Genomic DNA, 72,089 nt, shown 5'->3' with positions numbered 1-72,089 from the left:
AAGTTGACTGACTCTGAGTTAAGCGCGTGCACCACAACTATAAAAAGCCATTATCAATAGAGCCCAGATATTATGAGTCACCATGGCAACAGCGCCAGACACAAAGAGGAATTACTGTTATACAGTGTTGGATGTAATTAATTACCAAGTAATCTAAATATTGTAATTTAATTAAAGAGATTACTCTTAATTCTTCTGTAATTTAAAATAAAATATGATGTAATTACATTAAATAGGCTACTGCATAGACTATAGAACAATTATGTATAAAACAATAGTGGATTTAACATAAAAGGTATATTTTGAATGTAACCTTCTCCCTCTACACACTTTGGTCAATTCAAGAATAATTCATGCAATTGTATATTGTTCATTTTGAAAGCATTAAAAGTGCAGTTTCTTGTCTCTCCTCATTGTATTGTTCAAGTGGTTGAGGTTGATATGGGACTTAGTAATTAATAATAAGTAGACCAATACTTTCTAAAGATAGTAATTATTACATTAATCTAATTACACTGTTGAAGATGTCATTTGTAGGTAGTAATTAATAACTATTTTAGAGTAGGCTTACTGATATAATATCAGGTGAAACTGGAAAAACAGTTATTCAACCTAATTTTAATTTTCATGAAGGCTAGGTGCAATCCTGCAGGCATTAAAAGAATGTGGCAGCAGCTGAAAATAAAAAAAATATAAAACCATAATTCAATCAGGTAAGGCTTCAGCATATCATGGGTGTAGGCTATCTGACTTTACAAACATTTGACATATTACATAACTAAACAGAACCCCAGACAGTTGTAAGTTGCCTACTCAATACACTAGAAATGATGACAAATAGTGTTATAAAGTGTACAAATGCTCATCTTCACAGGATGATGGGTATGAAGAAACAGTTTCTGCGCCACAGAGAGGCTTACAGGGTAATGTTAATATTATGTGTCTACACATCAGACAATCTACACATTCACATTTGTATGTGGCGTAGCCTATAGAATCGAAGTTTATATATAAAAGGACATTCTTATCCCCCAAGTGATTTTCAGTAAATGCCTCAGTTTAATTCTGTAGAATTTGTTTAGAACTACATGATGTAACTCTAATGTACTGTATTTTCAGTTGCCAGTTAAGGAGTTATATATACTTCATCTTATTAATTTCTTTTTTAGAACAGCGGAAAAAACAGCAATAAATAAATGTACAGAAAGAATGAATGAAGTGTTTAAACACCGCTTCCTCTTTAAAAAAGGGGGAGGAGACCGCAAGAAACTCTGGGTTTACCGAAGAAAACCTGCTCCCGACCAGGTTAGGTTCACAGAGTAAGTTGCCATGGTAACTGACTCTGAGTATAAGTTACCTCTCTTTCAGAAACGGGCTTGACTTACTCTGCTTTCTCGGGTTTGATATACCTCCCATTCTGAAACGGAAAACCCAGAGTTTCCCTCATTTCAGGGTTAACAACATACTCAGAGTTTTTCACTTAACCTCCTTTCTGAAACAGGCCCCAGGTGAGTAAGAGTCAGTCAACAAACACGGTGAGTAATGTCTTGCCCTGTTATTGTCACCTGCACTTCATGTCACATGTTTACCAAAGCCTTCTCTGTCGGCAATATAGGATTTATATGTGATAAATGCAAGGAGACAGTCAGGTTGACGGAGAAGATTTCAGAACTAGAGACACGCATTCAAACTTTAATCGAGAATAGTAAGAAGAGTGCTAGAGCTTTAGATACTATTTTGGATGCGCCTAGCCTAGTGAACTCTTTACATGAGTCGGTTCCGGCTGAAGTAGAGCCCGTGCAGCAGGGCAGATGGGTGACAGTGAGAGATCGCTCTAGTCGCGGATCAAAAAACCACTTTTCCGTTCCGATAACAAATCGATTTGCCCCGCTCAGTGAAACACCCACTGAGAATTATGCTGATTGTGCCCTGGTAATTGGTGATTCGATCACACGAAAAGTGAAAAATAGAGACACCAGCCACCATAGTCACATGTTTGCCGGGAGCCAGAGCGCCTGACAGCAAAGCAAATTTAAAAGTGCTGGCTAATTTTTTTTTATTTTTTTTTAAGTGCTAAATGTAAATTCTCTAAGATTATTATTCACGTCGGCACTAATGATGTTTGATTCCGCCAGTCGGAGATCACCAAAATTAATATTAAAGAGGTGTGTGAACTCGCAAGTACGATGTCAAGCACTGTAATTTGCTCTGGCCCCCTTCCTGTTCAGATGGTTAGTAGATTGTGTTCACTCAATGGCTGGCTGTCTGGGTGGTGTCCGCTAAATAATATAGAATTCATAGACAATTGGAAAAGTTTTTGGGGCAAACCTGACCTGTTGAAAAGAGATGGTATTCATCCCTCCTGGGATGGTGCTGCTCTTCTCTCTAGTAATTTGGCTCATAGTCTTAGAGATAAAACATGACAATCTGGGCCTCAGGTCAGGAAGCAGACAGACTGGCTTAACCGACCGTCTGCTAGCGGCCTCACATCACCAAGGTCAGATAAATCCCATCACATAGAGCCTCTTTCACCTAGATATCATCATATAGAGACTCTGTCTGTTCCCCGAACTTGGAAATCCACAAAACGTTCAAACCCATCTAAGGTTAAAAATTTTATTGATGTTCAACAAATAAAAAACAGATATAATACAAATGAGCTAATGATAAAGCTTGGGTTGCTGAATATTCGATCTCTTACTTCAAAAACGCTAATAGTTAATGATATGATTTCAGATTATAACCTAGATGTGCTGTGTTTAACAGAAACCTGGCTAAAACCAAACGATTACATTGCTTTAAATGAGTCAACCCCACAAGATTACGGTTATAAACATGAACCTCGTCTGAAACGCAAAGGAGGAGGTGTTGCTGTAATTTATAGTAATATTTTCAAAACCACTAAAAAATCTAGTTTTAAATATTATTCTTTTGAAGTGTTGGTTCTTAATGTAAAAATATATAGTGTAAACGATAAATCACGTTTAAAAATTCTGCTGCCTACTGTATACAGGCCACCAGGGCACCATACAGACTTTATCAAAGAATTTGCGGACTTTCTATCAGAATTAGTATTGGCTGCAGATAAAGTACTAATTGTTGGTGATTTTAATATACACATAGATAATGAAAAAGATGCATTGGGATTGGCATTTAAAGACATTGTAAACTCAATTGGAGTTAGACAACACGTGTCAGGACCGACTCATTGCCATAATCATACTCTAGATCTAATACTATCACATGGAATAGATGTTGATGCCGTTGAAATACTGCAGCAGAGCGATGACATCTCAGATCATTATCTAGTCTGGTGTAAATTACACTTAGCCAAGGCTGCAAAGCCGACTCCGTGTTATAAATGTTAGACTGATCACTTTTGCCACTAAAGATTGCGCTTTATCAATAATCTTCCTAATCAGTTTCATCATCTCAGCATCCCGGATAGCTTAGAAGAACTAAAGGTATTTCGGATTTCATGGAAGGAGAGCTCGATTGCTTACAGAGAGGCTTTAAAAGCTGCTAGATCTGCTTATTTTTCAACCCTATTAGAAGAAAATAAACATAATCCTAGGTATTTATTTGAAACAGTGGCTAAACTAACGAAAAAGAAAGCTTCAGACCCAGAAGTTTCCAAGCAACACAGCAGTAATGACTTTATGAACTTCACTTATAAGATCGATAATATCAGGGACAAAATTATAACTATGCAACCGTCTAATACAGTATCGCATCAGGAAGTGCGTTGTAGTCTCCCTGAGGGAAATTTTGATTAATTCATTGCTATAGGAGAGGAAGAATTTTCTAAACTCGTTAAATCATCTAAATCGACATTGTGTATGTTAGATCCTATACCGACTAAGCTGCCGAAAGAGATGCTTCCAGATTTCATAGATCCTCTTCTTAATATCATTAAATCATCTTTGTCTCTGGATACGTACCAAAAACCTTTAAGCTAGCTATGATTTAACCGCTTGTTAAAAAAACGCAACTTGATCCTACAAAATTAGTCAATTATCTCTAATCTGCCTTTTCTGTCAAAGATATTAGAAAAAGCAGTATCCTCACAACTGTGTTCCTTTCTTTAAAGCAGCTTTGAATCTACATTGTTAAAAGCGCTATATAAATGAAGATGACTTGACTTGACTGCAAAGTTTTGTTTGTGTCACACTGCATCTCTGAGCATTTTCCCTGGTTTGTCTCTTGGTTTTTGGATTTCTTTCCTGTTTCGTGGATTACTCTCTTGCTTCTGACCCCTGTCTGTTTTTGTTTTTGTTTGTTTGGACTGCCTACCTGTGTTTTGACCCATTGCCTGTACTTTGCATTACGCCTTTGAATTGCCCATAATAAAAGCTGGATCTCACCTTCGAGTCTCGGAGCAGTTCGTGACAATTTGATGGATTTATGTAGGCCTATCCATCATTTATTTAATGATTTGACAGAATAAAGCCTATGCCCTTTACTTGGCCACATCATGAAACTATTATCTAACTGCTTGATTCACTAACCCAGTAACTTACGTTATGAATTCAAACAGTTATTCTTACTCATCAGGATTGACTTAATATATGGATGAGTTGAACAATGGTTTTTTTTTTTGTGAACATGATGTCTTGAGTTTGCAAAACCTAGTTCAGCCCTGATCAAATATATTTTTATGATAGTTCAATTACCACACCTTTATTTCTATTCAGCACCAATAATTATAGGCTATTGTTTGTTTAGTCACTATGAGGGTATTCGTTGGTGCAAATCAACTGAACGCCTGTGACAGTGCAATTAGTTGTAGACAAAAGCCACACATCTGTATCAGTAAATTTGAAGTCACAGAGAGAACTATTGCTAGAGTTGCAAACTTGTATACTTTTTTCTCTCCCACAACACAACACAACACAACAGTTACACCTTCTCAAATTCTTCATTGCACAAATCTACAACTGCTTGAATCTGCTGCGACGAATCTCAAACACTGTTTTTCGCTTTCAAGTGACAAGCTCATAATATTTTTATTAGTTTGCACGTTTTGTGCATTCTTCAATGACTGAAAGATTGCAGGCATAAAAAAACCCCATTATTTTATCGCTCATCTTGATTATTGTAATGCTGAGTTCAATTGTGAAGTTACAATTGATAGAAAAAGCAGCAGCCAGAGTACTAATGAAATTAAAAAGGAAAGAGCACATTACACCAGTTTTAATGGAATTGAATTGGTTACCAGTTCATCAAAGCATTTATTTTACTGGTTTATAAAACGCATAATCTGGCACCTCTATACATTTCAGACTGTCTGTCGAGATACGTCCCAAATCAAGATCCTTTAATGCTGGTCTTTTGTTTTGACACATTATTACAGTAAATCATAAATGATTTAGTACTTCTTTTAGCCTGATTATTTTTAAAAGGCCGGTTACTTAAGACATATCTTTTTAAAGTTGCTTATTAGTATGACAATATGGTGTGGAGTTGTGTGTAAGTCTGTTTTATGTTTTATTTTACCTTCTGATTCTCATAAAGTTGTTTTTATAAAGAAATGTAAAATATGTTTTATTTATATTTTATATTGATATTGAGGTCAAACTGCCGATTCCTTTATTTTACATTGTGAACCTTTTATAGTTGTTTTCAAATATTGTGTCAAATTGTATTATTAGTTTTTTATGCTTGTGAAGCACTTTAAATTGCTTTCCATGTGTGAAAAGGGCTGTACAAATAAACGTTTTTTATTATTATTATTATTATTATAGGCAGGAAGTTTTATAAACTTCATCAATGGTTACTGTTTTTTTAAACCTGTCAAAACCATTGTCTATTTCTAGAAAGAGCTATTCAAATCACAGTGCCTTGAGCAAAACCACTACTGCACTGTTTTAATCACAGCTTGACATGAACTTGTCAGATCCACCCTGATGACATATCCACCCAAAGAAGAAAACAGTAAAGATTTTAAAGCTAAACAAATTTGATCTTCTCCTCTTGATTATTCTTGTGCTCTATTATATTCGATTTAATTCACATTTATTCATATATAGCTTTCCACAGAACATATGAGCAGTGCAGTTTGGATATCCAGCTGTAAAAGATCAATTACCTGCTTCCCTTACTAAAAAGAAGTATACTTCAAGTTCATTTTATGAAGTATACTTAAGTAATGTTCAAGTATATTTTTAAGTATACATTATGTATTAAGTATACTAATGTCAATAATGTACTAGTAGTAAACTTGTAAGTGTATTATTTTAATACCGCTTGGGACTAAATTGGTATGTTTAAGTGTACTATAAGTGTAACAGTAGTAATAAACTTTAAGTGCACAACTAGATCATAATTACGTTTCTCATTTGTACTGCAAGTGAACTTATGGGTATACTAGTAGTTTACTATTGTAATACTTGTAGCACATTTTTAGTTTATGAAAGTACACTTTGAAGTATACTCTCAGTAAACTAGTTTTATACAAGTTTTCTTTAAGTGAACTTAACATTATAGCCTACTTATAGTTTACTATTTATATATAATTTTTGCACTTGCAGTAGGCCTATACTATGTTCAAATGTAATTTATATACTTGAAAAAATACCTTTAACTGTACTTTAATTTTTTAATTATTTTATTAGCTTCATGCATTCTTTTTTTTATCAACACTTGAATGTTGGTAAGATTCATAAAGAAAGGCAACATTTTAAACAAAAAAAGTTGATCAGGTTCAGAACGATGATCAAAACACAGATTGAGTAGATCGAGTCCAACAACCCCAAAGTCTCACAGTCATTTCATTTCATTTGGAAACAATAAGCAGTTACATGCTGTTTGATGATCACGTTATTTTACATTTGAGTGAGCAATCTTGTTTCAGCTGGGGCCAGCCGTGGATGCCCAGATGGGTTTTAAGTGGGACCTGTAAGGGTCTTATGTGGGTCTTATCTGGGTAATTCATGTCAGACCCATTTGGGCCCCACCTGCCTACAGGGGTTTAAAGTGGGCTTGCACCAGGATTCAACCGTGAATGCCCCTATATGGGCTTAAAGTGGGCTCTGTAAGGATCTTATGTGGGTCCTATGGGCAATTCATGCAAGGCATATCTAAGCCCAACCATGCCAAATGGTTTAAGGAAACAATCTAAGAAAAACTAAAAACGAAGAATGAATATAAGTCCAAGATAAATACAAGACACTTGACGCTTTGAACTGCAAGAAATGTATTGTTAAATTGAACAACAAAAATTATCTTTAAAAAACTAAAAACTCTACATGTATGCAATGTTTGTTCTTTGGTGACTAGCGTGACTTGAAATGTATTTGTCACGACACACACACAGGAAGGGTAAGATCCAATCGCAATTGAATGGGTAATCCGTAATCGTTATCCAGTCCAGGCAAAGGGTCAAAACACAAAGGCAATCCAGAAACCAAGACGCAATCACAGGTATGGAACATGGAAGTGCGAGACATTAAACAAGGACTCCATGACAAACACTGAAACAGACAGGGTATGAATAGACAGATACAAACAAGGTAATAGGGAACAGCTGAGTGCAATGAAACAATGAGTGACAGAACAGGATGATGGGAAATGTAGTAAACACATGTAGGACACTGTGAGGGAAGAGGACCCCTAGTGGTTACCCAGGGACACACAACCAGACACTGTGACAGTATTGAGTTACAATTACTCAATCTCAACATGCTTGATTAGCCATACATGTAGAGTTACTACAAGTTACAAAAATTTGTACAGTAATTACATAACTCAATAGGCCTAGTTACTTTGCGCCTCTGCCATGCAGGACCCATGTGTTCCCAGTTCAAACCCATGCCCACTTGGCCCATAAATAAACCATGTACCCATATATGTGTTCCCAGATCAAACCCATGCCCACTCGGCCCATAAATATGTCATGCAGGACCCATGTATGTGTTCTCAGTTCAAAGCCATGCTGGAACTGTTGTGAGATGCACACAGAGTGTCTTTCTATTGCATGTGAAAAGATGGATGCTAAAGTTTGAGCTGACTCACAAATGTACTCGACTACTTCCTCTTCTCATGGACTGCGTGTTCCCGGGGGCGGGGCTTATGTACATTTTAGGGTTGCTGATGTCACTAACCCGGGAGGAATGTCGTGTAACGTTAGTCCCTACCAGCCGTTTGTTGTAGTCCTTTTCTTTAAAAGCAAATATCTTCCTTTGCTTTGAACTTTGAGTGTTGTAACTTTGCAGATGTTGTTTATGCTCAAACAGCAACAGTACACACTAACTAAAGTTAGAAAAGTGAAAGCATACTTTACCACCCCTTTATAAAATGCATCTTGCTTTAGTAAAGTTTTTTAGGAATTTCCTGAATGAAGTTCTAACATCATTTAACAGATTTCTTGAAGTGCAGGAGACATGAACATAAGAATGTTACACTGTAAACGTCTGTCATCATGTACTTACCCTTCAGTTGTTCCAAACCTGTATGAATTTATTTCTTCTGTTGAACACAAAAGAAGATAGCGTGAAGAATGTTGGTAACCAGAGCATGGTATTCATGGTAATTATTTCCTGGAAATCTATGGTCGCCGTAAACTTTCTGGTTACCAACATTCTTTAAAATATCTTATTTTGTGTTCAACAGAAGAAAGAAACTCATACAGGTTTGGAACAACTTGAGTGTGAGTAAATGACAGAGTTTTCATTTCGGGCTGAACTATCCCTTTGAAGAAATTTTAATTAAAAAAAAAAAACAGCTCTTTTATTCTACAAGATGAATTTGTTACTTGAATGCTATGATGTTTCACAGAAAATGAACTGAGATATAGTTCAGAGGTGTTTGTTCCTCTTCATGAAGAGTTCCTCCAATTGAAAGTGTTCATTGACCCTGATGACCTTGATTAGCTCTGTTTAGGGCTGGAGATAAAATCGGACACCCCTGCCATAGTGCTTTCTTTTGATATTGAAGCATTAATAGATTTTAGAAGAATCAATTAAATTAACAGAATTTAACGATATTAATAATAGTTATAATATTTTGTATTCATCTTTTTTAAAAAGGGAATCATATTGTGTTAGTATAGCCTATATTAGCATTCTTGAATGTGACTGTATGTATGACAACTGAATTGAATTGTTCTTGAGTAACATCATGTTTTCTTTTTCAGATTTCAACCCAAAGGAAAAGAGGCAGTAGTCACTCTGATGTAAGACAGATTTTTAAAAACTGAACCGGTTGGACCATCAGACCACATCGGACTTCTGAAGCCAATTTAATTTTTTAAAGGTTATGCTTTTGTCCTATTTCTCCCCCTTTCTTTAAAAAAAAAAAAAGATCTTTTAATATATTTTTGTCATTGATTGATTGAATAAAATAAATTGACTCAACTGCTGGAAAGGTGTCGTTTTTATATTTTAAAAGGTTTTCGGCAAATTTTGAAATGGTCAGGAATTTGTTGACGCACCATTGAAGTGTAGTTGAAATATTAATGTTGTTTCAACATTAACTTGGTACATCAGATGGCAACACTGTTTGTCATTCCTTTTCAGTTGTATTTTCAGTGTTTCAACAAAATGTATTTAGAACCAACATCACATTGTAACATTGATCAAACCATATTACCAAAGATGATTTTTGATAATTTCAGCGTTAATTCAACAGCAGTGATGTAGATTCAACATTGATTCAACAATATACCATTGATGATTTTTGTTAATTTCAATATTGATTCAGCATCGGTGATGTAGAATCAATCAAGTGCAATGTTGATTCAATAGCATTACCAGTGATTTTTTTGTTCAACATAGTTTCAACATTAACTGAGGGTGCAAAAGTGATGTTGATAAAATATCACTTTGTAATGCTTAATCAATACTATTACCCTTGATATTTGGTTGAAATCTCAACATTACTTCACCATTAACTGAGTGTGCAAGAGTGATACTAATGCAACATCACTTTGTAACGGCAATTCAATGCAATTAACGGTGACGCATTAATTGTTTCATCTGGGACAACTTGCCTGGGCTGTTTTCTTTGTTTCAAAACGGTTCCACTGAATATAGTGCCTTAAAACACCTGAACGGTTGGTTTGGGTGGATGAAGAAGAAACCTTGGGAGGAGCCGCCCATCCTTCTCTGGAACATGTTGAAATAGATTTGTAAAAGAGTAAATAATGATGGGATGAACCAAAAGCACAGGTGCAGCTGCAGGTGGAGGCGACTCTAACATATATAAGTCTGATGGGTCACAGACAGTGAAGACTGAGGAACATTTAAAGACTCTCATTCATCTGTCATTCATCTGTATCTCCAACAACAAACGTCTGGTAAGACTCATTTAAATATGTTTCTTGGCCTTGTATGATTGCAGGTTCTTTGCTCAAATTGTTTACAGATTTACTTTGTCTAATAACAAACAATATTTCTTGTTGAAAAATGTATACTTTTTAATGTATTTGACCATATATATGTTTATAGAGGTAAAATATCCTATTTTTCATTTCATTTACAAGAAAAAGCATCCAAAGAAGCTTGATAATTATTACATTAAAGGTTGTGTAGGTAAGAATTGTCTAAAGAACTTTTTTTCAAATTGGCTTAAACTGTCTTTATATACCAATACATAATTAAAATGTAAGTACTTTGAAAAAGAGAGTATAAAAATTGAGTGACTACAGTGTATTTAATCTTCAAAAAACACAGCTCATTAATTCCTACCGGGACGAAACAAGTGATTGGTCACTTTGACTGTCACTCTCCGTCGCCATGACTACCGCCGCTATTACTGGCTCTACCCACGTGCGCGCAGTCGCGCACCCATTTTTAGGTGGGAGTGAATGGAATTAATAAACTGAGTTTATTGAAGATTAAATACACTAGAGTCACTCAGTTTTTTATACTCTCGATTTCAGAGTACTTGCATTTTAGTTATGTATTGGTATATAAAGACAGTTTAAACAAATTTGAATAAAAGTTTTTTTAGACAATTCTGACCTACCCTAGCTTTAAAGGAACACTCCGACTTTTTGGGACTTTAGCCTATTCACCTTATCCCCCAGAGTTAGATAAGTCCATACATACCTTTTTCATCTCCGTGCGTGCTATAAGTCTGTTTGACGCACCCACCGCTAGCCTAGCTTAGCACAAAGACTGGATGTAAATGGTTGCAGCTAGCATACTAATCCAAATAAGTGACAAAATAACGCAAACATTTTCATATTTTACATGTTGTGATTTGTATAGTCACAGAGTGTACAAAAAACAAAGTCAGATGAGACACAGACATATTTTAACCGTATAAATACTGGGAACTATATTCTCTGAAGGCGAAGCACTGCTACTTGGGCGGAGTGATAACCGCAGCACCTGAGACGCGCTCTGAACGAACTCTCTGCTCCTCACCACGGCGCGTCTCAGGTGCTGCGGTTATCACTCCGCCCAAGTAGCAGTGCTTCGCCTTCAGAGAATATAGTTCCCAGTATTTATACGTTTAAAATATGTCTGTGTCTCATATCTGACTTTGTTTTTTGTACACTCTGTGACTATACAAATCACATTCACAACATGTAAATAGGAAAATGTTTGCGTTATTTTGTCACTTATTTGGATTAGTATGCTAGCTGCAACCATTCACATCCAGTCTTTGTGCTAAGCTAGGCTAGCGGTGGGTGCGTCAAACAGACTTATAGCACGCACGGAGATGAAAAAGGTATGTATGGACTTATCTAACTCTGGGGGATAAGGTGAATAGGCTAAAGTCCCAAAAAGTCGGAGTGTTCCTTTAAGGTGAATTCTCAGTAACTATAAGTGAATATTGCAAAAATAAAAATCGACTTATAGATGTACTTCAGCGAAAAGGTATGAGAGGCCTAACAAAATGTTTAAATTTATCTCTGCTTTTACTTTCCTTGTTTAATCTCCAGATATCAGAGAGGAGAGAGATGAAGAGCATAAACCCAGTGAAGATGTTGGCCGTGTTGGCGCTGGTTCTGCTGGTTCTGTTGGTGCCCAGTGTGATTGAGGGACGGATTTTCAGGAAATGTGAGCTGAAGGCCAAGCTGGAGGCAGCTCGGCTTCAGGAGATTAAGGTCATGGGAAAATATATTAACACGAAAGATCTTGTAGCTAGACGTGAGTAATAGAGTTACTTTTCTTTCAAATTCCCTTTTTTTCTTGCTTAGTCTTCAGATGCCATATTGCAATGTCACATGATGACTCCTAAAAGCTTCATTACCTTCTTCCATGTGTTTTTATTTATCTGAGGCAGTTGTCTGCAAGGCCAAAGACTCAGCCTTCAACACCAACTTTATTAAAACCATCAATGAGGACAAGCCTGATGATGACACCCCACTTCAGCCATCTACCTCCACCTTAAAGCCTACATTACGTCCCACCACAAGTCCCACCACAAGACCCACCACAGGATCAACTACAAGACCTACCACAAGCCCCACCACAAGCCCCACCACAAGACCTACCACAAGACCTACCACAAGACCTACCACAAGCCCCACCACAAGCCCCACCACAAGACCTACCACAAGCCCCACCACAAGCCCCACCACAAGCCCCACCACAAGCCCCACCACAAGCCCCACCACAAGACCTACCACAAGCCCCACCACAAGACCTACCACAAGCCCCACCACAAGACCTACCACAAGCCCCACCACAAGCCCCACCACAAGACCTACCACAAGCCCCACCACAAGACCGACCACAAGCCCCACCACAAGACCTACCACAAGCCCCACCACAAGCCCCACCACAAGACCTACCACAAGCCCCACCACAAGACCGACCACAAGCCCCACCACAAGACCTACCACAAGCCCCACCACAAGCCCCACCACAAGACCTACCACAAGCCCCACCACAAGACCTACCACAAGCCCCACCACAAGCCCCACCACAAGCCCCACCACAAGCCCCACCACAAGCCCCACCACAAGTCCCACCACAAGCCCCACCACAAAACCTACCACAAGCCCCACCACAAGTCCCACCACAAGACCCACCACAAGTCCCACCACAAGCCCCACCACAAGTCCCACCACAAGCCCCACCACAAGTCCCACCACAAGACCCACCACAGGATCAACTACAAGACCTACCAATAACCCCACCACAAGTCCCACCACAAGCCCCACCACAAGTCCCACCACAAGCCCCACCACAAGTCCCACCACAAGTCCCACCACAAGTCCCACCACAAGCCCCACCACAGGATCAACTACAAGACCTACCACAAGCCCCACCACAAGACCCACCACAAGCCCCACCACAAGTCCCACCACAAGACCCACCACAAGACCCACCACAGGATCAATCACAAGCCCCACCACAGGCTCCACCTCAAGCCCCACCATAGGCTCCACCACAAGTCCCACCACAGGATCAATCACAAGCCCCACCACAGGCTCCACCTCAACCCCCACCACAGGCTCCACCACAAGTCCCACCACAGGATCAATCACAAGCCCCACCACAGGCTCCAACTCAAACCCCACCACAGGCTCCACCACAAGACCCACCACAGGATCCACCGCAAGACCCACCAGAGGATCAACTTCAAGACCCACCAGAGGCTCCACCTCAAGCCCCACCACAGGATCAATCACAAGCCCCACCACAGGCTCCACCTCAAGCCCCACCACAGGCTCCACCACAAGTCCCACCACAGGATCAATCACAAGCCCCACCACAGGCTCCACCTCAAGCCCCACCACAAGCCCCACCACAAGCCCCACCACAGACTCCACCACTGGCTCCACCACAAGCCCCACCACAAGCCCCACCACAAGCCCCACCACAAGCCCCACCACAGACTCCACCACTGGCTCCACCACAAGCCCCACCACAAGGCCCACCACAGACTCCACCACAGGCTCCACCTCAAGCCCCACCATAGGCTCCACCACAAGTCCCACCACAGGATCAATCACAAGCCCCACCACAGGCTCCACCTCAACCCCCACCACAGGCTCCACCACAAGTCCCACCACAGGATCAATCACAAGCCCCACCACAGGCTCCAACTCAAACCCCACCACAGGCTCCACCACAAGACCCACCACAGGATCCACCGCAAGACCCACCAGAGGATCAACTTCAAGACCCACCAGAGGCTCCACCTCAAGCCCCACCACAGGATCAATCACAAGCCCCACCACAGGCTCCACCTCAAGCCCCACCACAGGCTCCACCACAAGTCCCACCACAGGATCAATCACAAGCCCCACCACAGGCTCCACCTCAAGCCCCACCACAAGCCCCACCACAAGCCCCACCACAAGCCCCACCACAGACTCCACCACTGGCTCCACCACAAGCCCCACCACAAGCCCCACCACAAGCCCCACCACAAGCCCCACCACAGACTCCACCACTGGCTCCACCACAAGCCCCACCACAAGGCCCACCACAGACTCCACCACAGGCTCCACCACAAGCCCCACCACAAGCCCCACCACAAGCCCCACCACAAGCCCCACCACAGACTCCACCACTGGCTCCACCACAAGCCCCACCACAGGATCAATCACAAGCCCCACCACAGGCTCAAACTCAAACCCCACCACAGGCTCCACCACAAGACCCACCACAGGATCCACCGCAAGACCCACCAGAGGATCAACTTCAAGACCCACCAGAGGCTCCACCTCAAGCCCCACCACAGGATCAATCACAAGCCCCACCACAGGCTCCACCTCAAGCCCCACCACAAGCCCCACCACAGACTCCACCACTGGCTCCACCACAAGCCCCACCACAAGCCCCACCACAAGCCCCACCACAAGCCCCACCACAGACTCCACCACTGGCTCCACCACAAGCCCCACCACAAGGCCCACCACAGACTCCACCACAGAATCCACCACAAGCCCCACCACAAGCCCCACCACAGACTCCACCACTGGCTCCACCACAAGCCCCACCACAAGCCCCACCACAGGCTCCACCACAAGCCCCACCACAAGCCCCACCACAAGCCCCACCACAGACTCCACTACAGGCTCAACAACAAGCCCCACCACAGACTCCACCACTGGCTCCACCACAAGCCCCACCACAAGCCCCACCACAGACTCCACTACAGGCCCCACCACAGGCACCTCAAGCACAAGATCAAGGCCCGCCACAGGCTCATCAAGAAGCCCCACCACAGGCACCTCAAGCACAAGATCAAGGCCCGCCACAGGCTCATCAACAAGCCCCACCACAGACTCAACAACAAGCCCCACCACAAGCCCCACCACAGACTCCACCACTGGCTCCACCACAAGCCCCACCACAAGCCCCACCACAGGCTCCACCACAAGCCCCACCACAAGCCCCACCACAGACTCCACCACAAGCCCCACCACAAGCCCCACCACAGGCTCCACCGCAAGCCCCACCACAAGCCCCACCACAGACTCCACCACTGGCTCCACCACAAGCCCCACCACAAGCCCCACCACAGACTCCACTACAGGCTTAACAACAAGCCCCACCACAGACTCCACTACAGGCCCCACCACAGGCACCTCAAGCACAAGATCAAGGCCCGCCACAGGCTCATCAAGAAGCCCCACCACAGGCACCTCAAGCACAAGATCAAGGCCCGCCACAGGCTCATCAACAAGCCCCACCACAGGCACCTCAAGCACAAGATCAAGGCCCGCCACAGGCTCATCAAGGCCCAACACAAACAACTCTGCAAGAAATTCCTCAAGATCCCAGAGACGCCGCCGTCACATTCCCCTTTTACCAAAACATTATGATGACCACGTTTTTGAGAAGGAGTCAAAGAGGCCTGTCTGGCGAATGTATGGAGTGTTTCAGCTCAGTGATCAGTGGGCCTGTGATTCTGGCCTGAAGCAATCCCTCAATATTTGCAACATGAAATGCACTGGTAAGTTAGAGGGAAAAATGGCATATCAAAGGTTTTAAGAAATGCGAATAAGATAAGTATAAATACGATAAGAGATACGATTAAATATAAACTTTTAACTTTTTTTTTTTTTTTTTTTTTTTTTTTTTTTTTTTTTTTTTTTTTTTACTTTTAACTTTTTTTATACCAAAGATTTTTTGGATGATGACATCACAGATGACATCGCCTGCCTGAAAACCCTGATGAACACAAATACTTACTTGTAAGTACACACAAGCTCAAACAAAACACACAAACATGCGTACATTCTTATTTTAGCTACAAAGTGTGTTTTTAAATTTGAATTCAAAACAGGATAATAATAATTCTATGTATGATAGTTCTGTATATTAACAGATAAAACTGTGTTTACATGATAATAAATGGTTAGAAAATTAAAGAAACTGAAACTGTAAAAAGTATATTTTCACTAAATATAATATTCATGTCTCGTCTTTTGTAACAGCCTACCTAAAAACAAAGTCAACCCCTCTGATTTGAAGAAGATGTAAGTATTTTTGTAAGACTATATGATTGTAGTAGTCATACTGTTTCCCAAAAGCATCGTAAGCCTTAGTAGATCGAACCATTGCCACTAATGGTCTCTCCGATCAACTTAGCTCACAATGCTTTTGAGAAATACATGCTAATTATAATAAAACACAATATATATGAAAAATAAGTATATAGTAATATATTTTTGTCATATTCAAATCATATTTAGTTTTGCTTATTGAGTAGCTTTATGTATATTTTAATATATTAAAATTTGTGTTGTGACATGTCGAAATAATACATTTTTTGAACTAACAGAAGTTCAACTAGTATACTGTTATTACTAGTGTTTTTGTTTCATGCCAAATGCAGAGTAATTAATTATTATATGATATACATAATAGGCTTAAGAAATCAAATCATGCCTGAATGTGACTGTATTCTATGTATTACAGCTTGGACATGTTGTTGGTGAATGGGTGCCGCTTTGTTGTTCCCTCATTGTATTTTTCTGATTGTTTTTAGAGGAATATCTGCTACTTTTGATTGAATGGTAATCGGGTCAAATTTAAGGATTGACAATAGTGCTGTGTCCTGTGTGAGTTTAAATATCTAAAGACTCTAAAATAATGTCTTAAAATAATGTTTGTGTATTAAAGCACTTTATTTTATTGCTGTAATATTATTTACATATGTTAATCAATGACTAGAAGATAACTACACATAAGCTACAGAAATTCATCACCTAAACATTCAGAAATGTCCTGTTGTTTCTACATGTTGTCACTTCTTCTTGAGTCTCTCCATTTTTGTCTGACTCCGGTTTGAACATAAAAGGCTAAAAGTTGTTGAAATTTTCAGTGCATGTGTTTGTGTGTGAGGTAAAAGGACACGAGTTCTTGAAGCTCCGCCCCCTGTGCCCGGGAGCAGCAGCTCATTTGCATTTAAAGGGACAGACACAAAAACGGTGCATTTTTGCACACCTTCAAAAAGTGACATTCTTAACATGCTTTATAAAAATATCTGTGGGGTATTTTGAGCTAACACTTTACATACACACTCTGGGGACATCAAAGACTTATTTTACATCTTGTGAAAAGGGCCCTATACCTTCCTTGCATTTTATGTACTGTCGCTTTATCATAAAAAATAAAAAAATAAAAAAATAAAAATTTTAATACTCAAAATGACCTTTCCTTCTGCACTTGTGCTGTTGATTCAGATTCACTATCCATACTGATGACAGTTTTATTGTATGCTCCTCTTATCGGCTTTTGAAAGTTCTGAACAGACACACACACATTCACAGTAACATTTCCATTTTAAATAGAAAAAGGCTGCAGTAGGGCCATTACATCTTTATAACTCTCAGTTCCACCCTTCCAAAAGATCGATCTAAGGAGAATACTAGAAAACGATTTTTTACTATAATCTTTAAAGGGACAATAAGTAGGAATTACTCCCATCTAGTGGTGAATTTGTATTTTGCATTCAAACTAATTTTGCTCTCCAGCGCCTCGCTTTTTCAAATGCGCATTGCATCTACGGTAGGCGATATGTACCAAAAAGCTTTGACAGGATGCCTTCTAATAGCACTTCGTCGAGTTTTCCTTCAGGTGAACAGGTGTGTTATTTCAAACAAACTGCAACATGACAACAAACAAACGAATGTTACAGTATGAATTAGCCTACTGACTGTGAAAAACATGAAATATTGTAGTTATGCCCAGGGTGCGATTTGTGAAAAAAACAGAGGGGGGGATGTTTTGAAACATTGTTATTCATAAAAATAAATCATGAGAACATGAACATCACTGCATTTGCAGGAATTGTAAAATCTTTTTTCTTAAACTGAAGTAGCTTAATGCAATATTTTTACTCTAATAGCTTATTTGGGAAATTATCAGGTAATGACATGTGTGCGCACGAAGGCACCTCACGGAACTGATTTCAGACAGGCAGCGTAACGTTTTAATTATCCACTACAGCAAATTAGAAAGAGCTTTTGAAGTGAATATTTAATGACTACAATAGTAATTTCTCGCTAGAAATGACATCAAACGTGGAAAACATTCGCCAAAAACGTACATGTACACACAAACTGACCATCAAACGCACCTTTCAAACACCATCTTTATTTGTTTTAGCTCAACTGTCACAAAATGGATCACACAGGATTGTGGGATATCAAAGGCAGCGAAGCATGCATCAATCATTACATTGTTTAGTGCATAAGAAACAAATGTAGAAGAAAAAAAAACATTTTTGAACAAAAATATATTTTATTCATGTTATGCCATGTCCTCTGTAGAGGACACCATAAAATGACATGCAATGGCATGTAGCCTATTATAGGCAAAAATATAATAGGCTTTTTTTTTCATTCACCAATCAATTTTCAGGTTTCAGTAAAAAAAAAAAAAAAAACTTTGTATAAAGATGATTCTCAACAAGGTTATGAAAGATAAAATGGAATGAATTGACATTTCCCTTTATCCAACATGTATGTGAAAGCTGTAACTAATTTGCATATTTAAGTGTTCTTGGGCCAGCGTGTTATGAAAAAAATAAGTGTAGTAATGGGAGTAATAATTGGAAACATTTTCATAATAATATCTAATATTTAATATATTGATCTATTTCTTTCCCTATTCACTTGTTTTGTCTCCCAAACTGCATGATAAACATGATTTAAGTCCTGTGGCCAGTTGCATAAACTTAGCCATTATGTTAAGGCTGTGTCTAATATGATATGACCCATTAGTTTAGTCAAGGTAAGTCTTACTTTTCGGTATCAAATTAGGCCAGTGTGGCCTACGTTTTTATGTAGCCTAACTGACTTAAAAAAAGTTATGAACGGTCTTAGAGAAAACAATTAAATGACTAACTTGTAAGACTAGTCTAAGCGGTTTATGTAACAGGCCCTAGGGGTCTCTGCACTGACATGTATGAAATCAATGCCTTGTTTCGTAACAGGAAGTCATATTTTAATAAGAAACCCCATAACATTTTCTTGAGATGTTGATTTATGACAAACAATAATGAAAAAGTCATATTTAAATGATAATTACGAAATATGATCATATTTCCATGAGTGCTACATTTGATCACTAAATTAATGTCAGTCTTAAAGACCAAGGAGAAGTTGTTGTTGTTGTTGTCATGGTGAAACTCTTTACAGCAGATCCAGACAAAAACTGTGAAGTGTATGGTATGGTGTCAGAGAGAAATTTACTAAAACATAATGTCCACTAGAATAGACAAAAAGTCTATTCCTGGGTCCCATGAGGATTGTGTTTATGTTTATATTAAATTATTAAACAGAAAAATACCGGAAGTGAACGCGCGGTGCGCCGCGTGACGCGGATCACATGACCCCCTGTCAACATCCAACATGGCTGACGCGGACAGCCAGAGATGTGTGAGCGCTTTATTGAACGGAATCACACAGAGACTTTATTACGGCAATACAGAAATCACAGAGGAGTTTCTGAAGAATGAGCTCTACGCCGAGACGACGCAGGACGAGTTCCGCGCGCTGCATGACAAGATGAGGTCGCTTCTCAAGGTAACGTTACTTTCTCCTCCTCCGACACACACTCTCTATACGAGTTTTACTCGTTTAAGCGGGGGCGTTTATTAATATTTCTGCAGCAAAATACGAACGGATATCTTACATTGTTTAAAACGAAATGCAGGTTTGGACTGCACTGTCTGTCCACCGCTGGAGGGCAGCACATTTCTTGCAGCACCAATGCTAGTTTGTCAGTTACTAGTATGGTCGTTAGATGTCACTTGCTGAACGTGTAACGTTATCATTTCATAATGCATTCTGTTTAACTTGTTTCTAATAGTAAATAGTATTCAGTGTACACTACGTTACGATGATATGGATTTTTTGATGGCCAATATCTTAGAGAGCAGGTGGTTGATGGTCGATAAAGCCCATATAATGTGATATCACATTATTAATTTAAAGATAGGCCTAGTAAATAACTCACGCATAACAATTGCTGGCTGGGATAAGATTTACATTTATTTTACATTTTATAAATTAAAAATAATTGGAAAATATATAAATATGCAAACATACTGATAAGAAATAAATATGTAAAATAAACATTTTTTACTTTAGACACTTTTTGATTCTGAAAGCCTATTATAATGTTTTTTTCAAATAAAAAATGGTAAAAAAAAATAGTCATACTTTTCATATAGGCCTACTGTTTACTTTCTTAAACAGTTCTGTCGAATATTCGGTCTAATCATCCATCCATCCATCCATCCATCCATCCATCCATCCAAGAAAACCCTCATTGAGATAAAAAAAAAAAAAAAAACTTTTAAAACAGTGACCTGTCAAAGAAGGCAGCAACAAATAGCGTAAGAACCATTTTACAATATCAACCAGACAACCACAATATAATACAATCAGGAATAACAGCAACAATTTATAAGGGGATAAAACTTTTTTTTTTTAAAGAAGTAAAATTGAGATATGGGACCATTAACAACTGGAAAATATTTTGCAGATTATTCCAAGTAACAGAAGCATTTTACTTAAAATCTTTCTTTCCCAAGCTCTGTTCGGACCCGAGAAACATTGAGAAATGACAGGTAATTTAAGAGAAGATTATAGTGTACATTAGTGTTAAACAAATGAAGACCGAGAATGAGAGCTCCAAAATCTGCGTTCTCAGCGCTGTTAAAAAAATAAAAGTCTGCTTCTGACTCTTATCAGCCAAACAGTAAAACTTGTCCGCCAATACTGATAATTAAAAATGGCAAATATCATCATTTATCCCATACTGCACCCATAACCTGATCTGCCTGTCCCTCCTTCAGTCCATGGCATCAGCGGACATGGATCAGACGCAGCTGGAGGCGTTCCTCACGGCGCAGACGCGTAGGCAGGGTGGAGGCGGCGTGACTCCGGAGCAGGCGGTCGCTCTGGGACGCTTCTGGAAGACCCACCGGACGCGGGTGCGAGACAGTCTGTTGGCTCAGAGCCGCTGGGAGCCGGGCCTCAGGGGCCTGAAGTGGAGGGTGGACCTGCACACGTCCGCCAGCAGGGGGACGGTGTCCAACAGCCCCGTGGCACTGGTGGAGTTAGAGCTCGGCCGCACCGGAGAGGTGAGAAATGAGAAATGCAAGTTTAAAGGTGCAGTGTGTAAGTTTTAGTGGTGAGGTTGCGAATTGCAACCAACAGAAGTTACGGTGGCCGACAGGAAGTGATGTCGTCGTCTGAGACAGCAGAGAGTAGCCAGTTAAGCAATGAGGTTTCTTTACTATTATCCATTTAGGGCCACCGTAGAAACATGGAGGCACAAAATGGTAATTTCAATGTAAGGGGACATTGAAAACAACCATCTTTATAGGTCTTTATACACCACTGAAAACCTAGTTATGTATATGATATTGCATTTCTGTCAACAGATCCTCCTAAATATTACACAATGCACCTTTAAGGGTTGATCTCCGTACAGCAGTGTTTTAAAAGAGTTTTTTTTCTTCACCGCCCTGCTCTGGTGCTTGATTTTAGCATATTTTTGCACGCTAAAATCAGGGAAGTGTGTTTGGCCGAGGCTACGTCTACATAGGGGTGTGCGATATATATCGTCTATGATAATATCGTGATGGTTGTTTGTTTTAACAATGTGCGATCTGACAATATCGAGTATGTCCCTCACTTTACAAAAACACACCAAGTGAGCACACACACACACACACACACACACACACACACACACACACACACACACACACACACACACACACACACACACACACACACACACACACACACACACACACACACACACATAAATCACACACTGTGTGATGTAGTCTAGTAGGTTAGAGTACTGTGTGTGAGAGTCTACGCTTTCACTGCGTGATTTAGTTTATTAAAATACATTTAAAATGCCCTCAATATTCAAGATAAAGGGCAAAAATACCTCTGTTTTTCTTTTATATTTATATAATTTAATATAGTTATTCAATATCACACGAAGAGTGCCGTTTTTTCTTCAAATATCAGCATAATTCACAAATGTTATTTTCAGTTTAATAAACAAGAAGTTAATATACTTACATTTTAGACACTATTTGCCTGTTTTTGTTATATTTTATTTAATATAATATTTTTAAGACTAGAAATGTGCGCTAACAAAGTAAACCGGGTCAGTTTTGATCTCATGATAACTTTAAATCACCTTACATCACATGCGTAAAACGTAATACAATCTTACGAGATGATACCGAGAGAGTGTATTGCATTTCTCGCGCTATTTTTCTGGCACAATAATTTTCTTAGCCAAATATCACTTTCATAAATATCCCACCACACACCTTTGTGTGCAGGTTGCACTCGCAATCGCAAGGTCTAAAACTCAATTGTCATCGTGTTTTGCATCAGGACAGCAATTGACCATTCGCAAAGACCCGCCCCCCCCCTAGTTACTGTCGCTATGTCCGACAAGCTACGCCGCTCTAACACTCACACACACACCATGTTCTCACGCAGTGATAAATACATTGTGGAGCAGAGAGGAGACTGAAAACACACTGACAGACAGGACAGACCAGGTTACTTTTCGGTTACTTTTGATATTAAACGTATTAAACAAAGTCTCACCTTTCAAATTTGGTCATTTTTAAAAAGAAATTTAAACAATAAATACCGTTTTGTGGCTCTTTAATGTCTCGTGACAGATCGCTGTAGAGCCTCAGTTAAAGCTGCTCGTGAACCGATCATCTCTTCCTTCTAGTTAATTTATAGCATCAAATAAACATAAGTAATGTTGTTTTAACCGCGGAAAGGCGTCAGTACACTCCGCTTCTCAAGTTCAAATCCTCCCATGTTAATCTACTAACTCTCATGACTGCTTTGTCGGAGAAAATGGCGGATGGTGAAGTATGATTGGTCAGATCACCTGTCAATCAAGCTCCCTGCGAAGGGTCAATTGCAAGGAATTTAATATGAAGAGTCTACAAAGGAACATTTCTCTTTAGCAACACTTTGAAAGTAAACGGCAGGCACAACAATGCCGATGTAACTAACTAACTATAGATATATATGAGTACAATATGTGTTTTGAATACCTCAGGGTGAACGAAAGGCTAAAACAGAGAGAAAAATCGTGTTTTCAAATGAAAATGTATTAGTGTGTGGACAAGGCCTGAGAGTATTGATGATGATCATTTTTGTCATCACTCAGTCTAGTGTAGCCCAGAGATGCTCACAAGTCTCTGAGCTCGAGTCCAAGTCAAGTCTCAAGTCTCTGAGCTCGAGTCCAAGTCAAGTCTCAAGTCTCTGAGCTCGAGTCCAAGTCAAGTCTCAAGTCTCTGAGCTCGAGTCCAAGTCAAGTCTCAAGTCTCTGAGCTTGAGTCCAAGTCAAGTCTCAAGTCTCTGAGCTCGAGTCCAAGTCAAGTCTCAAGTCTCTTGTGGTTAAATAAGTGTTGCATCACGTACAGCGACCCATTCAGGCTGCTTAGAACACTGTATAGCTATATATAAGGATCAAAGTAATATGCAGTGTTGGGAGTAAGCCGTTACAAAAGTAATGCATAACAGTAACATATTACTTTTTGCTGTAACGCAGTAGTCTAAGCCGGCATTACTAATACATTTTCAGTAATATTTTACTCGTTAAATATTCAGTAACGCTTGCGTTACAACACACTTTTAGTTTTACTTGTTCAAAAAAAAAAAAAAAAAAAAAAGACCGCGAGACAAATGAAGAATGCAAGTAGGCTAAGTTACCTGTTTGTGGTTTTTAAATAAAGACTAAATGGCAGCGTCTGATATATTTGTATAGCGATTTATTTTTGACAGGAGTTTCGGCCTCTGTGCTCGCGGTGGCCAGTGGAAAAGCGGCTATATGGGTGATGATGGCATGAAGAAGACTGTACATTCGCGAGATGGACGTATGCGCATTAGGCTACTCTATTTGTTCTGTGTTTTCCTTCTAAGCAGTTAGGCTATATTTAGGTGGTGTTTTTCATCATGTTTTCATCACGCAATCATGTTTTTAATGCGGTGGCGCTACCGATAAAGCACCAGAGCTCAAAGAACCAGCAAAAGCAATGATTATGAATATGTCAAATATAGCAAGGATACATTTTAATTGTTTATTAATAAACATTAAGTTGACGATGCTGACTCGCGATCTTCGCAGTAGTGAATGCGCCAGAGAGAAATAGGCTACGGATTACATAAGCAGAGAGCAGTCTGTTTTCTTTCGTTTTGAATTGTTCTGTATAAAAGTATAGGCTACATTTCAATATAGATATATTTTTCAGGTCTGTGAAGTAGACTAGCCTACCTTATACGCTGAGTTTCGGTTAATTTATGAGACGCGCTCCAGTTCACACGCAGGCGCCTCCGTGTCGTGATTATATTGTCTGCTATATTTACTTCTTATTTATTAAATCCAGGCAATTGGTTGATGAAACATTGATTAAAATTAAGATACAATTAATACAAAACGAAATTCACTTTAAAGAAAGGATTTGTGCCTTCTGTTTGAAGTGAAAATTCTGTTTGAGGTGAAAGTTTTTAAACCCAAGCTTACGATGAATGGCACAGCAGCGGCCGGTGCAATCGATGTTTGATGTCCTCTCATGTGTGGCCGCGCGCAGCAGATATAGTGTTATGTAGGCAGGTTATAGATAACGGAAGGAGGGGAATAACAGCGAGCTCATCAGACGTTTCCTAAAAATAAACATTGTTCACGAGTCCCGCAGCTCGAGTCCGAGTCGAGTCTGAAGTCTTTCGAGGACGAGTCTCAAGTCGAGTCTGAAGTCACTGTGTGTGCGACTTAAGTCGCACTCGAGTCCGAGTCTCAAACTCGAGTCCCCATCTCTGGTGTAGCCACACACCTATAAATATATGTGTAGACATGTCCCGGAAAAAAATTAAGTCACACCCGTCGGTGTTTTATTTCACATTGGTCGGTAGTTGTGACATGTTGGGTGGGCGTTCAGAGATGTGTGTGGAGAAAAGTATGTGAAAAACCTCTGTAAGCCTCAAAGTTGAAATCTGAGAGTATTTTAAGAGTTCACATTGATATTAACACACAGGTTAAACTAAAAAATTTTGAATATCGTGCAAAAGTTAATTTATTCCTGTAATTCAACTTAAAATGTTAAACTAATATATTATATAGACTCATTACATGCAAAGTGAGATATTTCAAGCCTTTATTTGTTATAATTTTGATGATTATGGCTTACAGCTTATGAAAACCTTTTCACAATATTTTAATTTTGAATTTGGGGTTTTCATAAGCTGTAAGCCATAATCATCAAAATGATAACAAATAAAGGCTTGAAATATCTCACTTTGCATGTAATGAGTCTATATAATATATTAGTTTCACATTTTAAGTTGAATTACTGAAATAAATGAACTTTTGCACGATATTCAAATTTTTTGAGTTTCCCCTGTATAAGAGATATTAACAAATAGCATTATACTGTAGTGAAATTATTTTGCATTAGTGAATGAATGAGCAAGATTTATTGCACAGGTAGAAGCTAATATAGAAGATATTAAGTATCATGTTTATCTTAAGCCCACAAAAAAAGATTTCTTACCAGTTGTGACATTTTTTTTTAAACATTATTTTTCATTTTTTCATTCTTGATTGACCGATGTCCCGAGGTTTTGAATCATCTTCTGGGAACGGCACAGCTTACATAGTTTTTATGTTTTTTGTTACCACTAATTAGTATAATCGACTGCACGGCATGTTGTTGCATGTCCATTAACTACCTGGCAGACAAGTGTTGTATAAGCACTATTTATCCAGTCAGTGTAATGCAAACTGGCCTATTATATTTATGTATACTAGTCCAAATTGCAGGTGAAATGAGAAGTTATTTTTATTCAAACTATACCATGGTTAAAAACTCTTATTGACCGACAGATGTTCAGAGGTTTTGAATTATCTTCTGTAACTGCACATCTGTAAAGTAGTTCTGCTTTCCATGATGACGGTTTTCCTGAAACTGCTACATTGAATATCTATGGAAAGCATAAATTAATAATTATGAAAATATACTACTGCGGTGTAAGTGGAAAAACACTCTAAAAGTAAATTTTTCTTTACCACCTTGGGGTTTGATTATTAATTATGTATTATTCATAATATAAATACATCTTGTTACATTTATATATATATATACACACACACACATTTAAATTGAAAATATGTTTGTTTATTATATTAATACATTTTTGTAATTTATGAATTTTCATTCATTTAGCCTTCATTTATTTGTCACTATTACAGTAAAACTATAGTTTTCTCCATGCACAATGTGTAATATACCTCTAAATTGATATATCACACTGGATATCATATCATAAACTGTTTGTCATTTACAGAAACACCCTCATAAGGAAAGTGTGTTGCCCTTTTTTAATGTTCAAAGTCCTCAATATGTTCCTGAACTGCTTGAGGTTTTGATGGAGCTCTAATCCATGTGTTTATTTCCCTGATATCAAGAGGTCTGGGATACAGGAAACGGAAAGCCATTAGTGACATTAGCCGTCATTACTCGGCCGTTTAATCTTTCCGCTCGTCATCCGCTCTTTTTGTGAGATTTTTTTTTTTTTTTTTGTGTTTGCAAATTTTAGATGCTTATCCGAAATATCTGCTGTATGCTATCATTTAACTTTAGCGGGGCAAGACGAAAATGACAGCCTTCTTTTTGATTGTCTTATTCTTTTTATTTTTTTATTTTAGGGGTGGGTGGGCGTTTTGTATGGAAGCTTGTTTCCGCCACAGAATAAAACATTTTAAAAAATAAGAGTTTACATCTCGCAATTCTGACTTTATTTCTCAGAATTGCGAGATATAAAGTCAGAATTGCGTGAAATAAAGTCAGAATTGCGAGATATAAAGTCAGAATTGCGTGAAATAAAGTCGCAATTGCGTGTTATAAAGTCAGAATTCTGACTTTTTTTCTCGCAATTGCGACTTTATATCACGCAATTCTGACTTTATAACACATAATTTGCGAGTTTATATATTTTGCAATTCTGACTTCTTTTCTCAGATTTGTGAGATATAAACTCGCAATTGCGAGTTATAAAGTCATTCTAAGGAAAAAAGACTGATTTTTTTTAACCTCAGAATAGTTTCTATCACAATTCTGATGACCTTATATCACGAAATTCTGAGATAAAAAGTCATAATTGCGAGGTGTAAACTCGCAATTGTGAGAAAAAAAGTCAGAATTGCTTGATATAAATTCGCAATTGCGAGAAAGACTTTATATCTCGCCATTCTGACTTTATATGACTTTATTACACGCAATTGAGACTTTATTTCACGCAATTCTGACTTTATATCTCGCAATTCTGACTTTATATCTCGCAATTCTGACTTTATATCTCGCAATTCTGACTTTATATGACTTCATAACACGCAATTGAGACTATTTCACGCAATTCTGACTATATCTTGCAATTCTTACTTCATATGACTTTTTAACACGCAATTGAGACTTTATTTCACGCAAATCTGACTTTATATCTCGCAATTTTGATTCTGAGATGTAAACTCGCAATTTTGAGATAAAAAGTCGCAATTCTTTTTTTTCTTGTTGTATTCGGCGGCGGAAACAAGCTTCCATGGTGTTGTTTTTTCCGCACTATTCCACTGCAGCAAAAGACTTTGTCTGTAGCAAATGCCATCGCTGCTGTAGATCGAGAGCAGGCCTTCTAGCCCACATGAGAGCCTGCCTACAATAGCCTCCAATCCAGACAGTCATTGTCGATACACGACGGACTGCCGATGATGATTTCTCTATGCTTGTTATTTGTGTATTTTCTTCTTTGTGAAGTGTTCACTTACCTTTGGGAGTGTTTGAACTTTATTAGTTAGGCTAGTAGTTTTTGCTGTGGTATAGGAGTACTTAAAGTGTGCTTTAACTTAAGTAATAAATGGAAAGCAAAGTTACCCCCCCACTCCAAAATATTTGTTTTCTTGCTGATCCAAAGAATTGTCTTATCCGTGACTCAAAAACCATAATATGATCCGAACCGTGAGTTTTGTGAACCATTGAATCACTACTTGGCAGTCACCGCGAGCACTCAAGTTGTTTTTCACAAGTTATTGCACTTAATAACTCCTTTTTAACATCAAGCAAGTCAAGCTCTTTGTGTCTTTCATGCGTTTCATGTCAATAAAGTGTTAGTAGGTTTGTGGTACGTGTATTTGCATGCTGTGTTATACATGAGATACCAAAATCTCTAACGATAGACATTTTATACCATCACCATGATATATAATGTCATACTGCCCAGCCCTAATTTATTTGTGTTTTTGTGTAAATACACATTCTGCACTGTAAGAGGAGCCTCCTTTCAGCTGTAAGTGGCTCTCAGCCCGTTTGTTTGTCTGAGTGCTCTAATTGTTTGGTATCTTTGGTGCCGTGTGCCGAGTGCTGCATTACACGCCGTATGATTCATGCTCAGAGAATAGGGGACTGTTGGGTATTCGATTCTCTTCAGAGCAGCGGGAGAGCATAAGGGTCCCTCATCACGGCCACAAAGATGCTGTAAGAGGAGATTGATTCTTCATTCTGGGTCACGAGATCACTTACTGCATGATAAAACCACGAATCATTCTCAGTGCCGTGTTTGGACGGCAAGAAGGAAACGAGATTTTCACATCCATGGTCCTATATGGTTATATACTGTATTGTATACTGTATAGTTCAGTTATTAAAAAGAGTGAAAGTTGCATTTTCTAACCTAAACGACTTCATTAATTTTTCAGGACAGACCTGTTGCCTAGTTGTCTGTCACATCCGTAATGTGAGAGATCAGATCATGTTTCTGTTATCTAGCAACTAGACTGCACTGATGAATTTGCACCTCAATTGAGCTTGTTTATTAAAAATCGTTGTCAATCGTGCTTTCTAATGTTATTTCCGGACCGGTATATTTACTTTAGTCACTGCGGTTACATGTTATGTGATATGGCTATTGTGACTCACTATATATATATATGGCAAAATATATACAGTATATATATATATATATATATCATGATTCTTTTTCATGTTGGTTTTACTATTTTGCAAGTGACTATTAACAGCTAAACTAATTTCCCTATTTAAAAACAAAGCCTTACAAGGTAACATAAAATAAAATAAAATAAAATGGCAGACATTTAGGCCAAAGTGGCGAAGATACCGGCACGGACAGCGGCGCGGACACTGGACACCGGGTGGACATAGACACCAGCGCGGACACTGTACACCGGCCTGGACACGGACACCGGCGCGGACACTGGACACCGGCCTGGACACGGACACCGGCGCGGACACTGTACACCGGCCTGGACACGGACACCGGCACGGACACCGGCGCGGACACTGTACACCGGCCTGGACACGGACACCGGCGCGGACACTGGACACCGGCCTGGACACCGGCGCGGACACTGGACACCGGCGCGGACACTGGACACCGGTGCGGACACGCATTATTTGCATTGAGGCAGTGCAGTAATAAAAGAGGCACGGAGCATATCATGTGGACACTGGACACCGGCATGAACATGGACACAAGCACGGATATGGACACGGACACCGGCGCGGACACTGGACACCGGGTGGACATGGACACCAGCGCGGACACTGTACACCGGCCTGGACACGGACACCGGCGCGGACACTGTACACCGGCCTGGACACGGACACCGGCGCGGACACTGGACACCGGCCTGGACACGGACACCGGCCTGGACACGGACACCGGCGCGGACACTGGACACCGGCCTGGACACGGACACCGGCGCGGACACTGGACACCGGCCTGGACACGGACACCGGCGCGGACACTGGACACCGGCCTGGACACGGACACTGGCCTGGACACGGACACCGGCCTGGACACCGGCGCGGACACTAGAACACCGGTGCGGACACTGGACACCGGTGCGGACACGCATTATTTGCATTGAGGCAGTGCAGTAATAAAAGAGGCACGGAGCATATCATGTGGACACTGGACACCGGCATGAACATGGACACAAGCACGGATATGGACACGGACACCGGCGCGGACACTAGACACGGACACTGGACACCGGCCTGGACACAGACACTGGACACCGGCGCGGACACTGGACACCGGCCTGTACACTGGACACCGGCCTGGATATGGACACGGACACCGGCGTGGACACTGAACACCGGCGCGGACACTGGACACCGGCCTGGATATGGACATGGACACCGGCGTGGACACTGGCCACCGGCGCGGACACTGGACACCGGCCTGGATATGGACACGGACACCGGCGCGGACACTGGACACCGGCCTGGATATGGACACGGACACCGGCGTGGACACTGGCCACCGGCGCGGACACTGGACACCGGCCTGGATATGGACACGGACACCGGCGCGGACACTGGACACCGGCACGGACACTGGACACCGGCCTGGACACGGACACTGGACACCGGTGCGGACACTGGACACCGGCCTGGACACGGACACTGGACACCGGTGCGGACACTGGACACCGGCCTGGACACGGACACTGGACACCGGTGCGGACACTGGACACCGGTGCGGACACTGGACACCGGCCTGGACACGGACACTGGACACCGGTGCGGACACTGGACACCGGCCTGGACACGGACACTGGACACCGGTGCGGACATTTGACACCGGCCTGGACACTGGACACCAGTGCGGACATTTGACACCGGTCTGGATATGGACACTGGACACCGGCGCGGACACTGGACACCGGCGCGGACACTGGACACCGGCACGGACACTGGACACCGGCACGGACACTGGACACCGGCGCGGACACTGGACACCGGCACGGACACGGACACTGGACACCGGCCTGGACACGGACACTGGACACCGGTGCGGACACTGGACACCGGTGCGGACACGGACACTGGACACCGGCGCGGACACTGGACACCGGCCTGGACACGGACACTGGACACCGGCGCGGACACTGGACACCGGCGCGGACACTGGACACCGGTGCGGACACTGGACACCGGTGCGGACACGGACACTGGACACCGGCGCGGACACTGGACACCGGCCTGGACACGGACACGGACACCGGCGCGGACACTGGACACTGGCGCGGACACTGGACACCGGCACGGACACGGACACTGGACACCGGCCTGGACACGGACACTGGACACCGGTGCGGACACTGGACACGGACACGGACACCGGCACGGACACTGGACACCGGCGCGGACACTGGACACCGGCACGGACACTGGACACCGGCCTGGACACGGACACTGGACACCGGTGCGGACACTGGACACCGGTGCGGACACGGACACTGGACACCGGCGCGGACACTGGACACCGGCCTGGACACGGACACTGGACACCGGCGCGGACACTGGACACCGGCCTGGACACGGACACTGGACACCGGTGCGGACACTGGACACCGGTGCGGACACGGACACTGGACACCGGTGCGGACACTGGACACCGGCCTGGACACGGACACGGACACCGGCGCGGAGCGGACACTGGACACCGGCACAGACATTGGCACGAACACCGGCGCGGACACTGAACACCGGCGCAGACACTGGACACCGGCACATAATTTTGATGATTATGGCTTACAGCTTATGAAAACCCCAAATTCAAAATTAGAATATTGTGAAAATGTTTTCATAAGCTGTAAGCCATAATCATCAAAATTAGAACAAATAAAGGCTTGGAATATCTCACTTTGCATGTAATGAGTCTATATAATATATTAGTTTCACCTTTTAAGTAGAATTTCTGAAATAAATGAAATTTTGCACGACATTCAAATTTTTCGAGTTTCACCTGTACACCAACAGAGTAGTATGTCTAATGCATACATAGTAGAGGATTTATGAATGGAGGTGAAGCGACATAACTGGTGGGTCACGTGACCGTAACAACATGGCGTATGTAGTACGTCAGAATTTCGTTCATACCATACTACCCATATTCATACAAACTTTTTCTACAGTCATGAAGTAAATTCAAATAGTAGTACCTAATCAATACGTGATTTCGGACGCTGCGATGGACATACAATTGGTTCAGAAGTGATATGAGAGATAAGAAACTTCAGTTCAGGCAATGATGGACAGTTTAGCATCACTGTGCAAACAAACTTGTTCACGGAACGCTGACCGGCCAATCAGAATCAAGAACTCCAGGAAAACCGTTTGCAAATGCAAATCTAATCTGATTGATGTCGATTCTCTCTACCGTTTGAGTGTTTTCCGTGCAGTGAATCTAACACCGCTGTGTTGATGCGGGTGGACTCTAACAGCCGAGTCAGCAGCACTTCTGATATTACAAGTTATGTGTTGTTGAAAATGAGTTTGGGTCACTTCAGCTTCACCATTCATACTGAATGTAAACTTCTCTCTCTCTCTCTCTCTCTCTCTCTCTCTCTCTCTCTCTCTCTCTCTCTCTCTCTCTCTCTCTCTCTCTCTCTCTCTCTCTCTCTCTCTCTCTCTCTCTCTCTCTCTCTCTCTCTCTCTCTCTCTCTCTCTCTCTCTCTCTCTCTCCTCAGAGCTCTGAGTTTGTGTGTTTGGAGTTTGATGAGCAGAAGGTGAATCTGGTGCTGAAGAAGATGGCAGAGCTTCAGGAGAGCATCGACAGCGTCGTACATCGCAGCTAGAGCTCATCTGCGTGTTCGTAGGTGTGTGTATGTGAGAGAGAGAGAGAATGTGTGTTTAAGTGCTGTATTGTTATTTTCATCATAAATAATCATTGTCTAACCTCAAACTTTGATATCTGTGAGTTTATTTTTTAAAAAGTTTTCCTTCTGTATTATTTCAGTGTTAGTTTTCCACTAATATACTTTGGTAGACATGACTACGGAGCCCCTGAAGGGACGTGCTGGTGGAAAAAAATTAGGATGGGAGATTTTTTTTTTTTTTTCTCACATCTTTTGCGTTCCCCCGCAAAGACACTCCCTTACTGACTTCACAGGGATAATGGTGCTTTTACATAGTCACTTAATAACTAAATGCAGTACCGGTAATAACCTCTAGTGGCAGTGCAGGTGACTGAATGATCTGACATGGACCTGTAAATCTTCTTGATGTATGCCAGTTAATATTTATTATGTGTGCGAAATGATTTAGTGTTCGAGGAACAGCAGATATATACAAATATCATGATCCGTCTTCATTACCGCTGTGCTTTTGAGCGAAGGCCATCATTCTGAAAGTCAAATCAAAGTTATGTTGTTAATCTATACTTATTTATAGATAAGACCACTGTTCCCATATTTAAAAATAGTGTCTATTATAATTACATTTTTATTTTATTTTAGATAAGCCATAATTTAACACACAAAAAAAGCTATTTTTAAATGCACAAATGTTTGTATAAAATATACATTATTTTACTTTTATTCAGTGTTTATCGTTAGAAAATTCATGTAATGAATAGTAAAGAAAACAACTTATATCAGTTTTTTTTATATATATATAAATGTCCTATTTTAAAAAAGGTATAAAGACAACATTCACTGACATTTGATGTTGTTCAATTTTGGATGCTACTTTGCATACCCCTTTATCTTTAATTTTATTTTGTGTATGAACTGCGATGCCACTCGTTCTGTTTAAATATTTAAGAAGAGTTAACACCCATCAGGTGAACGGGTTGAGACGCGTCTCAGGTCGCGCAGGTGTGAGTGTCTGGACGTGAACCAGATAAGCACTGTTGTGTGTTGTTTATCACAGACCAAACACATCAGCGCGCTTTTGTTCCTGCTCGGCCTCAAACAGACGGTCCTCGTTCTCTCATTTACAACAAATGTGTGGTTTAAACAGCCGAAGAGCTGGTGGACAACCTATTAATTATTCAAATGAGAAGTCAATGGGTGTGATTGTGGCCTTTGAAAAGTGTCATATGAGTTTACTAGTGATGATCGATCGCAATGAAGCGTTGTGAACATCTCAGAAGAAAGCTATGACGGGTGCGCAAGTTTAACCAATGAGGGAGAAGCTGACGCTCTTATTGTATGTGAATGTGCTGCTAACTAATGATTTCATTCGAATAGTGAGTCATTTGTTTATTTTACAAGCCTGATACTGACAGAACCAACTGTTAATGCTGCCACTCTGGGTTTATTGTGCTAAATAGAACATAATAGAATAGAATAGAACATAATAGAACAGAATAGAATAGAATAGAATAGAATAGAATAGAATAGAACAGAATAGAATAGAATAAGAATACTGTTAGGATTAACACCTATCAGGAGAATATTTGATTTTAACAAACAAAAAAATATTTGATCTTTCTTACATTTTAAATGATTCTCATTACTAAAATAGAAATAGCAAATAATCTTAGTTATATTTGTAGTGAAATTGAGTGCCTATAAAATTTTCTGTCATAATACTAATATTAAAAACAGCAGGGGACGATTTTAATACATTACAGCTTAATTTGATTTTACTTTTACTTAGTAAATGTATAAATACTAAAAGGACAGATACTTTAATAATGGGAAATATATAAATAAATAAAATGACATGATAACTGCAATATTGTTTGTGGCTGCATTCATATATTATATAATATGATGTTTCCACTGCTTTTAAGGTAACAAAGCCATTTAAGGAATTATTTATACCACTAAAAAATTAAGTGAATCATGAAAAATCAATAGACTATAAAATGTTTTTCAGACTGCAGCCCTTCCACGTAATGCAGAAAATATTTTACAATGACTGCTATAGGGCGTATAGTGTGACAAAGAAAAAGTGTTGTAATGTTTAATTAAATGTAATTACTTCATTATTTGCCTTTTTTATTTTATTTTATTTTTTTATCTAAAACATTTCCAATTGGTTAACCTTTGACCTGCTTTATAAACATGAGTAAACTCAACTTGAAAATAACCTTAGTTTAAAAATCCCAAATTGGTCACGACAATTGGAGTTAAAGGTATGAAATAAGTTCAAATAACTGAACGGGGTTATCAAACATACACATGAAGTGCAGATATATTATATGCATAATGTGCTTTCAAGGTAAAGAATGTGGGTTTGTTACCCTGAGGCAAGTTTTAGGCAGTAATCAGAGGAATTCACACACACACACACACAGACAGACAGACAGACAGACAGACGTTCGTAGAGGACATCTTGTAGACACAATGGTATAAGCAGGCAGGCTCAACCCCCAAACCTGTTAATATCAGTACATGTAAAGAAAACATAATTTGTTCACATTGCAAATAGTAACGGGCGTTTTCGCCGTGCTTAACTCTTAAAATTGACATTGGCATAGCTAAACCTGTGCACGTGCGTGTGCGTGCGCATGCGCGCGGCCGTGGTCAGAGGGGTTCGCGGCGCGCGTGAGGAGACTCTGACCTGCTCGAGTGCGGTGCCGCTCTCTGGCACGCTAGCATGGAAGTAAACGGGACTTTCAAGTTTACTAAAGAAATAAACAACAGAGGTTCCGTTCGGTGGACTAAGACCAAAGGACAGAGGAAAATGTCCATTCTTTGAAGAAACGCCAGTTCGCTGTTATAAAGACGAGAAGAGTCGCAGCTGCCACGCACCTACACGTACAGGTAAACCAGACTCGATAAGAGTTACGAGTTAGGACAAATTAAATGCCTAAATAGATAGAATGTGTCTATTGAATTAAAAAATAACGATGGTGATATATAGCCTACATATGAATGTTTAAATTTTGTTAGGTCCGTTTAACTGTTTATCTTGTGGAAAACAAAAGTAGGCTACAATTAAAGACTTTTTACATAGATCCTTTGACATCTACTACAGTGACCACTAAATGTTGCTAATACAATGCTATATCGGATATGTTCAAAAACAATTGTAGAAAAATAAAATAACATTACGATTTTTTCAATTTACGATTTAACATCAATTTCAATAGTGCATTGTGAACTCGTTTAATGTGATAGTTTCATTTTTACATCCACTACTATATCTATAAATGAACATCATCTGGATATGTTTTGCATTAGGTATAGCCTATATCTGTGAAGCAAGATGTTTAAACAAATTTGATGAGGACCACACCAATCCTGGCAAAAAGGGGTGAGGACGTGTCCCTCCCGCCCCACCCGCAAATTACGCCTATGATAACATAATCTGTATGACCCATATGTGAAAAAAATATGCAAGATGTTTAGACATCAGGAAATTTGGCTACGACACACTTGAGAACCAGAATTTTTTTTTATTGATGTCCAACCTGCATCATATTTGACATTTTGGGTAATAATTTCAGTCAGTTTCTCACATAAAGCTATTACATGGCTGAATAAAGTGGATAAATTCCACATTCATTATGCCTTTGGCTTTTCCTGGTTTCTTCCATGGTAAAGAAATTATAGGCATATATGTTGAATCTTAAAAAATAAAATAAATTGTGTGTTGGAAAAAAAATCCATATGTATCTAAAATGTCACAAAGGGTGAAAAAATACAGAATTTTCTTTTTTAGGTGAACTATTGCTTTAAGGATCAAAGTTTCAACACTGTTTAAAAAAATAGGCTACCTGAGCATTAGCGAATAAACCATGACGCCTGTGGAAAGTCCAGGAGTATGTATACTCCGAGATCTAATGAACACACACACACACACACACACACACACACACACACACACACACACACACACACACACACACACACACACACACACACACACACACACACACACACACACACAGTACAGTACAGTGAAGCATTAGCCTATATCTTCAGGATGTTGACTACACCTTTAAAATCAGTTTTCTTTGTCATGTTCCAAGTTGGTCTAAACGATTCAGTGAAGCACTCTCAATGATTCAGCCAAAAGTGATTCAGGCCGTTTTTCCATCAATTGAATTTAGTCCAAATAAACTGTCCGAACAAACACTCACATGTGATTGACCAATAGCAAATCACAATGATCCAATCAATTCCCGATGGACAAAATCAAGTCCCGCCCTGCATTTGTTATTTGTTTACATTTGTTTGTTGTGTCACTCACAATAAGATAAGACTATCTCAGCTTCAGGTGCATGCCAACTTTAAGAGCATTAAATGCTGGTACATTCATTGCAATTATTGTGCATTCTATTACAGATATATATATATACAGATACCATAAGTAGCCTATATCACAAAATGGTAAAATGCCCTTTTCACAAGATGTAAAAAGTATCTGATGTCCCCAGAGTGTGTATGTGAAGTTTTAGCTCAAAATACCCCACAGATATGTTTATATAGCATGTTAAAATTGGCACTTTTTGAGTGAGAGCAAAAACGCACTGTTTTTTGTCTGTCTCTTTAAATGCAAATGAGCTGCTGCTCCCGGTACAGGGGGCGGAGCTTCAAGAACTCGTGTCCTTTTACCGCACACACACATGCACTGAACATTTCAACAACTTTTAGCCTTTTATGTTCAAACCGGAGTCAGACAATGATGGAGAGACTCAAGAAGAAGTGAGAGCATGTAGAAGCAACAGGACATTTCTGAATGCTTAAGGCCATTGCACACTGAGTCCGAAATTTTCGTATGCGTTTTTTCGTATTCGTGATTCGGTGGCTCTGAATTGTCAAAGCACCATTCAAACACCATTCAAACTGCTTGTTACGGATGCGAAAAACGCAGAAAATCGAACCCGTTTTGATTTTTTTTATGACGGACGAAAGTTTCGGAGGCAGTGTGCAAGCGTGATTGACATAACGTGAGGTCGTATTTATTTTTTAACGTGCGAAAATTTCGGATGCGAATTTCGGACTCAGTGTGCAATGGCCTTTAGTTGATGAATTTATGTTGCTGATGTGTAGTTATCTTCTAGTCATTGATTAGCATATTCTGTCTTGATAATCTATAAATCGTGTTCAGGGGGCGGGGTTTATGTAAATTTAAGGGTTGGTGATGTCACTAACCCGGGAGGAATGTCGTGTAGTCCCTACCAGCCGTTTGTTGTAGTCCTTAAAAAGCAATTTCTTTAAAAGCAAATATCTCCCTTTGCTTTGAACTTTGAGCGTTGTAACTTTGCAGATGTTGTTTAAGCTCAAACAGAAACATTACACACTAACTAAAGTTAGAAAAGCGAAATCATAATCAACCACCCCTTTAAGTAGTCAGTATTTTAAGAGATTAATGCGTGTGTACTGTTATAGTGTGTGACACTTTAGTGTGACATTCAATTTAAAGTGATTGCATCCTGAAAACATTTGAGTTCTGATGTAAAATTTACAGATTTTCTCAATTCTTTTTCTTTTTCTCTGTTGCATTTTTATTTCCATTGCCAATCTAGCAGTTGCTCAGTCACTTATGTGTCAGTCACTCTTAAATGCTGCACAAAACATGCATGTGGCCTGTAAAGAAGAGGGCCGCTGACCCAATAAGAGAGGAAGTGTGATTGTGTCTGGATTGGACTCTGCTATAATGAGCTCTTGCACCAAAAAGCTGTTAAAAAGTCGAGAGAAGTGATAGCATTGAGTCACAGTGTGGAAAGAGAAAGTTTTCCTTGTTGGAGTGTAGATAATGTCATGCTGGGAAAAGATCTAAATTGCAGTCATAAAATAGACCTGTTGCCCTGCAATTATTGTTTTCGAGTTTTAATGCCATCTGAGGCCCTGTCCCAAATGGCCAGAGGTGGATAAAGTACACAACTTCCTTACTTGAGTACAGAAAAGTACAGATACTACTGGTCAAATATTACTCCATTACAAGTAAAAGTTGTAAAGACCGATTTTTACTTAAGTAAAAGTCCAGAAGTACTCATTTTAAAAGTACTTAAGTATAAAAGTAAATGTCAATGCATTTTTTATTATTATTGTTGCATGTAATACTCACAGTACCTTATGCCTCTGAATCTATGCCTGCCGTCATATAAATATCACATTTATTTCTAGAACACAGTTCCAGTCGTGGGATTGAATAAGTCACTCAATAACGTCCACAATGGTTTCGGACACCCAAATGGCTGTTCCCAGTTTTTTGGCTTTTAGTATGAATATGTTAGCCTTATTGTTATAGTGTGCTCCAAAACAATGACAAAATTCGGATTTAGAAGACCAAACCCAACGTTGCAAATTAAAATCATATTGATGTCAGAATCCAATGTCAGATTGACGTTGTAGCATTCTGCTAATGAACGCTGATTGGTCAGTGAAGGACTGGTTACGACCAGAGATACCGCTTGATGGCATCGTGGCATCCGAAGCGGGACCAGAATGTCTTCTAACAGAAACTCTTCTAGCACGTGTGTTTCCCTGTGTCAGCTGTGTTGTCGATGCCTCGAGAGAAAATAAAGTGCAGAGCGCGAAAGCACCACAGTGACTGAAGGATTGCCGTAAAGCAGTATCTCTGGTCGTACGATGTGTAAGACGTCATTGACATTTTAAAATACTTTTTAAAGCAAATAAGTGACTCTAAAAAATCTAACACGCAGCAATGTGTAATGTCTTTGCATCTCCTTTCGAATACAACATTCAAATTACTAGACAAAAAATTATATCCTGAGAAAAGTGGATTTTGATGGGTATAGCTCCATAGACCTCCATTCATTCTGCACTCGTCCTGTGAGCGCCCCCATGTGGAGCCAGAGTGGAACTGCAACCAGTTCAGAAGCCGGAAGCAGCGAGAGTGAAACTTCTCCCCTTATTAGACATTCTCTGGTAGAGGTAACCACCACACACAGGTAGTGGAGGGACGTAACACACCCCCACACCAAAATGGTGACTCCAGTCTCCATAATCATAATATAAATAACAAAACACATATAATGCCACACAAACACCCCACCAATAGAGATGCGTGTGACAATTTCAAAACTTTTTTTTTTTAACAATACTGTAATTTAGATGACAAAACACACAAACAAGCTAAGAAAATTGAGTTATGAAAATACAGTTATCAAGTAACTGTAATCTTATAAATATTGGTCTAAGGTACTCTAGATAAGGCGTCTGCCAAGACGTTATCAGTACCATGGATATGCTTAACCTCGATGTTAAAAGGTTGTAAGATCAAACTCCACCGCATCAGACGCTGATTGGCATTTCTCATGCGGCTTAGGAATTTCAGAGGATCATGATCACTATAAACGATCGTTCTGAAGCACCCAGATATACTTCAAAGTGTTGGACAGCAAGAACAAGGGCCAGCGTCTCCTTTTCAATGGTGGAGTACCACCGTTGATGTTGATTAAACTTCTTGGAGAAGTAGCAAACGGGGTGATGGACATTCTCAACCCCATCTTGAAGTAGACAGCGCCAGCACCTTGATCACTCGCGTCAACCATTAAAAAAAAAAAATCTGCAAAAACCACGGTAGTAGCCCACCATGCCAAGAAACCTACACTCTGGGTTGTTTCAACCCAATTTTGGGTCAAATATGCACAAACCCAGCCGTTGGGTTAAATGTTTAAATTACATTTTTAACCCAACGTTTGAGTTTGTCCATATTTGACCCAAAATTGGGTTGAAACAACCCAGCATTTTTTTAGAGTGTATCATGAGGCTTGTCTTTTTGCCTTTATTTTGCTTTGCAACTACATAAACCATCCCTAAACTATCACTCGATTGCTTAACATGCCAGTCACCGTCTCTTCCTGGCTTAGTGAGACAAAATAAACTGAATACCAGAGCGGTTTAGTCAAAGGTCTGGCTACACGAGAGTCGGGAGAGTCTGACGCTGCACATCTGTAATTGGTGTCATGAGGAACACATGATGTGTTTGAGGAATGAGAGAAGGAAGCTTGTGACATTACATGACATTCAGGGTGATGCTAAACAACACTAAGAGCAGGAACGAAAGACAGATATTAGGAAGAAAAGAGGTTGAATGTTTGGATGGTGATAGAGAGAGAGAGAGACCTTGGTTTCGGGATGAAACATTGGCTGATATGCAGCAGGTTCATCCCTTACTGTTCAGGTACAGTCGCAGGAGGAGAAACCCTGGACGCTTCCCACCGGATTCTCTCATGGATCTCAGCCTAGACTTACCCTGCAGATGCCCTCGCTGTGAGTCACGGACCAACCGTCACTTTAACGTTTTACTGACATCTATGTTTTAGCTGACGCTCTCTTAAAGGAGCAGTTCTTCCAGAAATTAAAATTCTGTCCTGTTTTACTCAGCTTTATGTCTTACTGTTTTTGTTTTTGTGGTACACAGAATAATAGTTTTTATTCTGAGCCTTCTGAAAGCCTTCAGCTTTGTGTGTTGAAAACTTAAATTGAGGTTTTTCACGCACAATGCTATGATTTTGACTTCAAAAGTTGTTAATTGTGCTGTTTTTAGGGATGCCACCATATCGGTATTGGGCCCGATATATGTTCATTTTTAATGTTATCATAATTTGCCTGGATAATAAAATTTGGCTGATATATTTAAGCAGATTCAGCTGAGCCGCTTCAGATTCGCACTGTTCCCCATTATGGTTTTGAATTGCTTGAAATATGATTGAAATCACTTCAAAAAAGGAAAATAGAGTTCAGTGCAACATGTGCTGTCATATCGGCTGCATAAAATCATGAGAGCATTATAATTGTGTGCTTGGGACATGGATTTTAATATTGAGACTTGTGTTTTTGTAATCAGGCTATCAAAAATGATATAAAAATTTGGATTTAGATTTATCGGCCGATATATCGGTTATCGGCTTTCAAATATAACGAATTATCGGTATCGGCCAAAATTTTCATATCTAGTGCAACCCTAATTATTTAGTTTTATTGTACATTTTGGCGTATGTATATGCTCTTAAAAAAGTTCTTTATTAGCATTGATGGTTCCATTTAGAACCTTTAACATCCATGGATCCTTCCAATTTCAGGAACCCAAAATGGTTCTTCTATTGCACTTTTGTGTATGTAGAAAAGAGCTGTAATGATATGGGTGAGTGAACAATGACAAGTATAATTTCTGGATGAACCATTCCAGGAAGCTCTTTTTACTTGTCTACTAAAATGTACAACGAAAGGTTGCTCTTTGCACCTTCCTTTTGAATAAATTAATAATATGTTGTGGTTAGTGTGTGTTTTTGCATGAGCACGCGGCTGCTTTTTTTGGGTTGAGATATAATAATGTGCTGCATTAACACCAAACCTTTAATGCTCAATTCTGGTTATCTACTCAAATCCATTTGTTTGTACAGTTGCTCAGATTACGTTTAAAATGTGGCCCACAACATGATTGGACATTCATTTTTCAGACATTTTTGATGCTGTTTTATCTAAATATGTTAAATCATAAGCTTAAAAAAAAAGTCATTTGAATGAGAGAAAAAATAAGAAATTATGAAATTAAAATAAGAGCAATTTGTGGCATGGAAAAAGTTGTTTTATTAGGGAGACATTGTTTTTTATTTGAAATAACATGCACAAATGTAAAGAATTGCACATAATAAAAACAGGAACCTGCATTAAGACAATAAAGGCCTGTTCACACCAAGAACGATAATTATAAAGACAAATCTCTTAGAATAAAGGTTCAGTGCTGTTCTATATAGAACCCTAGGATTCTTAAATCCATTTTAAAGAACCCTTTGTGCCAAAAAGGTTCTATATAAGGAGAAATGTCTTAAATGATTGCATGGTGCGTTCATCTTTACGCACACATTTATTCATTTAGCAGACGCTTTTATCCTAAGCGACTTACAAGGAATAATGTGATATTTTACAGGTTATGTCATTTTTTTCTTGTGATATAGGTATAAATAGATAGTATGTTTACAAGCGCCTTAATTCATAAAGTTTAAATAAAACAAAAAATGTATTAAAACAAAATAAATAAAATAAATAATTTATCATCCATAACATTATCCATGATAGAACCCCTAAAAGGGTTTTTTGAAGCACCTGATAGAACCATTTAAGGTTCTATTTAGAACCCTTTTCTATTAGCATCCACATCAACAGATGATATTGTTCTGTTTATTATTAGCATGTACTGCAGTTACATCATCTGCTACTGTAAATGTGCGAGCTGTGATTCTGATTGACTCTCAATGTTTTTAAAATTCATCAGCTGGAAAATAACTGTTGTGGATTTCCCTATTCTCAGAATTAGAATGATTATTTAAAACTTTATCATTATGGCCCTTGGTGTATGAATTTCATTCAATTCTGATCTGGGCAACTTACATATGTGGAAATAAATTTGATTTATTACATACAGTATGTAAGTGTCACAGATCAAAATTGATATTCATGATTTTAACACACTTTAATTCAGTCTTAATTCACTGTATCAGTAAAGGTTTTGCAAAGTACTCTAATGGTTGAGGTTTTAACACATTCTGTTTGGGATGAAGTCCATACTAACTGACTTTTTATCCAACATATTCCTCCACTTTCCAGGTCATTGAGGTTTTCCCATCCCACTTTCTCCACCATTTTCTGTACACAATCTGTTTCCAGACTGTATCCCAATAGGTAATGAGTCTCTTTCTGTGTCTATAGGTGGCGAGGGCATCTTCAAAATGAATAGCAACTGGAATAGGACCAAGCTGCTCGGAGTGCTGACGTTAGCCAATTTCCTCATCTACATCATGGTGGAAGTGTCCCGAAGCTACGGGAAGGAGCAGGTCATCTCCAAGCAGCAGAAAATGATTCCCAAAGTGTTCTGGAAGAAGCCGAAAGTCAGCGAGGCGTTCTGGAATCGGGAGCAGGAGCGTTTGGACGACATCTACTACCTGCCCCTTGCGAATAGCAGCGAGCTTCCTCGTGACTTTCGGGGAATCCCGCATTGGCTGAATCGCACGAGTCCGTGCCGGCCAAACGGCAGAGTGCCGACACAGATTGAGGACTTCAGTTCCCTACCGCAGCGATTCCAGGATTTCCTATTGTACATGGGATGTCGGTCGTACCCGTTGATCACAGACGCACCCAAAGTGTGTTCTGAACCGCCGTACCTTTTGTTCGCGATAAAGTCCATCGCGTCACATTTCGACCGACGACAAGCCATCCGGGAATCATGGGGTCGCGCTGGTTTTCTCGACAACCGGCACATCGCCACGGTCTTCCTACTTGGGAACACGGCCGCGACGGACCACTTCCCGGACTTGTCGGATATGGTCAAGCACGAAGCGGCGTTGTACGGCGACGTTGTGCAATGGGATTACCGGGACTCGTTCTTCAATCTCACCTTGAAAGAAATCCTTTTTCTGGAGTGGTTCGGGACACGTTGCGCTTCTGCTCAATTCGTCTTCAAAGGCGATGATGACGTTTTCGTCAACACGCACCATATTCTGAGCTACCTAGGCAACTTTTCGAAATCCAGCACAAAGGATCTGTTTATTGGGGACGTGATCACCAACGCCAGCCCACAACGGAGCAAAAACCTCAAGTATTATATCCCCGAGAGCGTGTTTCTGGGGGCTTACCCTCCGTACGCGGGTGGAGGAGGCTACCTGTATTCGGGAGATTTGGGACTGCGGCTAAGAAAGATCTCTCGTCTGGTCACGTTGTACCCGATTGACGACGTGTTCACGGGGATGTGTCTGCAGAGACTGGGACTGGTACCGGAGAAACACGTGGACTTCAAGACCTTTGACATTGAGCAGAAGAACAGAGAGAGTCCATGTGCTTACAAAAGTTTGATTCTGGTCCATCCCAGGAGCCCACAGGACATGATAAAGATCTGGTCTTGGATAAATGACCCTAAAGTGAACTGTACCGTTGTGTCTACACCGGACACGAAAGACGCTAAGAGACAAGGCTAAGGCAAATAGAGCTCATTATAATCAGTAATGCGGTCTATACCGAAGAGACAACGACAGTTTACTGATGTCCCGTTCTATTGCTGACGTAGTCCACACATGCTAACTCTTTTACTTTGACATGTTCAGTGTTGGTTACGGTGCGACACAACAGCGGTCATGCTAGAAATTGCATTCGCAACCCAAAAATAAGTAGAACGGGGTTTGAAAGTGAGAGGGACTCGGTGATGCCTCCTGAAAGGGACTTTGTTTCAAGGGTGGAGCAAGTTATATTTAAAAGTCCCCCTGTGGTGAAAATCCAGCTTTTAATGGTGTTTATATGTCTATGTGGTGTTTTTAATACGCTATAAGACAAACCGTGTTTAAATTCATAAGTCGACAGCATTGCTGAGTATTTTCTGCTTCAAACGGTAGTGAACCAAAGACTGTCTCAAAAACACGGTTTGAAATCGCTGGTGTTTCTGACGTCACACACTACCTTGTAACCAATCAGATCAACGTGTGATCGTCAACCAGTGGATCTCTGAGCGGCTGTGAGTGAGTGGAGGCGGGGCTCATTTGCATATTCATAGAACCACATATACTAAATGAGGCAAGGGTGTCGAGTTACATTCAAGCTGTTTTAAGGCATGATAAAAAAAATTCAAGGAAAAAAAGCTTCAATGTGTCATTTTGGTGATCAAAGATTAGTTTTAAGGGATATAATTATTGACTACAGGGGGACTTTAAAGAAAGTCCAATTTTCATTGGAATAATGTGAACTGGTGAATCGTTCACAATGAGACCAGGAAGTGTATTTATAAAAAGACATCATGTGCATTAAATGTCTCAGAGGGGTTGTGCTGCATTTGCATAGTTCCTGCCTTCATTAACTCACAATGACTAAAATATGATGCATTGTGAGAAATCAGGATGTATTTTCATAACAAGAATGAGCTAAAGAGGTTTATTTTGTGTAATTTTATGTTGCTGCTTTTATTTATGCCTGTATTTGTGTTTGGGAAAAGCAGAACTGAGCTGTTTGACTTCTATCGCATTAAACCTCAATATTCTCAGGAAGCTGTTGTTTGTTCGATCGCCAATTACACTTGTTAGGTGTGTAACACACAATATTAGAGGTTTTTATTACTTAATTTGTAAGCTGTTTTTTTCAAGTGAGTTGTGACCTTTGCACCATGTTGTAGGGCAATTTACAACACACACACACAACGAGACGAAGGAGACTCTGAAGTTCAAAGTCTAGCCAAATATCATTACTGTATAATTCTCTGTTAAAGATACAATATGTAATTTTTTTCTTACAATAACAAAGGCGAAGGTTGATGACGCAACATTTCCTGCTGAATTATGGAACTTGTCGTCAAGCCGATGGATCTAATAATGTTTATGGATGAGTGAATACATTAAAGGGCACCTATTATGACATTTAAAATGTTCCTAATGTTGTTTAGGGAGTCCCCAACAACAGTTTTACATGCATGCAATGACAAAAAACACTTTTGTTTTCGTATAATATGCATTTATTTTTACCTGATTTGCTCACCGACTCCCAAATGAATCGTTCAACGACTCGTTTTTCAAACCCCTCCTTTGCGCGACGCTAATCTGCGTTGATTGGTCAGATGACCCAGCAGTGTTTACAGAGATAATACTTATTTTTAACACGGAGTGCAATGATGCTTTTATCAATTAAATTGTATTATAATAATGATTATAGTCCACTGCTTTATAGTTTGTAGTAAAAAACGAAAAATAAGATGAAGAATTTAATGTTATGTTAGCGAGCATAGCCCAGAGTTCATATTGTAAAAGCACAATCAGTCTTTGTTTGCATTAGCCCCATGCATAAACATAACGTTTTTACAAACAAAAAAAATGCAGTTACGTTACTACGAGATATTACTCTATTCTTTAGACAACTCCGAAAACAACGACAAACACTTCACATATCTCAATACAATTGTCATTGAAGACCTAGAAGCTAAACGGTGCTTACACAACAAACAAAATAATTATTAACCATGCTACATAAAATATAAAAGCAAAAATTATTAATAACACTTACAGGTTGTGATACGGAGGAGGAAGCTGATGTAAATACACTTGGAACTGAACCTTCCTTCAATATCAGCCGGCTCGCGAATCCAAGTTTGATTGCATTTAAAAAGCAATCGTCTTCAAAATGACGCGAACAAAGCACAGGCTCGGACTATACTTCTGTGGTATAGTGAATTGTAGCCACTTAGTCTTCAAATGCTCCTCCTTGGGCAGATGAAAAAAGTCGGCTTTTGAGCTTATATACTGTCTATGCTTTTGAGCCGCACTTCAGAACACAGCGTCTCGTCGCCATGATGTTTCCCTGCTGGCCTTGGAGCGCAATAAGTGGGCGTATCGTATTCAAATAACTTGACAAGTTGACGTCATCTAGTCAGAGAAAAAGCTTCGGTCTTCTAACGATTCATAAAAATGACTCAGAGTCGACTCTTACTTTTGAAAGACAATAACTTTATATACGGTGCACTTTCATATTTCAAACTTTGCAGGATGTTTTTGTTCACTTAGATCTATGTTACACACTACATGAAAGGTACATTTCAAAATTCCATAATAGGTGCCCTTTAATGTTTTTATTAGGGATGCTCATTTCGGTTAATTTTCCCGACCGACAACCGCCGCTCGTTATCCGATTATTAACCGTTAACTGATAAGATTATAATATTGAATTGGCTTTAAATAAAAAATACAAATTAACGAGTGTCTGTGACCCGTTAAAAATACAATAAAATAATTATCACGGGTTTATTTTAACGAGCAAACAGCAGCAGCAGAACAGACCAACAACAGAACCTGGATCCACATCAAATGATCACGCGCTTGCAGCATTTCTGACAGTGACAACAGAGAAAAAACTGAATTAAATAATATATATTAAAAAACTAAAATAGGCCTACACTAAATATATTTTTTAAACTTAAATAATTAACAAATTAAGATGACAAGAAGAAAACACTGAATCAGGTTGAAGCTTTTTCAGGGTTTTCCCCCATCAGACTAAGTTTTTTCGTCAAATAAAAATAGCAGGCGTACCTCAATCCACAGCTTGTCTAGTTCTTGTTTTTTTTAAAGTAACATGTCTACATGATGTGGGGTTAGTCTGGGTCTCCGATGGCACAGATGTCCGGGAATACAGAGATAACGTATCGCTAGAGTGGCCAACTTCGGAAAGCGCCTTTCATTTGCTTGTGGATGTTTGCTTTGCAAAGTGATAGTCTATTGCACTGTAAGTTCAAGTTCAAGTTCAAGTTCATTTTATTTATATAGCACATTTTATAACTGACCAAAGTGCTTTACAGAACTACAAAAATTAAAAGGCAATAATACCATGCCTAACATCTAAACAACATGAGTACATCAAGCTAAGAACAGCCTTAAACAGGAGTCGCAAAACTGTGTCAGACTCATCAATAATAAGCAAAATGGCAGTATCAGACTTAGATAAATAGAAAAAAAAACAGCATCGTACTCAAAGGATAAAAAATAAAAAATAAAACAGCCTTATTTATAGGCCAAAGAAAACAAGTGCGTTTTTAAAAGTTGTTGTTGTTTCGTTTGAACGAAACAACAACAGCGTGCATTGTACTACGCAGTTGTCCACGCTGGTCGCCATGGTTATTATGGCAGTAGGCCTTCTACCCATACTATGGTACTACCGAGTACTACGAGTGGAAACCAGGGATAACGCGGATATTATGTCATTGACAGACGACATTTTTTATTTATTTAAAATTGGAATTTCTCTGAAATTAAAAATCTTTGTGAACTTTTGGGATATTGTAAGTACACAACTGCAGGAAATATATCACACTGTGCAAGTGATTTCTGGATATTTTATTACAAAAATCTTACATATTGTATCATTAACTCCATAGGGAGCTCTAAGGATGGGATTGCCATGTCATATTTAGTGTGAAGTTCAATATGAGTTGTAATCATGTTCACAGATTTTTAATCATGGATAAAATGAAACCTTCTGAAACAGGCTTGACCCCTTATATGTGAAACTTGTCTATCATTTCACAGTAAAGCACTCCGTGTTTTGTGTTTATCCTAATAAAGTTCTGCTGTGTCCATATTTTGTCATTGTCATCTGAGGCTATCTAAATGAAAATAATTAAACAGATGCAGATGTAGGCAATTTTGGACCATCCATGGAAAAAAAGCAAAAAAAGCAAAAAAAAAAAAAAAAAAACAATGGCTGCATGTGAAATCGAATACTTCCATATTATATAATTATTAGGTAAAAAACAGTATGTGACAAAAGAAGTATGTCCGAATTAAGTACTCATAAAGAGTAGGCCTATAGGCAAAAAGTACCCGGATAACCTCCGATTAGTGCCGATGGACACTTTACGATCCCATGAGGCCACGGGGGATTTATGAATGGCAGTGAAGCGCTGGTAGGTCACATGATAATGACAACATGGTGAAGGTACGGCCAGATTAATTCATACTACACACTTTATATAAAACGTACTTCTTTAGTGGTTGTGAAGTAATTACCTATTCACAATAACCTACTCAAGAGAGTATGTGATTTCGGATGCAACCGGAAGTCATTTTTGATCACATGATCCTGGTGGCACATCCTCACAATTCAGAAAAATATTAGGCAGGTTATTTGAGATATTACCGGGGATTTACACCCGAAGTACACAAATTTGAGGCTATATTTTATGCAAATGTTCTATTTACCTTACAGGTGAAACTCAAAAAATTAGAATATCGTGCAAAAGTTCATTTATTTCAGTAATTCAACTTAAAAGGTGACACTAATATATTATACAGACTCATTACATGCAAAGTGAGATATTTCTACCCTTTATTTGTTATAATGTTGATGATTATGGCTTACAGCTTATGAAAACCCCAAATTCAAAACTACAATATTGTGAAAAGGTTTTCATAAGCTGTAAGCCATAATCATCAAAATAATAACAATTAAAGGCTTGAAATATCTCACTTTGCATGTAATGAGTCTATATAATATATTAGTTTCACCTTTTAAGTTGAATTAGTGAAATAAATGAACTTTTGCACGATATTCATATTTTTCAAGTTTCACCTGTATTAATTTTACATTCAGATTAAAAATGAAGCAGCAGTGACATATATCTTCATGTAGGGAACATATATGCCTACATATATTGCCATGACATCATCGTCATATTTCAATTCAATTCACATTTATTTGTATAGCGCTTTTAAAAAAAACACATCATTTCAAAGCAGCTTTACAGAAAATGCACGAGTCCACATTACTGCCTAAGTTATGTATTTCAGAAATGTAGGCCTACGTATACAAAATCACAGTTAGCAAAAAAAGGTATTAATTTAAACAGTGCAATAATATAATGCAAAAAACAATGAGCTCTTTTAAGTAATGAATACTTAAGATTATGACATTTAGAAAAATGATTGTTGATTCGGAGTTTGATTCATATTATGCTTACGATATCATAGCAAAATGTTTAGGAGGCTATTTCACGTGCTATGTTTAAAAGTGGACAGAATACGGTCTATACTATGTAGTACGCACGCTAGTAGGCTACACTTCCAATTCGACACGGCCAACCTGAATACATACGTGATCGAGCAGCGCCCTCTGTCGGATCCAGAGAGCGTCGCATGTCATTACGTCATGCGCGACAGGTAAACTTATCTCATTAACTGCAGATATAATACAGGTGATGCTGGCAGCTTCTTCAGTTTATGTTTTTAAACAATCAACTGAAAACGACGCAGAGAGTTCACGATCATAATTCTAAAATGACTAGATATAATCTTCTGATATTAATCTATTTGACGCGTTTGATAAACAGTGCTGAGGTGAGTAACTCGTCTTCATAAATCATCTGATCGCTTCACATCTCTCTCATGCTCTCTGTTTTTGGCAGATCAACAGAAATGCCGGCCAAGCATCCGCAGGTAAACAGCGGTCAGTCACATTTACATAAGTATGAAAACTTTTTACACGAATGGAAAAAATGGCGCTCTTGCTTTAGACTTAAAGGATAGTTCAACCAAAAATGAAAAATGTCATTATTGACTCACCCTCATCATGTCGTTACAAACCCGCAAGACTTTTCGTTCATCTTCGGAACACAAATGAAGATTTTTTTGTTGAAATCTGAGAGATTTCTCTCCCTCCTTTGACAGGCTACGCAACTACCACTTTAACGCTTCCGAAAGTTCATAAAACTAATCCATATGAAGTGGTTTAGTCCAAATTTTCAGAGACTCGATCGCTTTATATGATGAACAGATTTAATTTAGGCTTTTATTAACATATGAACATTGATCAGCGGACATAAACAGAAGCTCACACACGAGGATGAACCTCATTGGTTCTCGCACATCAAAAGAACATGTTTGAGCTTCAGTTTACCACAACTAATGTGTGAGTTGATGAATGTTTAAATGTGAATAAAAGCCTAAATTCAATCTGTTCATTATGTAAAGCGATCGTTTCTCTTCAGGACTAAACTCACGAATTCTTATGGAAGTTGCGTAGCCTGTCAATGGAGGGAGAGAAATCTCTCAGATTACATTAAAAAGATCGTCGTTTGTATTCCGAAGATGAACAAAAGTCTTATAGGTTTTGAAATGACATGAGGGCGAGTGAGAATTGAACATTTTTGGGTGAACTAAACCTTTAGCATGTTTATGGTGTCCTCCTGGATTTCCAAAGCTATAAAAAAAATATAAAATGAAATGTCCATTTTGTAAAATCAATATGTATTAACATTTATTTAATCTGTTCCTCATGGGATTTTATTTATTTATATATATGTATATATATTTTTTTAATTTAAATTATTATTATTTTTTATTTTATTTTGTTTCTTTTTATTTTTTATGTTAATTATGCTTCATTATATATGCTTATATATAGACATGTATGTAAATGGATGTATATATACATTTATATTCTATTTCTGTGACGCATGTCTGTATGTTTTTCTCTAAATGAAAAAATAAAGAAAAATTTGATAATAAAAAAAAAAACATTTATTTAATCTTTTTTTTTTAATTCCTTTTATATAGCTAGTAGTTATTGCTCTTTGATGAAAATATTTTGATATTTTGGGGGATATGTGTCTCTCTCTCTCTCTCTCTCGTCAGGTGGAGGGCGAGAGCGATACGCCTTCTACGCCCTGCGGAGCTGCCATCAGGTCCTGGACGCTGACAGCGGTGAGTTCTTCTCCCCCGACTACCTGTGCTCAAACCCCGCCGTGTGGTGCAACTGGACCATCCAGGTGCATCCTGGGAAGCGTGTGGAGCTGTACCTGGAGGACTTGACGTCCTCGGACTCCTGCCAGCAGAAGAGCGATCAGATCCACCTGGATGAGTCTCCGTCGGCTGCGGGGGGGCAGAGGGTCCTGGAGCGCTGCTGGGGGAAGGCCAGGTACACCTCTGTGTCCAACACTGTCCAGGTGGTGCTGCTCATCGACGGGGACCCCCCCGCCCCATACAGGGGCTTCTATGGGCGCTATAAAGCTTTCAGACCACTGGGTATTTCTGATCACATGTACGATGGTGAGTGAGTTTTTATAAAACAAAATATTATTTATATAACACTCACTCACTCACACTCTCTCTCTATAGAATTTAGTGCTGTCAAATAGTTTGTAAGAATATAATGGATGGATGGATGGATAGATAGATACCGAGATGGATGGCTGGATAGATCGGTCTAATCCGCTGTAATATTTCCTCCATTTAAAATATTTAGATATTTTGGGGACTAAATGTGCTAAAATCTCTGCTTTTATTTTTAAGATTATTATTTGTATAACATTTAGTATATTTTATAAAAATATGTATTTATTATGGAATATATATTGTGTGTGTGTATATATATGTATATATATATATATATATATATATATGTAATTTATAGATGTATATATTCCATAAAATATCTAAAAACGTGTATATATATATGTATGTAAAAAAATATGTTTTTAGATATTTTATGGAATATATATTTGTGTATATATATATATATATATATATTCCACAAAAGATCTAAAAACATACATGTATGTAAAAAATTACATGTATGTGTTTTTAGATATTTTATGAAATATATACTTATATGTATTATATATATATATATGTGTATGTATTGCCTTTTAATGTTCAATGAAAATATTTCAATATTTTATATATGAATATATAGATTTTTTTTTTGTGTATGTTTTTCCTCTTCAATGAAAAATAAATGCATATGAAGGGGAGTTTTTATCTATGTATGTTTTCGTAGACTGGTGTGTAGATGTTGACAGCAGCTGCACTCTGTGTTTCTCATTACAGGCGTTCCTGCAGACGTGACCGAAGCAGCATCAGGTGGAGATGAAGCGGGTGCAGTTACGGATGCTCCTCCAGGTCTGAACAGCCAACCCACTTCTGCTGGTCTGACCGGGTCAGGGACCTTCAGAACCACCTCAGTGACTAATGAACTCCATTATGGGAAACGGGAATCCTGGGAAAAGAGTCCCGGGGATTCGGCTCCTCGCGCTCTAGCGTCTGGTCACGACGGTGAGGTTTCATCCGATGATGATGCCTACTATGATGATAATTTCTCTGCAACACCACAAGAAGGAGCTGGTCAGTGGGCCGCTGAGACCCAGCAAAACCAACCGTCTCGAGTCCGCTCCAGATACCAGGCTGCTCACACACACCTCGCAGACACACTCAGCACACACACTCGCATGCCACACATCTGGACCGAAGCCGTTCAACCCGTCGCTCGCTCTCCATCTGCCATGCGCAGGAATGTGGACGCACAAGCACACGCTTCTGATGAGACCGAGCCGGACAGAGCCAAAATGGCGTCTGATGTTGGCGAAGTGAGGTGGGTGAGAGTGGAACAGCGGGATGATGGGGAAGACGTTTCTATGGAGATGACAGGGACTGAGAGCGGCGACGCACAACCCAAATTACACCGCAGACCTAAAGGTGCCGTTACATTCTTTACATTTAACAAGCATTGAGTTTGGCATAGAGACTCTTTATGACCATCGCTGGGGGATTTTTCCTATTTTAATTATTTTCATGACAATCAAGCACACCAACATTTTCTAATTACTTAAAGAAATTAAAAATTGCCCAAATTATTATTATTATTATTATGCAATGGTTACTATTAAGTATTTTATTAATGCTTTTAAAATAAATAATATTGGTAATCTTGCACAATAACAATACTAAATATTTTTATCTAATTCAGGATTCGGTGTAACTTATTATTATCATCATCCAAGGGGTAATATTAACGATATTAATGATCTTATTAATATATAAAAAGTTAATAATAATTGTTATTAATAACTATAATAATATCATCATCCAAGGGGTAATATTAATGATTGTATTTATCTTTAAAAAAAATATTATAATAAAAGTAGTAAGCATCATCCAAGAGGTAATTATGAATTTTTGTTTAAAAAGTTAATAATAATATTTATTATTATTTGTATCATCATCTTTCAAGGGGTAATATTAATTAGTTTAAAAGGGAATAATCATAATAATTTTTATCATTACCATCATTAAAGCGGTAATATTAACAATATTAAAGATTTTATTAGAACATGTTTAAAAAGTTGATAATAGTAATAATCATTATGAATTATTATAAGTAATTATATATTTTTATTGTTTTTATCATCATCATCATCCAAAAGGTAATATTTACAATATTAATGATTTTATTGTTTAAAAAAGTTAGTAATAATGATTAGTTTTAAATATGACCCGGACATTTTAGCTTGACCTTGGGTTTCTTGCATTAACCGTTGTTTCCATCCATCCACAGAGAAAGCTCTCTACCAGCAGACCTCAGGAAATGTCACACACTACAGTCATTTACCTGGCGGTGAGGCCCACATTAACCTCAACATTCATCAAAATAACAGTTATATATATATATATTGGTGTAACATCATCTGTGCACTCAGAGCTGTTGCTGGAGGCGGGTGTGGAGGTCCGTCTGGAGCCTGAACATCACGGAGAATCCTCTTCCCTCAGATCTGCTCTCGACATCATGGTGATGCTCAGGATTATGATTCCTTATGTGACCCTGGACCACAAAAAAAAACAATTATTGAGATTTATAATTGAGCTGAATAAATAAGCTTTCCATTGATGTATGGTGTGTTAGGATAGGACAATGTTTGGCCGAGATACAACTATATGAAAATCTGGAATCTGAGGGTGCAAAAAAATCTAACCATTGAGAAAATCTCCTTTAAAGTTGTGCATTTATGTTTACGATTGTGCTGCAATCAGTCACACAAATACTTTTTTATACATATTTATGGTAGGAAATTAGCAAAATATCTTCATGGAACATGATCTTCACTTAATATCCTAATGATTTTTGGTATAAAAGAAAAATCTATAATTTTGACCCATACAATGTGTTGTTGGCTATTGCCACAAATATACCCGTGCGACTTATGACTGGTTTTGTGATCCAGGGTCACATATTTTCCCTATATTATATAGGGCTCCCTCATATATATCGAATATTGTTGTCAATCGGGCAACTTTTGGGCTCAAAATTGGTTTACAGATACGAGAAGCGTGTGGACGTCTCACCCTGAAGAGCCTGGACTTCAAACGACTGAAGAAGTGAGCACTTCCTGAAGCGTGTCCACTGGGAGGTTCCTCTAGAAGGTCTGCTGACAGACTGTCCGTGGGTTTGTTTGTAGGTTGCGCTCTGGTGTTTTCTTCATCGTGTGGCTGAGGCTTCAGAAGGCCACTGTTGGGGATCTTCAGTCTCGTCTGCAGGAGCTGCAGGACCGAACCATCAAATCCCAAACCAGCAGAACTCAGGGCGTCGTCGCATCGGTCTCTACTGAAGGTGATCGCACTCGTCACGTGACCTTTCAGCTTCCTCTGTGCTTTCAGAAACCTTGCTGTGACCTCATACTAGCCAAAGAAAAATCACTCGCACGTATGCTCACTTACACATAATCAATCGTACGCACACTCGCTTGCACGCACATTCGCAAGCTAGCATGCACGCACACTCACGCTCACTCGCACGCACACTCGTACATACACTCGCTCGCACGCACTCACACATAATCAATCGCTCACTCGCACGCACACCCACTCGTACGTTCACTCGCTCACTCGCACGCTAGCATGCACGCACACTCACTCGTACGTTCACTCGCACACACACTCAGGCACACTCGCATGCACGCTAACTCACTCGCACACACTCACGCTAACTCACTCGCACTCACGCTAACTCACTCGCACGTGCACGTGCACACACACACACTCACTTTCGCTCTCACTCGCACGTGCACACACACTCACTTTCGCTCTCACTCGCACGTGCACGCACACTCGCACGTGCACGCACACACTCACTTTCGCTCTCACTCGCTCTCACTCGCACGTGCACACACACTCACTTTCGCTCTCACTCGCACGTGCACGCACACTCGCACGCACACACTCACTTTCGCTCTCACTCGCTCTCACTCGCACGTGCACACACACTCACTTTCGCTCTCACTCGCACGCACACTCGCACGTGCACGCACACTCACACGTGCACACACACTCGCACGTGCACACACACACGCTCTCGCTCGCACGCACACTCGCACGTGCACGCACACACTCGCACGCACACTCACTGGTACATTCTGATCAGGTCGGACTTCACACTTTATTTTACGTTCACTCCCATTCACACACAGGCTCGCACGCACTCACTCCTCGCATTCTCACGCTCACTCTCGCACTCACACTCGCTCGCACACTCACTCGCGCACACACTCTCCCGCACTCATGCTCATTCGCACGCACACTCACTCGCACGTGCACGCCCTCTCACTCGCACGCTCACTGGTATGTTCACTCGCATTCACTCACTTGCACGCTCACTTGCTCGCACTCACTGATACGTTCACTCGCGTTCTCACTCGCGAACACACTCGCACGCACTCACACGCGCGCACACTCACTCGTACGTTCACTCGCATTCACTCACTCGTGCGCACACACACTTGCATGCACACACATTCGCACGCACTCACACGCGCGCACACTCACTCACTCGTACGTTCACTCGCATTCACTCACTCGCGCACACACACTCTCGCACGTTCACTCGCACGCAGGCTCGCACGCACACTCTCGCGCACTCACTCTCGCATGCACACTCGTGCACCTGTACGCTCGCACACTCACTCGGGTGAGCTCACACACACACACACACACACCTCTGAAGGACAATTGCTGTGTCAGTTCCTTACTGAGGTGTAGAGTTGATCCAAAGGTCAACCCGTGGCCGGTTGCATAAAAGTGTTAAGATTTGTCTTACAAGTTACTCATCTAGTGACTGGGGCCACCAAACTCTCATAAGACTGCATTTAAGAACTAGTCTAGAGGTAATCAGTCTGTCCATTTCTCTCTCTGTGTGTTTGAATAGACATCAATGAGTGTGAGACACACATGGTGGTGTGCAACGCTCACGCCGAGTGTGTGAATCAGTTCGGCTCGTACTACTGTCGCTGTCTCCATGGTTACCGGGAGGGAGCGAGCGTTTGCGCGGCGTCTGCCGAACATGGTAAGAGACTGATATTCAGAAGTTTATATTGACACACTGTTTATGGATGATTAGTCTGCTCTAATATTAAATTAAAAATTTCCCCAAAAACTGTTTTCTGATTGCCTTTCATAACTTAAGTTTTCCTCTCCACTCACTTTCTAGACTGTAACGAGACATCATCTGCCACGATCCTCCGGGGTGTTTACGCCATCTGTGGCCTGCTCGTGTTGCTCATCTTGCTGATGCTGCTGGTGATCCTTTATCTATACCGTCGACACTTTAGGGGGGTGTTCCTGCTTCGCTGTCAGAAAACTAGCATTAGCAGTGTTGTGAATACTGTTGCTAATGAGGATGACAACAATAACACAGGAAATGATGACGGCAGTGGTGCGAACCCGTCCAGATTCCCGCCTCCACCTCCACCTCCACCCATGAGGATCCCCAAAGATGGCCACCGGTCTCTGGACCTGCCATTATTACGTTTCAGCTCGCTAGTGCCTCCTGATGGATTTAGAAGTAAAATACATGCAGAGAAACACCAGTTTTGATTGTTACGGTGTTACTCTTGTCTGTCACTAAATGCAGTGCACTTCACAGGGTGTGTGATTGGTCTGATTTGTACTGGTGAGCTATTTACTTTGTTTCAATGTATGCTTTTTTCCTGAGTTAGTTTATAATTCATGAATTATTATTTTGGTAAAAAAACGGGTGTGTTTGATCTGTTCTTGTAGTTTTGTTCACAGAAGGCTTCTCACTTGAGCAATAGAGCTGAATAGAACTAAAAAGTGCTTTCTGTACTTTGTTGTCAGTGTTTGGGTTACATAATCAGATACATTTTTTAGTAACTAAAGTAGCGCATCACTTTTACATTTACAACACAATATCAGTTACTTTTATAATTCAATATAGCTAACACATTACTTTTACAAGTAACTTTCTCTGTCATTGGTGGCTTTATGCAAAATTATGTAAGAGAACTAACTAGTTATGCTCAGTTTATACATTCTCCATTAGCTTAAATTGCTTTTTGTAAGTGCAATCTCAATTAAAATATCTTTGGATATTCAAAGGATGTAGGAATGTGTTTTCAATAGCATTATGGCAAGCAATATTACCTTAAAATGTTCCCAACGTTACTCATCGTAATTGCATTTTTAGTAGTAAATTAAATCCGAGAGCTCTACAGTACAATTCTTTCTTAATAGTAACAATTCATTACAATTAGAGAAATCTCAAATTAAATTACTAGTAACATTTCTTATTAGAGATCTCAACAAATTAATTTTTAATAGTCTCCATTGACTTCCATTTATTTTTACAGAGCTCACTAATTAAATTCTTAGTGGTCATCATTATGACCGAGTGACCGCACTCTCTTGCCCTTCTTAAAGTTGGAAAGATCAGACTCAGTGGAGGAAACGCGTACAGTAGTGCGTTTGGCCACGGGTGCGCCAGAGCATCCACACCCATAGGCGCACCGCTTCTCGCCAGAGAGAAGAACAGAGGACACTGAGTGTTTTCGTGCGAGGCGAAGAGATCTACGGCAGCCCGGCCGAACCTCTCCCACAACTGGCTCACTACCTGAGGGTGGAGAGTCCATTCTCCATACAGAGGGTTCCCCCTGGACAAGAGATCCGCCCCCACATTCATTATTCCCGGGACGTGGGTTGCCCGTAGTGAATGAAAATGCTTCACGCCCCACAAGATTATTTTCTGTGCCAGACTGTGAAGCAGATGGGAACGTGTGCCTCCCTGGCGGTTTATGTATGCCACCGCCGTTGTGTTGTCCGACCTGATCAAAATGTGGTGGTTCCTTAAGAACCGCACAAAATGATTCAGAGCCAGAAAAACTGTTAACAGTTCCAGGAAGTTTATGTGTGCGCTTTGTAGCGAGACGGGCCATTTCCCCTTCGCTATCCTGCCCTCGCACACTGCACCCCAACCTGTGAGCGACGCATCCGTCGTAACCACCTTTCTCAGAGAAACTGCTCCCAGCGGAGTCCCTGACTCGAGAAAAGAGCGATCTCTCCACTGACGGAGAGCACGCATGCAAAGTGACGTCACTATCACTTTGCGGTTGAGGTGGCGTTTTGGACACAAGCCCTGCGCCGCCGTCCAGTTCTGAAACTCTCTCATTCGCAACAGTCCCAGGGGAATGACAGAAACTGTCGAGGCCATCAGACCCAGAAGACGTAAACACAGTCTGAATGAAACTCTGTTTCCTTTTTGAAAAAGGGATAGACAGCCGCGAATTGACCTGATGCGCTCCTCGGACAGAAAAGCTTGATATAGGTCTGAGTTCAGTCTGAGACCCAGGTAAATTATCTCCTGTGTAGGCACCAAGCAGCTTTTCGTTTCGTTTATCTTGAAACCTAAGCTCTGTAAATGAGACACGAGCATTGTTGACTCTCTCTCTGCCTGTTGCCATGACGGCGCGCACAGCAGCAGATCGTCCAAATATGCTGACACTCTTAGACCCATTATTCTCAGCGGTGTGAGCGCTGCCTCCACACATTTGCTGAAAATCCTGGGCGCTAAAGACAAGCCGAACGGGACTGTCAAAAACTCGTAGGCTGTGTCTCGATAGGCAAACCTGAGGAATTTTCTGTGTGCTGGGTAGATGCTTATGTGAAAATACGCATCTTTCAGATCGACTGACGTAAGCCAGTCCTTGGGACGAATAGTTTGAGATAACGTTTTTAAGGTCAACATTTTGAACTTGTATTTCCTGAGGTGTTTGTTGAGGTTCCGTAAATCCAGAATAGGACGGAGACCACCCCCTTTCTTGGGAATAACGAAGTACCGGGAGTAAAAACCCTGATGGCTGTCCTCCGGCGGCACAACTCGAATAGCTCTTTTGCTCAATAAAGAGGCTATTTCTTCCTCTACAACCTGAGCTGACTCCCCCTCTGCTGCTGACATTAACACACTGTTGAAAAGTGGAGGTTTTACAGCAAATTGCAGACCATAACCCCGGCTTATTGTGGATAAAACCCATGGGTGTACTGCGCATGCGCGCCAGCTCTCCGCATGAGCAGCGAGCGGACCGCAGCAGCTCTCGTTCACTAGCGACGCGGCGGCGCCCTCTAGTGGTGGAGCTAGGGACTGCAGCTCTGATTTTGACAATTTTTTCGTGTGTGTTTTTATTTTCAAACATAACTGTGCCCTTGGCCCACTGCCTGGATGCACAGGGAACGTGTTTATTATTTTCATACAACACATGTCTTTTGGAAAACAGCCCTCTGCCCTCTGTTGTAACCCCGTGGGTGGAGGGAGGGAAACTCTTTTGTGAGGCACTGGGGGAACTGGTGCAAACTTCACATTTGAACTGGTCATTACATAACTTGTGAACAATTCCCCTGTCCGACGCCTTCTCTTTGCGGGAGGGGGAGAAAATGACCGTTCTCTTTGAGGGAGGATAGCAACAGATACTCCGTGAGTGCTGTTGCTCATCCCTTTGTCCTGAACCTGCCGAAATACTAGGTTGCTCGCCGTTTCTTCCCTCCCTGAGGGTTTGCAGGACGGTATCTGGCTGCAGCCGCTGCGAAGGAAGGTTTACCCCTCGGCTGAGCTGGCTTAGACTGCGGCTCAGAACGTTGAGGCTGAGAGGGTCTAGGGCCTCTGAATTCTGACCGACCACTCCCTTGAGGGGCTTCAAACCTGGGCCGTGGTGGTGGTTGAGAAGTCCTAACGGTGGATCTGCGAGGGAGGCAAGTCTGGAACGCCTCGCCCTCCTGCTTCTTTCGATCGCACCGTTCTCTCATAGCAGTGACCGATGCCCCGAAAAGGGCTTTGGGCTCAACTGGAGCATCCAAGAAGTCTGCTTTCTCTCTGTCTGACAGCCCTGACAGCCCCAGCCAGAGAGATCGCTCGCCGACCACTGCCAAGCCCATGCTGCGGCCGCAGCTCTGGACCGCACCCCTGGAAGTTCTCAGGTTGAGATCTGCAATAACACAAATCTCTTCCCAGAGGGCTGGGTTTGGTGACCCAGCATCCATTTGCCTCCCCATCTCTTCCATAAGCTCTGCCTGATAAGCAGTGAGGAGAGAGGTGGCATTAAGAGCTCTCACAGCCAGTGCAGAAGAGCGATAAATTTTCTGAAAAACTGATGCCGTTAGACGATCAGTGCGACCTGGCAGTGAAGCTGAAGCCGAGGAAAAAGCTGTCCTGCGGTTAGGGTGGAGATGATGTGCAACCGACAGCTCGACAGGAGGGGAATTTGACATCCCTAACTCCTCCATTTTATCCACATCCAGCCTAGAAAATCCCTTTACGGGAACTCTATGCGAAAATGGCTTATCCCAGAAGCGTTTCATCTCCGAAACGCACGCGGGGACCGCTGGAATGAGCTGCTTAGCTGGCGGGGCACGTGACGGCAGTCTCTTGCCGTCATATAGATCTCTCTCCGTCCCCTGGCCCGTCTGCTGTGATGGCCAGTCTATGGAGAGTTTTGCCGCCGCCCTCCGGCACATTTCCAGTAGGTCGAGCTCCGCCTGAGCCGGGGAGGGTGAACCCTCGCTTAACGCGCTGTCTGGCCGGGATGGATTTGGCGGGAGGATCGCATCTTCGTCATCATCCTCATCGTCCTCTAACAGACGAGCGATGGCCTCGTCGTCCTCGTCATCCTCCTCTCTCACGTCCGTAAGTCCTACAGATCCAAAGAGGGGAGGTAGTTGCGGGGAGAATTCGTCCATGTATTCGCCCCAGCTGCAGGACGCCGGAGGCTGTTTAGCCTCCTCCGCGGGTGGCGGAGAAAAGCAGGGATCTCCCTTATTAGTGGCCGCGACACGCACTCTTCTCTCTAGCACCCTCGACGGGAAGAGAGAACAGTGAGGACAGCCCTCGGGGTTAGCGAGGGCTGCCTGTGCGTGTCTCACCCCCAGGCATGCGATGCATAAAGGATGAGGATCCTTGCCCGATATCATCGAGCCGCACGCACACGGGCGAGAAGTTTCTGCTTTCGGTCCGCCGTTCGCAGAACTTGAAGTTGCCATAATAATAGTATCTAAGCTCACCGTAACGTGCAACTCAGAAAGGAATATCTAAGAGAATTCGCCGTAACACGTTAATTCTCAGAAGGAATATCTAAGAGAATTCGCCGTAACACGTTAATTCTCTTAAAGTATACCAAAAACAAATAACACTGCCAACAAAAATAGCTGCGTTCAGCGACGTACCTTGACGGCTCGTCTCAGAACCGTTAAACAACTATTTCAAGACAGGTAACTTTACTGAAGGATAGCTTCCAATTTGATCTTCACGGGGAAGAGATCGAAGAATGAAGTAGGGACCACTGGCAGTGGTTAATATGTGGGAAGGGGACTCCCGCATCACTGTCGTGATTGGTCTGTCAACTGACAGACGTGGTGTAATTGGTACTTCCAGATCTGTCACGCCCAGAGGCGTTTCCCATAGTGAGATACCGAGCGAATGTTTGAAAGAGAACCATCCTTGCAGTGCAGAGGTGACACAGAAGCGGCATCCGAACTGGCATTACTATATTTACACTTAATTTGCAATTGCATAGGCTAAATAAAGCTATTCAATATTTAAATATGAAATGATTTATAATTTTAACATTTTAATTAAAGGGTACTTTAAATATGCAACTAAACCCGCCAGTAGGTGGCAGTAAGTCACTGTCTTAATAAGCGAGTTGTTGGAGATTTATTCAACCGATTTGTTCAAACGGCCGATTCATTCATTGAATCAAATGATTCGTTCAAAACGCGGATTTCAGTTTTTAAAATAGAATCGCTGTCTGTTGGACTACAGTTTCATTATGAAATTCTCGTCGGCGAAATAAAGGGGGAAACAAACAATATTGACAATATAAAAAGTAACACACATTGTTAATTTAACTGTTGTATAAAATAAATAGCACATTTGCAATTGTGCACAGGAAAACGGCACTCTTGCTCGTGATATTCTAATATAACAACATAACATGATAAAAATATAATAAGACAAAAACTCATTTGGGGACATAATAACTGCACTGACAGTGACACATCACGCAGTGAAAGCAAGCATGAGAGACAAACGCGATGTCAGCTCGAACTCGCAGTGCCTCGCCTCGTACGTAGTTAAAACAATGATTACAATATCATCATAGTTCATAGACAATCCTAAGCACAAATAATGAACTTACTATTGAACTGACATTTACTCGTTCTCTTATCCTCTCCTCTCGCGTGCAGCAGGAGACAGAAGTAGGCTAATACGCTGCCGTAAATGACGCGAATTGTCACGTGAACAAGCAAATCCACAAAGATAGAATAATACAAATAATACGTAGCCTACGCTAATTAGATAGTTTTCATTTGGAAAGCATTTAGATACGTCGTCAAAGTGTCATCTAAAATTTAAGACCTTTCATAGGTAAAAATAAGACTTTTCATAAGTAAAAATAAGACTTTAAGACTTTTTAAGGCCTTAAATTTTAAATATCGAATTTAAGACTTTTTAAGACTTTTTAAGGATCCGCGGGGACCCTGTACCTTAAAATGTTCCCAACGTTACTCATCGTAATTGCATTTTTAGTAGTAAATTAAATCCGAGAGCTCTACAGTAGCCTACAATTCTTTCTTATTAGTAACAATTCATTACAATTAGAGAAATCTCAAATTAAATTACTAGTAACATTTCTTATTAGAGATCTCAACAAATTAATTTTTAATAGTCTCCATTGACTTCCATTCATTTTTACAGAGCTGACTAATTAAATTCTTAGTGGTAACCATTACAATGAGAGAGCTCACGAATTACATTTTTACTAGTCAAAGAAAACAAATGAAAGATATAATTGCAGAGCTATGCGATTGCACTCTTAAGTTACTAGTAATAACTAATGAATTTGAGAGCTATCTATTTTAATTCATACTATTAACAATGCAATTACGACGAGTATTCTAGATTATTTATAATTTTCCTCTGCTCACGTTGTCTGGAGTTTTTTGTCTACTGAAATGTCTTGGAAAGTTTTTTTGCATTGTTTTGTCAGCAGAACAATCCCAAAAAAATAAAAATAAAATAACAGTACAACCCACCGAAGAGATTCATGTCAATCCCTCTCAGCCTCGCTTTCATTGCCGTTGAAAATCAAAGATGGCGCCAGTGATTCTTACTCTTAACACTTTTTTAAACAGATAAGTGTAGTCTTTATATAAATAACATACTCTAAATAATCTATGTATACTATTAAATAAATTGTATAGAGAATAAAAAGTGACGTGTCACAGAAAAGCTCACTTGCGCCCTCTGGGTTATGATGCGCATGCGCATCAATCCGAATCATTTCCGGGCGAAGTGACTGCTAGTAAGTGTGATCCATACAGTTACTGCACTTTATAATATCTCTAGTACATAGTATTAAATACTGGAAAAAGCAGCGACTTGACGCGAAGCAGTATAAACGGAGGATGTGTCGTGTGAATTGCGTCATTAGTTGAATTCACGCGGCTTATTTGTGTTTTTGATGGCCAATATCTGTCTCGTGCATGAACAACCTGTTGTGTTGTTGTCCGGCTGATATTCTTAAAGCATCATTTTTGGATTATGTATAAGCTATATTAGTCACGCAGTTGAAAAGTTTGTGTGCTTCGTGTGAGTTCTTCATTTTTTCCAGAATTTCGTGTGTAAAGTAAACAGTCATGCACAGATCTTATTGGTTAATAGATTACTAAATGCTTGTTCCTAGCAGAATGCTTGTTGTTTTGACAGAGTACAAGGATCAGCAGCTCATTTGCATTGAATGAAGTGTACATTATTTATGTGTTAGACATAGAGACAGTAAGAGACTGTGTGCACGAGCTGTATGCAGTTCATTCAAAGAACATGCATGAAAAGTGTCCATATTGTGTAGGTCGCATTCCTGTCGCGTGTCCAATAATGCATGTGGGAGAAAGTGCATGCAGTAGTTGCACTGAAACTAACGGATGATGTGTGTGTTGCAGAGGATGTTGGGGTATATCTGGCAGTGTTTCTATTCCTCCTGTCTGCGCTTCTGGCTGAAATGGCTCCTCCGGATTCTCACTGGAAGATGCGAGTTACAGCGCATTTGTGCCCGATGCAAAGCTGGAGCCCTGAGGACATCACAGATAGGTGAAGAGGATATGTGTGGACTAGACGTATTTATTTATGCCTTAAGATTAATGTATGGGAGAATAATTAAAGGGAAATTCTGTCATTAATTACTCGCCCTCATGTCGCTCCAAACCTGTATCGTCCAACACAAATGAAGATCTTTTTGATGAAATCTGAGAGCTTTCTGTCCCTCCAAACTACCACTTTAACGCTTCAGAAATTTCTTAAATAAATCTAATCCATATACATTTAGCAGTTTAGTCCAACATTTCTGAAGAGTAAAAAGATTTCTATGATGAACAGATTTAATTTAGGCTTTTATTCACTTATAAACATTCATCAGAGAGCACACATCATGGTCGCTTGGCGTGCGAGAACCAATGAGGTGCCAATATTGAATAAAATCCCTGATTAAATCTGTTCATCAAAGAAATCTTTCACTCTTCGGAAAATTTGGACTAAACTGCTAAAAGTTCTGTTTTACGATCTCTTTATGAACTTTTTTGAAGCGTCAAAGTGGTAGTTGCGTAGCCTGTCAATGGAGGGACAGATATCGCTCAGATTTAATTAAAAAGATCTTCATTTGTGATGAACGAAATTCTTACAGGTTTGGAACCTGTAAGTTTTCATTTTTGGGTGAACTATCCCTTTCAAGGTATTGTTTAACCAAAATTTTAAGTTCTGTTCATGCAGTGACCTGATTATAAATGGTTGAAATTTGTTCTTTTATGACAGAATTTGAATAGCCATGCATCACTTTTGCATCGTTTTTGTCTTTCTTTGTAGAGTATTCTCTGAAGTCCTCCAAAAGCAAGGTATGTTGTAAAGACAATATGCTCTCTTCAGCACTTTATTATCTGAGTATTAGCTAAACATTGATGTGGACCACAATCTTTAGCCAAGATTGATCTGATTAACTCACTTTACAGTGCACTCTAAACATTTGTGTTTGATCAGGTGTTGCGAGCAGCTTTGTCTTTGAAGGAGAATGATTTGGAGGATCATCTGGCGCAAATAATCCGGGAAAAGAGAATCAAGGAACAGAAAGATAATACGTGAGGCTCTATTAAGATTGCTTTAACTTCATTCAGTTCGGAAAATTAACTTAAAAATTAAGACATTCACATTTTGTATTGTGTTCACAATATGCGATTATCTGTTTTTGTTTTACATTATTAATCTTTCACACCAAATTTATATGTTTGCTCTGAAATGGCATAAATTGTAATTTTTCTGATTATAGGAACAATCATTTTGACCAAATAGCCTCTGTTGCCAAGTTTGTTGCTAAATGTTTATGTTAAATTTTGTTTTTAACATTATATTTATTAAGAAACTTGTTTTACTTTTTACAAAATACAAATTACACATAAAAAAGAAATCATCCTTTAATTTGAAATAACAATATTTCAATGGAGGAAAAAAAAACTGCTCAGAAACTACAAGATCAACAACATAATATTTTATGTAATATTTTGCAATGTATTCATGTAAATATCTAGTTGTTAAATAATCAGTTTTCCCTAATTAAAACTAAATAAATTTGAAAATAAACATAAAAGCATTTTTAATAAATATTTTTAAAAATTATACATTTTTCATCTGTATTTAGCGTCGTCCACTCGTGTTCCGATCGACTGAAACGCATCTTAATACCAGCTGTAAACAGAATGTACCGTATATACCCGAATATAAAACGATTTATATAATTTATATACGACCGGGTAACCGGTCGATTATTTTGGTAGTCGGGTAACCGGTCGATTATTTTGGTAGTCGGGTAACCGGTCGATTATTTTGACGATTAATCGGATGATATTGACCACACACACACACACACACGCACCTCTCTCTCTCTTTCTCTCTCTCTTTCTCTCTCTCTCTTTCTCTCTCTCTCTTTCTCTCTCTCTCTTTCTCTCTCTCTCTCTCTTTCTCTCTCTCTCTCTCTCTCTCTCTCTCTCTCTCGCTTGCTCGCTCTGCGTCTCGCGCGGAAGAGAGGAGCAGCGCTTTAATTCAGTTAAACAGATATTATGTTGCTTCTCTAATTTTACATGCAAGTATAGCCGAAATCACAGCACAGATATTGTTTTTATCTTATGTGTATTTGATTTCATCAGACGACGGCTCGATTATCAGGATTTTTGTGCAGATTAACATCTTGGAAGGGAAAGCTGGTTTTGTCTTAATGGGTCGCGTTTCAGTCACTATTTCATATTCATTCGTTCTTTCTCCCTTTCCCCCGTGATTTTTTTCTATATCGCGAATATAAGACGACCCCCCATTTTTCAGCCTATTTTTAGGAGAAAAACCTCGTCTTATATTCGGGTATATACAGTACTTAAGATGTGTGTGTTGTGGATATTATCAAGGTCTAACTGCAGTTTAACATGCAAAAAAAAAAAAAATCTCTTCCAGGTTTAAGGTGAAGCTTCGCCAATGCTTGTTCCAGATCAACGGATATAGCAATCTGTTTGAGGCGGTCGAGGAACTAAGAAAAGAGGTGTTCGACTCAGAAACCGAGGAACATGAGCACATGCTCCTGAAGGTGACTGATTTACAGTCTGATATCACACCCGAGGATGATTTGAGCTTGAGTTCTGACCGCTCTGCGTGTCTGCTTGCTCTCCTCCAGTTGTGGGAGCTGCTGATGCCGTCAGAGAAGCTGGAGTCCAGGATCACGAAGCAGTGGGGAAACATCGGCTTTCAGGGCGATGACCCGAAGACTGACTTCAGAGGGATGGGGATGCTGGGACTCACTAACCTTCTGTGTGTGGAACCTTTCTGATTATGATGCATTACAGGAAGGGGATGTTTTCATCCCGTTGCTTCCTTGATCATTCATGTTTTTCTTTGTTTCCTCAGTTTTTTCAGTGAGAAATACACCGACGCAGCCCGGCAGGTCCTGTCACATGCTAACCACCCCACACTAGGGTAAGTCCTCACTCCGTGTTACTCAGCATCAGCACTCACAAAGTTAGTGCAATTGATGGTTATTGTAATTTGTTTGTGTCGTTGCAGGTACTCGTATGCCATAGTGGGCATCAATCTGACTGAGATGGCGTACAGCTTGATGAAGAGTGACGCTCTGAAGCTTCATTTCTATAACACAGTCTCTGGAAAACCACAAATGCAGGACTTCCATCAGTTCTACTGTGAGTGCGCACACACACACACACGCGCACGCACACACATGCACTCTCTCACACACACACACTAACACTCTCTCACGCACAATCACACTAACACTCACTCACACACACACACACACACACACACACACACACTCTCTCACACAAACACACACACACACAATCACACTAACACTCTCTCACACACAATCACACTAACATTTTCTCACACACACACACACACACACACACACACACACACACACACACACACACACACACACACACACACACACACACACACACACACTCATACACACTCATACACAAAAACACTCTTACAAATACTCTCTCTCACACTATAATCACACTAATGGCGCTTTTCCATTACCAGTACCAGCTCGTCTCGTCTCGTCTCGGCTCGCTTTTCGCTCCGTTTTCCATTGCAGACAGTACCTCCACAATAGTACCTGGTCGTCATAGCGACGCGACACACACCCGCTACCCACACACACAGGACAATGGAGGAAATCGAGTGTATGCTGTTTTACATAACATTAGTAATGGGTATATCACGCAATCTCTGGCAAAACGTCTAAAAAAATGTCGAGGTTATTCAGGATACTTCGTCTGGCGAGTGCAATGATGGCGCAGTGAATAGTGACGATTCTCTCTGACCAATCTGCAGTCTGCCGTGTGTCACGTCACATTTTAGTTTCGCCTCAGCTCGCCTCGGCTCGCTTAGAACCTCGCTGAAGGTGATACGAAAAAAAGTACCTGGAAGCAGGTACCGGTACAACTTTTACACAGTGGAAAACCAAACAAAGACGAGTCGAGGCGAGCTGGTACTGTGCAGTGGAAAAGCGCCATAACACTCTCACGCACAATCACACTAACACTCTCTCTCACACACACACACACACACACACACACACACACACACACACACACACACTTATACACTCATACACAAAAACACTCTTACAAATACTCTCTCACACACACACACACACACGCACTCACACACAAACACTGTCTGACACACACACACACAATCACACTAACACTTTCTCACACACACACACTCACTCACTCACATACACAAAAACACTCTTACAAATACTCTCTCACACACACACAGTTTCACTCTCGCACACACACAAACACACTCTTACAAATACTCTCACACGAGACACATACACACACACACACACACACGTTATAGATTTATATTTGAATATATATCAAGATAAAATCACTTCCATAGAAATGTTTAAAAATAGTATTAAAAAAGTTTAAACATGATAGAAGAGTGAATCTGACAAAATTGGTCACGGTCTTATATTTTATTCCAAAATAAAAAATTAGAAATTATATTTTGCTATATTTTGTTGCATTACAACATTACATTTTTTCCTTATATTAGAGTAAATGTTGTATTCAGGGGTCCTAAAATAGGCTTGCGTTTCTTTATGTAAAACTAAAAAAATAAGTTTTTATTTATTTATTTATTAGTTTTTTTCTTTGTTGGACCCGTTTTTTCGCTCAGAAAATCCTCTCCGTTATGTTCACGTGTTTCCTCTGTCTCTGTCGGTAGGTTACCTGGCGTACGAGTTCGATAAGTTCTGGTTGGAAGAGGAGCCGGAGAGCATCATGGAGTTCAATCGCTACAGAGAGAAGTTTCACGACAAGGTCAAAGGGCAACTTCAGGTGCCGGAGGTCACGCTTCTCGTGACCGTGGACCCAGAAAAGTGACTTCAGCATTCCAGCATCATTTCAGAGACAATGGGAAACCACAACAGTTCATTTTTTGTTTTCTTTTTCCATTTGACTCCATGATAGTTTTTAGTTGAGAAATGTACAACGTGCATGAAACGTTATTTGAATATAAATAATTAAACAACGACTGTATAAAGTGTACATCAAGGGTACATAGCTGGTTGTTTAGCTACATTTACCCGGTCAGGGAAAAGACTTACACTGTTAAGTATTTACTAATAATACTTTAGAAGTGATATTTTAAACTTCCCCATCACACTTGAACGTGTTGGTCGTGCACACATGACTCCTGCTTCTTAATGTTTACCCATCTCAGGAAGTTGACGTTTCTGTTCATAAGATGTTAGGAAGTTGTTTTCGTTCTGTTTGCAGATGATTCAACCTCTCTGCATGTTAAAATGCGTTTAAGTTGTATTAAACCCTCACCCGCCGTCGTTATCCTCTGCACAATTCTTCGATGTGGCCTATAAACAAGTATTTAATGTCTAATCTGTTCTGTGAATATTATTATTATTATTCAGACCTCAACTCAATTCCAAAGTACAGCATTTTTATGCACAAATGTCAATGTAACACTGTGTTGTTTTATTTATAAACGGTGTTTGGTTTTGAAGATGTAACTTTTTATTCCTGATGACCCAATTAATTTTATAGTGTCGGATTCGTACCTAATGTTGAAGAATAAAATTAGTGATTGAACATTATTACGCAATGTTTGCTTCTTTTCATCAGAGCTTTGGCCATAAGAATTACCGGTAGTTAAAATATTCAAAAACTTTTTTTTAAATTGGTAATTAAATTATTTCTTTGCACGTCTTCCATCCTATAACTGGTCACCATTTCATGTACCGGTAATCATTTGTATTCACATTTTTTGCCTTTATTAGATGATCTTAACGTGTCCTGTGATCGATGAATTTTTTAAAACATTCCTTGTAGTCGATCAACAAATTTGGTCATATAATCTGCATGGCTAACAAGCAAAATGCCATTACATTGTTGTCACAAAAATGAGTATAACCAATGAACATCTTAATGACATCATAAATATAAAAAGGGGTTATATAGAGTTCAGAAACTCTTGTTATTAACGACACCGGCGGCCGTTAGGCCTAAGTGAAACTACAGTCATCTATTGCTCGTGCACACGTTATGTACAAGAAGAGACTGAACGCGATCAAGGGCCTGATAGGGCCGAAGTTATTAGGGCCCAAGCCCTGAAAGGGCGCAGAGCCCTATTGTTCTTCTAAGGATTTTTTGTTATTCTTCTTCTTCTTTATAATAATTTTTTTTTCAAGGTTTTTGAAACCATGTAATGTAATAATATGAAACTCGG

At 40.2% G+C, this 72,089-nt stretch overlaps 4 protein-coding genes across 9 annotated transcripts; all 4 read left to right on the top strand.

Annotated features, from left to right (window-relative positions):
• The first annotated feature begins 19,731 nt into the window (after positions 1 to 19,731).
• commd1 (copper metabolism (Murr1) domain containing 1) lies at positions 19,732 to 33,179 on the top strand. The gene is made up of 3 exons (XM_079614751.1): positions 19,732 to 19,945; positions 21,223 to 21,510; positions 32,973 to 33,179. Exons 1-3 carry the CDS (start codon positions 19,772 to 19,774, stop codon positions 33,078 to 33,080), a joined length of 570 nt encoding a protein of 189 aa, XP_079470877.1. The 5' UTR covers positions 19,732 to 19,771; the 3' UTR covers positions 33,081 to 33,179.
• Positions 33,180 to 35,731: 2,552 nt separating this feature from the next.
• Positions 35,732 to 46,522, top strand: b3gnt2a (UDP-GlcNAc:betaGal beta-1,3-N-acetylglucosaminyltransferase 2a). Of its 3 annotated transcripts, XM_079614749.1 has the most exons (3): positions 35,752 to 35,999; positions 41,335 to 41,423; positions 43,863 to 46,522. In XM_079614749.1, the coding sequence occupies exons 2-3, from the start codon at positions 41,384 to 41,386 to the stop codon at positions 45,122 to 45,124; spliced, it is 1,302 nt and encodes a 433-aa protein (XP_079470875.1). In that variant the 5' UTR covers positions 35,752 to 35,999; positions 41,335 to 41,383; the 3' UTR covers positions 45,125 to 46,522. The 3 variants fall into 3 exon arrangements, with proteins under 3 accessions (XP_079470876.1, XP_079470875.1, XP_079470874.1); XM_079614750.1 differs by lacking the exon at positions 41,335 to 41,423 and having other exon boundaries at positions 35,732 to 35,999; XM_079614748.1 differs by lacking the exon at positions 35,752 to 35,999 and having other exon boundaries at positions 40,906 to 41,423.
• Positions 46,523 to 50,785: 4,263 nt separating this feature from the next.
• LOC307000185 (uncharacterized protein) lies at positions 50,786 to 64,776 on the top strand. Of its 2 annotated transcripts, none has more exons than XM_079615594.1 (11): positions 50,786 to 51,007; positions 51,076 to 51,116; positions 52,304 to 52,717; positions 53,498 to 54,142; positions 55,002 to 55,061; positions 55,144 to 55,232; positions 55,761 to 55,819; positions 55,900 to 56,051; positions 57,642 to 57,779; positions 57,924 to 59,103; positions 64,495 to 64,776. In XM_079615594.1, exons 2-10 carry the CDS (start codon positions 51,086 to 51,088, stop codon positions 58,307 to 58,309), a joined length of 1,974 nt encoding a protein of 657 aa, XP_079471720.1. In that variant the 5' UTR covers positions 50,786 to 51,007; positions 51,076 to 51,085; the 3' UTR covers positions 58,310 to 59,103; positions 64,495 to 64,776. The 2 variants fall into 2 exon arrangements, with proteins under 2 accessions (XP_079471720.1, XP_079471719.1); XM_079615593.1 differs by having other exon boundaries at positions 50,789 to 51,007; positions 51,076 to 51,106.
• Positions 64,777 to 64,939: 163 nt separating this feature from the next.
• Positions 64,940 to 71,458, top strand: elmod2 (ELMO/CED-12 domain containing 2). Of its 3 annotated transcripts, none has more exons than XM_079615597.1 (9): positions 64,940 to 65,079; positions 65,717 to 65,864; positions 66,633 to 66,661; positions 66,804 to 66,901; positions 68,262 to 68,391; positions 68,479 to 68,612; positions 68,709 to 68,777; positions 68,865 to 68,998; positions 70,572 to 71,458. In XM_079615597.1, the coding sequence occupies exons 2-9, from the start codon at positions 65,720 to 65,722 to the stop codon at positions 70,727 to 70,729; spliced, it is 897 nt and encodes a 298-aa protein (XP_079471723.1). In that variant the 5' UTR covers positions 64,940 to 65,079; positions 65,717 to 65,719; the 3' UTR covers positions 70,730 to 71,458. The 3 variants fall into 3 exon arrangements, with proteins under 3 accessions (XP_079471723.1, XP_079471724.1, XP_079471722.1); XM_079615598.1 differs by having other exon boundaries at positions 65,072 to 65,366; XM_079615596.1 differs by having other exon boundaries at positions 65,076 to 65,621.
• The last annotated feature ends 631 nt before the right edge of the window (positions 71,459 to 72,089 follow it).

The sequence above is a fragment of the Phoxinus phoxinus genome (genome assembly GCF_949152265.1).
Source record: "Phoxinus phoxinus genome assembly, chromosome: 6".
In the NCBI taxonomy this organism is placed as follows: domain Eukaryota; kingdom Metazoa; phylum Chordata; class Actinopteri; order Cypriniformes; family Leuciscidae; genus Phoxinus; species Phoxinus phoxinus.
Note: the sequence above shows the minus strand (reverse complement) of the source record. Positions and strands in the feature narration are given on the sequence as shown.

Bases quoted from the DNA above. Each gene is read 5' to 3' on its own strand.
- commd1 (XM_079614751.1), top strand. From the start codon at position 19,772: ATGGCTGACGCGGACAGCCAGAGATGTGTGAGCGCTTTATTGAACGGA. The intron at 19,946-21,222 runs GTAACGTTACTT...TCCCTCCTTCAG, and splicing joins AGATGAGGTCGCTTCTCAAG to TCCATGGCATCAGCGGACAT. The intron at 21,511-32,972 runs GTGAGAAATGAG...CTCTCTCCTCAG, and splicing joins AGCTCGGCCGCACCGGAGAG to AGCTCTGAGTTTGTGTGTTT.
- b3gnt2a (XM_079614748.1), top strand. From the start codon at position 41,171: ATGACATTCAGGGTGATGCTAAACAACACTAAGAGCAGGAACGAAAGA. The intron at 41,424-43,862 runs GTGAGTCACGGA...CTGTGTCTATAG, and splicing joins ACCCTGCAGATGCCCTCGCT to GTGGCGAGGGCATCTTCAAA.
- LOC307000185 (XM_079615593.1), top strand. From the start codon at position 50,891: ATGTTTTTAAACAATCAACTGAAAACGACGCAGAGAGTTCACGATCAT. The intron at 55,062-55,143 runs GTGAGGCCCACA...CTGTGCACTCAG, and splicing joins CTACAGTCATTTACCTGGCG to AGCTGTTGCTGGAGGCGGGT. The intron at 55,820-55,899 runs GTGAGCACTTCC...GTTTGTTTGTAG, and splicing joins GACTTCAAACGACTGAAGAA to GTTGCGCTCTGGTGTTTTCT.
- elmod2 (XM_079615596.1), top strand. From the start codon at position 65,598: ATGCATGAAAAGTGTCCATATTGT. The intron at 65,865-66,632 runs GTGAAGAGGATA...CTTTCTTTGTAG, and splicing joins CCTGAGGACATCACAGATAG to AGTATTCTCTGAAGTCCTCC. The intron at 68,778-68,864 runs GTAAGTCCTCAC...GTGTCGTTGCAG, and splicing joins GCTAACCACCCCACACTAGG to GTACTCGTATGCCATAGTGG.